At 34.1% G+C, this 72,089-nt stretch overlaps 7 protein-coding genes and 2 long non-coding RNA genes across 55 annotated transcripts in view; 5 read left to right on the plus strand and 4 right to left on the minus strand.

The window, feature by feature from the left end:
* LOC132635497 (protein NUCLEAR FUSION DEFECTIVE 4-like) overlaps positions 1-808 on the plus strand; it is a 3,751-nt gene extending 2,943 nt beyond the window's left edge. The window contains exon 3 of the mRNA XM_060351925.1: positions 284-808. Coding sequence (XP_060207908.1) covers positions 284-764 — 481 coding nt within the window. The 3' untranslated portion in view covers positions 765-808. The remainder of the gene's footprint in view (positions 1-283) is intronic.
* Positions 809-15,056: 14,248 nt separating this feature from the next.
* On the plus strand, positions 15,057-15,818 carry LOC132637257 (uncharacterized). The gene is made up of 2 exons (XM_060354373.1): positions 15,057-15,375; positions 15,469-15,818. The coding sequence occupies exons 1-2, from the start codon at positions 15,057-15,059 to the stop codon at positions 15,816-15,818; spliced, it is 669 nt and encodes a 222-aa protein (XP_060210356.1).
* Positions 15,819-21,746: 5,928 nt separating this feature from the next.
* LOC132635498 (protein NUCLEAR FUSION DEFECTIVE 4-like) lies at positions 21,747-24,473 on the plus strand. The gene is made up of 3 exons (XM_060351926.1): positions 21,747-22,113; positions 22,259-23,184; positions 23,879-24,473. Exons 1-3 carry the CDS (start codon positions 21,802-21,804, stop codon positions 24,345-24,347), a joined length of 1,707 nt encoding a protein of 568 aa, XP_060207909.1. The 5' UTR covers positions 21,747-21,801; the 3' UTR covers positions 24,348-24,473.
* A 36-nt stretch (positions 24,474-24,509) lies between these two features.
* On the minus strand, positions 24,510-26,261 carry LOC132635499 (uncharacterized). The gene has a single exon (XM_060351927.1). The coding sequence runs from the start codon at positions 26,107-26,109 to the stop codon at positions 24,628-24,630; it is 1,482 nt and encodes a 493-aa protein (XP_060207910.1). The 5' UTR covers positions 26,110-26,261; the 3' UTR covers positions 24,510-24,627.
* Positions 26,262-29,125: 2,864 nt separating this feature from the next.
* LOC132638262 (probable serine/threonine-protein kinase PBL15) lies at positions 29,126-33,428 on the minus strand. Its single transcript, XM_060355213.1, has 5 exons — positions 32,997-33,428; positions 31,750-31,885; positions 31,451-31,587; positions 31,133-31,256; positions 29,126-29,704 (listed from the first exon to the last, which is right to left on the minus strand). Exons 1-5 carry the CDS (start codon positions 33,411-33,413, stop codon positions 29,253-29,255), a joined length of 1,266 nt encoding a protein of 421 aa, XP_060211196.1. The 5' UTR covers positions 33,414-33,428; the 3' UTR covers positions 29,126-29,252.
* A 7,192-nt stretch (positions 33,429-40,620) lies between these two features.
* On the minus strand, positions 40,621-43,130 carry LOC132638263 (uncharacterized). Its single transcript, XR_009581648.1, has 5 exons — positions 43,061-43,130; positions 41,828-41,895; positions 41,531-41,635; positions 41,234-41,389; positions 40,621-40,878 (listed from the first exon to the last, which is right to left on the minus strand). It is a non-coding gene; the product is annotated as an uncharacterized LOC132638263 (long non-coding RNA).
* Positions 43,131-54,468: 11,338 nt separating this feature from the next.
* LOC132635501 (uncharacterized) lies at positions 54,469-60,191 on the minus strand. Of its 47 annotated transcripts, XR_009580533.1 has the most exons (6): positions 58,275-60,084; positions 57,815-57,874; positions 57,637-57,706; positions 57,281-57,331; positions 54,893-57,028; positions 54,469-54,791 (listed from the first exon to the last, which is right to left on the minus strand). It is a non-coding gene; the product is annotated as an uncharacterized LOC132635501 (long non-coding RNA). The 47 variants fall into 47 exon arrangements; XR_009580565.1 differs by having other exon boundaries at positions 54,893-57,706; positions 59,069-59,118; positions 59,826-60,091; XR_009580567.1 differs by having other exon boundaries at positions 54,893-57,706; positions 59,069-59,118; positions 59,807-60,091.
* Positions 60,192-63,971: 3,780 nt separating this feature from the next.
* LOC132635503 (uncharacterized) lies at positions 63,972-65,310 on the plus strand. The gene has a single exon (XM_060351930.1). The coding sequence runs from the start codon at positions 64,199-64,201 to the stop codon at positions 65,090-65,092; it is 894 nt and encodes a 297-aa protein (XP_060207913.1). The 5' UTR covers positions 63,972-64,198; the 3' UTR covers positions 65,093-65,310.
* A 2,713-nt stretch (positions 65,311-68,023) lies between these two features.
* On the plus strand, positions 68,024-69,929 carry LOC132638264 (aspartic proteinase CDR1-like). The gene is made up of 2 exons (XM_060355214.1): positions 68,024-69,182; positions 69,274-69,929. The coding sequence occupies exons 1-2, from the start codon at positions 68,084-68,086 to the stop codon at positions 69,558-69,560; spliced, it is 1,386 nt and encodes a 461-aa protein (XP_060211197.1). The 5' UTR covers positions 68,024-68,083; the 3' UTR covers positions 69,561-69,929.
* Positions 69,930-72,089: the final 2,160 nt, after the last annotated feature.

Raw genomic sequence — 72,089 nt, forward strand, 5'->3', positions numbered from 1 at the left:
GTAAGTCTCACTTTTCTTCTGTTTTGTGTTTTCTTTTGGTTTTATGAAGGGGTAGGGAAGAAGGGAATGGATTTAGGACGAGTCTGTTGTTGAAATGAACTCATTGCTTTGGACTCGTATAATATATACATATGCAAAAAAAAAAAAAAAAAAAAAAAAAACTTAAACGAATACATGTAATAAGATCACTCATGTTCTGAACCAACTGACTCTGGATCATGAATTCATCTTGCGTATAGACATGCTGATTTGGGTTGTGATTGAAGTTGAGTGAATTTTGCAGGAAGTTGTATTTCGCAAGGACAGGTTGGCTAGCAATTGCGTTAGTTCCAACACCAATAGCATTTTTCTTGGTTGCAGCAAGTGGAAAAGAGGTAGCACTCCAAGCAGGAACAGCTCTTATTGGATTGAGTTCAGGATTCATATTTTCTGCAGCAGTGTCAATAACATCAGAACTTTTTGGACCAAACAGTGTTGGAGTCAACCACAACATTCTCATCACAAACATACCTATTGGGTCACTTATCTATGGCTTCCTTGCTGCTCTCATTTATGACAATAATGCTGCTCATGGCGCCACTTTTACACAACAGATGATGAGTGATTCAGTGGTTTGTATGGGGAGGAAATGCTACTTGTCAACTTTTCTCTGGTGGGGTTGTCTTGCCCTTCTAGGACTCGTTTCGAGTGTGTTGTTGTTCTTAAGAACTAGGCCTGCTTATGATCGATTCGAGCAAAACCGAAGAGCTAATTTGTTGGATTGAACATCACTTTGATAATGGAGTTCAGCTTACAAGTTAAATTTCAACTAGCAATTCTTCAAATCAATCCCAAATGAGCTTAAAATTTAGTATGAGCTTTACATAAGTGTTGAACACCAACTTTGAATCAGAATGCGCTTTTTCTAATTTCGATTTTTAAATCTGAGAGCTTCAAGCTCAACAACAGTGGATTTCAAGGTCATTTTTCAACCAATGTTCAGAAATTATATTCAAGTATTAAGTTCAGCTCGGAAATCAAATGCGATCATAGAAAACTCAATCAAACTCTCAAGTCTTCAACAATCATGAATTTCAAGCGCTGGACAATAAAGAACTCATTTTTAAAGGAGATATTTTCTTATCTAAAGGTGTATGGCTCTGCTAATGGTAAATGAGGATGAATGTTGTGAAAGAAGTAAATTTTGCAGCTGGCAACTAAACTCGGATGGCAAAATCTCATTAAAACCTTTTAGTTCATCACTGACAAAATCTCATTAAAATCCCAATCTTGAAATCACAACTAAATGCGAATCTGAAATTTTAATAGTTTTTTTTTTTGAGTTGGTGTGGTTGGGATTCGTTGGAAACACATAAGATGAAACTATATACAAAGTTCGAGAAAGATGAGAAGCGATTTTGGACTAGATTTGAGTCAAAATTCAGACCGGGAATGTGTTATTACAACATGTGTATATCAACTTGTATACATATATATCAGCGTGTATCACAACATTACATAGGGATATTCGTGGATATTACATAGACTGGTATCGTCTAGCCAAGCTAAACCCGGGCCCAATCCAATGTATATTTGTAGATATTTTTATAATTTTTCTACTCTTACTTCTTTATTTTTGTAACATAAGTGTGACACTTTCTAAAGACTTCTAAAATATTAAAGACTTCTAAAATATTACAGTAATAAATCCTTATGTTTTATTAAAACATAAAAAAAGAATATGCTCCCAGACACTATTCCCGAGGTAAGTCACTAAAGGCCTCTGGCCTGTGGGACTATCTCTCTGATGACTCTCGACCACTGGAAAACTGCTAAAATGGGAGATAAACTTTATTTTATCGTTGGGGACAAATCATTCGAACTCAACAACATAGGGGACGATCAATACAGTTGGTTTTCTTTAATCGAAAGGGGCAGAAGATTTGCAAGCAAGGTTACCATGGACATTCACAATCTCAGATGGGTATGCGAAGCTCTCATACAAGCTTCGAAAGGGAAGGGGAATCTATACAGAAGGTGGGGAAGGAAGCAACAACAATACTTATACAGAGTATATCAGAACTACAATGTCTACGGAAGATTCACTCGCATAGAAGTCTGGCAAGGGGCGTCCAAAGCAGCAGTGATCATACCGGAGACAAGTTACAACTGCGGATGGACAGACTTAGCAGAGAAGATCCTTCAATTCCTGGAGAAATATAGATCCCCAAGTCCAATCCATCCACCAGGGCCTTTGAAAAAGTCATACCATGCAGCAGCTAACATAGAAAGATGGCCAGAAGCTCCCTATTCACTCAACAGGAGTGCGACGGCAGAGTGTCACCCCCTCTCTAGAAGCCTAGTTGGCACCTTCAATGACTCTTTCCACCACAACCCTAATACAGAAACAATCCATAAATGGTTTATATCCAGATGGAAAGTCACTGCTGGCTTCAAGGTGATTCCCATAGACCACAATCGATTTCTTTTTTAGCTTCCCTCAAGGCAAGAGGTTGTGCGAGTTAAATCAGGAGATTGGTTTTGGAGCAGGAGACGCCTATCTCTCTCATGGTGGACACCGGAGATCAACAACCCACAATCAGAGAACACATCAGAAAATATTTGGATAAAAGTTTTTGGTGTTCCTTTGAATGCTTGGATGCCGGAAACTTTCAAACGAGTAGGGGAGCTCTGCGGTGACTTTGTTGGATTAGATGAAGACACAAAGCACAGAACACACTTTTTCTGGGCTCGAATCTACATCAAAAACTCCAGGAGGAAGACTCCGGCGAGTTTGAAATTTGAAATTGAGGGCAGGATTTTCGATCTATCGATTATGTCGGAAATTGGTCGAAGCCTTTACCAGCTGGACAAAATCCACCACTACATAAAGCTACGAAGCAGTAGGTGACAGAGTACGTGTCTCATGCTAAATCACGTGTTGACAATTTTAAAGTAGCACACGCAGCTCACGTGCACAAAACTGCAAGAAAAGAAATCAGATCTGGGGTTTTAGTTTTAAATGGGTCGGCCCATAAAGAAGTAAATATTTTTAGGGGCAGAACATTAAAAGGGAAAGCAGCAGTGGGCTCAAATAAAGGCTATTATTCTAAGGGCCCAAACAGAAGAAACCATAATAGGAAGTCTTTTAATTACTGGAGAGCTGCAGGCTCCAAACTGGACCCATGCGTTTTCAAACCTTCTACATCCTACGATGCTAATTTCTTCGACCCTATTGCTGAGGAATTTGAATCCAACATTTATTTGGATACTGTTGATGGGGCAATCACTGTTGATGGAGCAATCTCTTCTCTTGAAGCAGACAAAATCAATCCCTCATACTCTCCATGCAATTCGATTTTAGAGCATCTCTCTTACTCAATTCCACCAACTAATACAGATTCTGACTTATCCTCTTATTCTCTCAACAATTACCTTCCTTTGTCAAGCTATGATGATGGTAACTTGAGCATGCTCATAATCGACACTCCTACAGTGGTGGAAACATCCAAGTGGTCAAAGTTGATAATGATGAAAACATGTAAAGAATTAGGGGTGAATGTCTCAGGTTTCGAACATGAAATCTTTGATATTATTCTAAGAATCGAGGAGAGGAAGAAACTTCAAGTTCAAGATCAGAAACAGAAAACAGAGGAACAGAAGAAGAGTAAAAACAAAGCAGATACAAATCTAAAGAAATTTGCTTGGGGCTTACAGGAAGGCAGTGGGAAAAAGGAAAGGGGCAGGTCTCATAAAGCTCATTCTAGATGAGAGTCAAAACTCTTTCATGGAATGTACAGGGACTAAACGATAAGAACAAGAGAAGCACCTTGAAATCTCTTATTCACAAATGGGGGGTGGATATCATATGTCTACAGGAAACCAAATAGAGGAATGGAACAGTTCTTTAATCAGTCAAATATGGGAAAACAGGTGGCTATCTTGGGCTGAACTCAAAGAAATTGGCACCAAATGAGGTATCCTAATCATGTGGGACAAAAGAGTCTGGAATTGTGTTGACACTCAAGCTGGGGCCTTCTTTCTTTCTTGCAGATTGGAAAGTCTAATAGAGGACTTTAAATGGGTATTCACTGGATTTTATGGTCCTCACTCAAACACTGAGAGGATTGATTTATGGTATGAATTAGCAGCAATCAGGGGCCTTTGGTCAGATATGTGGGTGATTGGTGGAGATTTTAATGTATGCAGATTTGAAGGGGAAAGTGTTATACCCCGTACAATATTACGTCAAATTTCTCGCAAGCAAATCGACCCAAGTTAAAGACGGAAATATTTTCAGACGCAAAATAGGAACATTTACGCAAATAGGAACATTTAAGTTCCAAGTTTAATTAAAACATAAATTGTTTATAAATTCTATTTAGTGTAAAAATATTATTAGAGATTAGGAATTAATTAATTGGGATTAGATTGTTAAGTGAAAATTAGTAATTAATTAAATTGATTAAAGTTAATTATGTTTAATGACTTGGTGGGCCCCACCCGAAATTATATTAAAAAAAACGTATTAAATAAATAAATAAATAAAATCATACACTAAGTGGTGAGTCACCAAGGAGTGCACGTGCAAGTTTAATGCAATTCATATATATAGTTAGGTAAAAGATCAATTTGCATTCATTTTTTCATTTGCAATTCAATGTTAAGAAAAGAGAAAGAAGAAACTTGGCCATGGTTGTTGCCTTCGGCCAGCATAGCTGATCAAAAAAAATTTTGGGTTTTGTGCTTGATTAAATTCTAAGGTGCATTACAAGTTCAAGAAGGTGATAGCAACGTTGGATATTGAGTCGGGGAAGAAGAAATTGCGAAATTAGAGCAATTAAGGGTAGAAATTCCTCCGAAATTTTTTTGGTAAGATTTTGTTATTCTATGGTGTAATTGTGTTAATAGTATTGTAATGGAATTATTAGAATTGGATTGGGCGAAATTGGGATTAAGAAAATGCATAAAATTGATGTTATAGGAAATTGCGGGTTGAAATGGATTAAGAGAAGTTGTTGGGTTGTTAGAATGGTTATTATGGGCTGAATTGGGAGAATTTATTATATATATTGTTATTGTTGGTATTTCTGTGTCAACAGGAGGGCAATTGGAAATTCGGGATAGGCGAATATATAGGGGAAGTGCTGCCCGATTTTCGTTAAGTCTTTAACTAATAGAAAACCCTAAACGAGAATATATATAAATTGAAATATAGGTTCTATAGGAAATAGGATATAGATTTGTGACCTAGAAAATATAGTTACTAACGATAACGTTATTCTTATATTAAATAGGCTAAAAGAGCGACGAGACGAACGGGTAACGAATAACCGCTGACAGGTATGTAAAGCTATCCCTTCTTTCTTTTTGGCATGATCCTTATGAAACGAATAGATGATATGTATATGATTCCAAAGAATTTCTTACTCTTAGAGCCACTAGGATGGCTACTGTTATTGATTTCCAGAAGCTATTTTATTATATCTTGTTAAGTATACATGATTCCAGGAGTTCTATTTTGATATGGTCCACTGTGACATTCGAAAGGTATTTGATATGACTATTGTCTTGATTTTCAAACGATAGTTCGTTTTGATTATTCCAGTGAGTCTCAGATATGATTTAAATTGCATATGGCTTCTCACTACTCTGCTCGTGCATGCCTCAATATATCTTTCACTGAGTCCCGGGCCAGGACATGTTTTCGTGCACAGTTTCACTGCATTGTTCACCGAGTCCCTCACTAGAGGGCCGGGACACGTTATATATATATATATATATATATATATATATATATATATATATGATACGATGATATGATGATATGTTATGGCGGCCAGGAGGGCATATGATGACTTTATTCACCGAGTCCCTCACTAGAGGGCCGGGACACGTTATATACATGATATATGATATTGATATGCATGACTTTCATTTCATAAGGCAAGTGTATTGATGTTTCAAAAGTCATACTTGTTTCTGGTAATCTCTGTTTCAGTTATAATCCTCTTTACTGAATTTCATGCTTTACATACTCAGTACATATTCCGTACTGACCCCCTTTCTTCGGGAGGGCTGCGTTTCATGCCCGCAGGTACAGATAGTCGGTTTGGTGACCCTTCAGCATAGGACTTCTACTCAGCTATCTTGGAGAGCTCCGTTGTTCCGGGGTTTAGACTTTTAGTACAGACCTTATAAGATATATATGTATATGTTATCCAGGGGTACGGCGGGGCCCTGTCCCGTCATATTTCACAGTTGATGCTCTTAGAGGTCTGTAGACATACATGTGGGTTGTGTATGAGTTCTGTTCAGCTGTGTCTATACGATGTGCTGTGGTATGATGTTCGTCTATAGTGGTAGCCTTGTCGGCTTGCATATGATATTGATATGTGATGGCAGCCTTGTCGGCATGCGTATTATTTCATGATATGATTAGTTGTGACTCTTCAGGAGACAGTGATCTGGAAGTATGTATATATGTGACGATGTTACGAATTTTGCAGTTCCTTTACAAGTTTCCACATTGTCGTAGTTTCAGTTTGATGATATATGTAACAGGTTGGTACACGGGTGCCTAGTTCGGGCACCAGTCACGGCCTACGGGGTTGGGTCGTGACAAAAGTGGTATCAGAGTAGTTCGTCCTCGGAGTGTCTACAGATCGCGTCTAGTAGAGTCTTGTTTATCGGTGTGTTGTGCACCACATCTATAAACAGGAAGCTACAGGACATTTAGGATGTTACCTTTCTTTCAAATCTAAGATCGTACGATTGAGCCCAGTCATAGGAAATGAAATCCCTTATACTAACCTTTGATTTCAGCTGAAGAACGACATCGACAGAAGTAAGCGACCGATGATAATGGCAGCTACACAGTACGCAGGTAAGCAATGGTGTGAAAAGGGTATGTCGGATAAGGTAAGAATATGGAAATATGATTGAAATGTAAAGTTGAAAAACGAAAGAGAAGGTAGATAGAAAGATACAACAAGACAGATCGTTAAAGGATCAGGTACGCCTCGAGGTGTAATAGATGAGGTAAGTCCTGACACCCTTTACACTTTTACTGGAAATTGGGAGCCCTGTGTGGCTATGATATGATAGGATATACGTGTATATATGTTGGCCCTGTGAGGCATTGTTGGTATTTCCTGCGTGTAGGTTCTGGGATAGTAAGAGGTACAGAGGAAACTCTGCCCAAATTTTCCCAGAAGTAGGAAAAGGAAGAGAATGAGACATAAGTTCATAATATGTGTTAAAGGGTAGTACCGACAAGGTAAATCTATTATGTCGGACTAAAGAGTTAAGAAATATCCCCACGTCATCCATAAGAGGCATCATTCTTATTTGGGAGACGTTGTTTTGAAGAAACGTATATGGGCAGCAGAATTTAGAATTCATTTGGATGGACGAGAATACGTTCCATCCACATTTCTGCCTTAGAAAAAGGCTAGGGTGAAGGGCAAACCCGTCCAGCAATTAAGTTCCACTATTGGAAGAGTATAAAGCATACGACAAGCAGTTTGTGAACTAAATGGTTCGTCCACGACTCAAGAATAAACCTGGAGGTAAACTATGGGAACCAAGCACTAAGAGGTTCTGTGGTGCTTGTCGGATTTTAGTTTTCTTCTGCTGGTGATTGGAGAATGCTTCATAGTAACATTTTATTAGTTCTCAATCAACTAATTGGAGATGGAATCTGTGGAAGGAAAACCTAAACTTGTGGGCTATCTAGGATCATGCATCTCATATGTTGTTAGTGAAATGTTAGGATGATTCGGAAGGGCTTGTGATACTAAGGGATGACATAGAAAAGGGTGGTAACTCGTAACGGGACATTTTATTGAGATATCGAGTGAACTGGTAAGTAGAGATAAATTACGATGAGATTATGGTTAAAAGGAGTAGTAGTATGATTGAGATAAAAGTACAGAGGAGGAAGAGTTATGACAAGTCATGAAGGTATTGATGAAACAGCTTGTGAGATACTGAGGGTAAGATCGATCAGAGAGGGTAAAAGGTTAAGTACGCCTAGTCCATAGAGTGTAATTAAAACATAACAAAAAAAAAATCGTTAATAAAGTAAAAAGTATTACGTTATAGGATAGGTTACGAAAAGGATGTAATGTGAACATCATAAGGATTGTCGTAGGAATGGGTAAAGCCTAGCAAGGAAGTAACTACAGAAAGCGATGTGATTGGTGTGAAGCGGAAAAGCAAAGGTAGAACGAATAAGAAAGACATACAAAGTTCTATAAGGAAAGTTCAGAATAAAAGTCAAATGGTAATGAAAGCGAAACCGAGCACAGGAAGAAGATGACTTAAAATAAAGGGGGAGATAAGAAGAAAGCGAGTGGCATTACAGTATAGTGATACGTTATGACATGTATAGCTTGGAAAATGAGTAATACAAGTGACAGAACTGTGAAAGATCAACCTAAAGAAAGATGAGCAACGAGACAGAATGAATGCCAGAAATGACTGGTATGATAAATACAAATAGGAATGAACAGAATATGTTTCGGAAACGAAAGAGGGATTATGTAAGAGTAGTGTTTTCTGAAGGATACAGAAATAGCATGAGATTCTTCGTGCACAGAATATAGGATGGGCACAGATTGGAGAAATGAAAGGAATATTAAAGGAAGCACTCAAGATAGATGTAATAAATGGAGTATGACTGACAAATGACAAGGGAATATATGGCTACGAAATTAAAGGTGTGGTATGATGACAAGGTGATAAGATAAGATTATCATTAAGATGAACTTGATATGATTTTGAGTAAGTTAGAAGTCAGTACTGAGCACACAACAAGGATAAAAGGGTATAAGGCACAAAAGAGTATTGCATGTATGTAACTTCACCTCGGAAACAGTGAAATCCTTAAAGGGCAAGGATTGTGGATTTGCGAAACGACTGATGTATTGTGAGTTTATTAGAGGAAACAGATGATATCCATTGGGATAAAGATAGTGTTACACGAAAGCTTGGGACACTCATCATCAGAATATAAGTGCTACCGAATGGAAAATTTGAAACAACTATAAGTACTAGCTAGTCACTGATCGGAATAAAGGGAATGTGGCTTGGATAAATTGCTACATTAATTACATTACTCGAGTACCAACAATCAGATAAGATTTTGTACTATACATCGAGAGTTTTCATCGCCTCGTGATTGTGTTGGAGTTTCATACATGGGTAATCTAAATTATAGATGATATAGAGGAAGACACGGATATGGTGCAGTATACCAAATATATTGGAAAAGAATCATATGAATTTGAAGATTGGAAATGGGGACATAGAGTAGAATATAAATAGATAATGATGTAGGTACACCCAAAAGGGGGGAAGCGGATGAGAGAGATGCAAGTGTAAGATGAAAAAAATCGACACTGCGGCACATTTAATGTGAATACTTAAACTCTAAGTGAGATCCCATACTAAAACAAGTTAGTGAGATCTAAAAGCCAGCGACAAACGGATAGAAGCCAAGACGGTATTTCAGACGGTGCTGAGAATTATTGGTAAAGACTTTGAATAATACGACATCAGAAGGTGGATGCTTATAAAAAGGAAGAATACGACAAGAGAATGGTAACGAATAACTTAAGAAATGTTATGAAGGATAGCAATGCTATACTGGAATGGAGGTTAAGATGTTGACAACAGAGTTATTGGCGAATGATACTACGACACATAAGTAGTAAAGGAGGAAGAATAGGAAATCTCTCCTATAGTAGGATATGAGAGAACCAAATGGTGGATAGAGGAAGGGGAAGGAGTATGGCAAAATAGACAGCAGGTGAGTGATAGTACAATAAGATATGTAAAGCAGAATAAGCCAGGGGGAGGAAATACTGTGACTAAGATTGGATGCACTTTGTAAAAATTGTACATGAATAGTTATGCAACCTACGAATACTTGTATATTAAGGATGAGATCAAGTGAGTACCTGATAAGAAGAGTAAGAATTCAGTAACAACAATGTGGTTGTGATATTTTGGATACATCAACGAAAGGTATAAGATGGTTTGAGGCAAAACTACAAAGATATAATTAGTACTGAGGGCAAAGGCCATAGTTGAGCCTTGACGTCAATTGAGAGGTATGAGAAAAGAATGTAAGGTCTGCGTAAAGACTAGCGAGACGACGCTAAAGTATTTCTTAGACTGATTGAGAACCCACATATACTTGTGTAAAGATTGCAATAGGATGCGTGAAAGGAGAGCTAAGAGAAAATTTGAGCAAAGGGGCAATAGAAGAATTTGAGATAAAAATAAAGAAACGACACGAGATAATACGCCTAAAGTATTACCAGTTACGTTAAGAGAAATTACGTAATGATATAACCGAGACAATTAGAACAAGCGGGTTACTGGTTACTGAAGGACAGTAAAATTGTGATATGAGGGAACCCTGGCGCTATTTGATAGCCAACCCTAAAGATCGAGAGTGAGAGGTACAAACAAATGATAGTTAAAGACCTTCAAAAGAAAGTCAGAAGGTAACACATGATGCTGAGGGTTCCAGAATGCGAGCTATCACAGCAGAGTAAAGCATGGATATTGGAGTACAAAAAATGTTACCCTCTGGGAAATTTCGTTTACTCGTAGAACCTACGAAGGGTCTACAAATTACCAGAGGCTTGCAATGCTCCAGGGATATTGAGGTCTAATGAATCAATGAAGGACGTCTGCGCATTACAAGATCTTGTTTAAAGATAAGGAGGTAAAGTGAAGTGAACGATACGTCATCTTAAGGGAATAACAATAGAAAAAAAAAAAGGTCGAACCATGACTACATGCATTATGAGTACAAGTATGAATCAATCGATGACAATACAACCGAGCAGTATGCGGATAAGAGAGACAGTAACGCTTCAGCAGAACAGCCTGAAATACAGCTGATAACGAACTATGAAGTATAGAAAAGAGCAAAGACAACGACATGGAATAATTACCTCGAAAAACAATAAAAGGAGGAAGTATTGGGAATTCAGGACCAGTTTAACATTCGAGGACGAATGTTATAAAGGGGGGAAGGATGTTATACCCCGTACAATATTACGTCAAATTTCTCGCAAGCAAATCGACCCAAGTTAAAGACGGAAATATTTTCAGACGCAAAATAGGAACATTTACGCAAATAGGAACATTTAAGTTCCAAGTTTAATTAAAACATAAATTGTTTATAAATTCTATTTAGTGTAAAATATTATTAGAGATTAGGAATTAATTAATTGGGATTAGATTGTTAAGTGAAAATTAGTAATTAATTAAATTGATTAAAGTTAATTATGTTTAATGACTTGGTGGGCCCCACCCGAAATTATATTAAAAAAAACGTATTAAATAAATAAATAAAAAAAATCATACACTAAGTGGTGAGTCACCAAGGAGTGCACGTGCAAGTTTAATGCAATTCATATATATAGTTAGGTAAAAGATCAATTTGCATTCATTTTTTCATTTGCAATTCAATGTTAAGAAAAGAGAAAGAAGAAGCTTGGCCATGGTTGATCAATTTTTTTTTTTGGGTTTTGTGCTTGATTAAATTCTAAGGTGCATTACAAGTTCAAGAAGGTGATAGCAACGTTGGATATTGAGTCGGGGAAGAAGAAATTGTGAAATTAGAGCAATTAAGGGTAGAAATTCCTCCGAAATTTTTTTGGTAAGATTTTGTTATTCTATGGTGTAATTGTGTTAATAGTATTGTAATGGAATTATTAGAATTGGATTGGGCGAAATTGGGATTAAGAAAATGCATAAAATTGATGGTATAGGAAATTGCGGGTTGAAATGGATTAAGAGAAGTTGTTGGGTTGTTAGAATGGTTATGGGCTGAATTGGGAGAATTTATTATATATATTGTTATTGTTGGTATTTCTGTGTCAACAGGAGGGCAATTGGAAATTCGGGATAGGCGAATATATAGGGGAAGTGCTGCCCGATTTTCGTTAAGTCTTTAACTAATAGAAAACCCTAAACGAGAATATATATAAATTGAAATATAGGTTCTATAGGAAATGGGCTATAGATTTGTGACCTAGAAAATATAGTTACTAACGATAACGTTATTCTTATATTAAATAGGCTAAAAGAGCGACGAGACGAACGGGTAACGAATAACCGCTGACAGGTATGTAAAGCTATCCCTTCTTTCTTTTTGGCATGATCCTTATGAAACGAATAGATGATATGTATATGATTCCAAAGAATTTCTTACTCTTAGAGCCACTAGGATGGCTACTGTTATTGATTTCCAGAAGCTATTTTATTATATCTTGTTAAGTATACATGATTCCAGGAGTTCTATTTTGATATGGTCCACTGTGACATTCGAAAGGTATTTGATATGACTATTGTCTTGATTTTCAAACGATAGTTCGTTTTGATTATTCCAGTGAGTCTCAGATATGATTTAAATTGCATATGGCTTCTCACTACTCTGCTCGTGCATGCCTCAATATATCTTTCACTGAGTCCCGGGCCAGGACATGTTTTCGTGCACAGTTTCACTGCATTGTTCACCGAGTCCCTCACTAGAGGGCCGGGACACGTTATATATATATATGATACGATGATATGTTATGGCGGCCAGGAAGGCATATGATGACTTTATTCACCGAGTCCCTCACTAGAGGGCCGGGACACGTTATATACATGATATATGATATTGATATGCATGACTTTCATTTCATAAGGCAAGTGTATTGATGTTTCAAAAGTCATACTTGTTTCTGGTAATCTCTGTTTCAGTTATGATCCTCTTTACTGAATTTCATGCTTTACATACTCAGTACATATTCCGTACTGACCCCCTTTCTTCGGGGGGGCTGCGTTTCATGCCCGCAGGTACAGATAGTCGGTTTGGTGACCCTTCAGCATAGGACTTCTACTCAGCTATCTTGGAGAGCTCCGTTGTTCCGGGGTTTAGACTTTTAGTACAGACCTTATGAGATATATATGTATATGTTATCCAGGGGTACGGCGGGGCCCTGTCCCGTCATATTTCACAGTTGATGCTCTTAGAGGTCTGTAGACATATGTGTGGGTTGTGTATGGGTTCTGTTCAGCTGTGTCTATACGATGTGCTGTGGTATGATGTTCGTCTATAGTGGCAGCCTTGTCGGCTTGCATATGATATTGATATGTGATGGCAGCCTTGTCGGCTTGCGTATTATTTCATGATATGATTAGTTGTGACTCTTCAGGAGACAGTGATCTGGAAGTATGTATATATGTGACGATGTTACGAATTTTGCAGTTCCTTTACAAGTTTCCACATTGTCGTAGTTTTAATTTGATGATATATGTAACAGGTTGGTACACGGGTGCCCAGTTCGGGCACCAGTCACGGCCTACGGGGTTGGGTCGTGACAGAAAGACTCAATTGCACCAGTAGATCCAGGGCCATGAGAGGCTTCTCAAACATCATCCTAGATTTAGAGTAATCGACCTTCCGCTACAAGGAGCACTATACACCTGGTCAAGAGGGGACCAGCTGCCCCAAGCCTAAAAAATTGACAGGTTTTTAATCTCCCCTGAATGAAGTGAAGAATTCAAAGCCATTAAGCTACACGCCATGCCCAGAGTGTTCTCGGATCAAAGCCAATTATTCTGGAAAGTGGGGATTGGGAAGCATCACCTTTATATTTTAAATTTGAGAACATGTGGTTACAATCTGATGGTTTCATGGATATGGTGAAAGATTGGTGGAACTCTTATACAGTTATGGGCACCGCAGATTTTATGTTCACATAAAAACTAAGGAACCTGAAGAAGGACATTACAAGATGGAATAGGGAGGTCTTTGGCAAAATTGAAACTCAAAGGAGCAAGGCTTTAGTAGAACTGGAGAGACTAGAGCAGATTGCAGAGCTCAGAACTCACACCCCTGATGAGAAATTAAAGTCAGTAAGCCTGAAATTAGAATTGAAACAGATAGCAATTGCGGAAGAAGTCTCCTGGAGACAAAAGTCTAGATGTCTATGGTTGAAAGAGGGAGACATGAACACAAAATTCTTTCAGAGAATGGCTAACTCACACAAAAGAGGCAACAACATTGATAAATTGAAGATAGGGGAGAACGTAACTGATGAAAAGAGGTTGATCAAGGAAGGCATTCTGGATTACTACCAGAAACTATACAAAAAGAGAGAAACATGGAGGCCCTCAGTTGACTTTGAGGCCCTTGCCACTCTTAATAATGAGGAGATGGTTGAACTAGAAATTTTCTTTAATGAACTTAGGTTTCTGCTGCCCTTAAGTCCTGTGCCCCAAACAAAGCCCCAGGCCCGGATGGGTTCACCATGGCTTTCTTTCAGAAATCATGGAGCTTTATCAAGGATGACATGATGTGTGCTTTCAACTATTTTTATCAGAACTGTCAGATGGTGAGGTCCTGCAATGCTTCTTTCATTGCTCTCATCCCTAAGAAAAAGGGAACTTTAGAGCTTAGAGATTTTAGACCTATCAGCTTGATAGGCAGTGTTTACAAATTGGTGGCTAAGGTTCTAGCTGAAAGATTGAAAAAGGTGGTCAGCAAATTGGTTTCTGGCCAGCAAAGTGCTTTCATGAAAAATAGGCATATCTCTGATGCATCCATGATGGCCAATGAAGTTCTTGATTGAAAGCTTAAAAGTGGGGAAACTGGCATTCTATGCAAGATGGACATAGAAAAGTCGTTTGATCAATTAAATTGGGCTTATTTAATTGATATTTTGAAAAAAATGGGGTTTGTGAATAGATGGATTATGTGGATATATTTCTGTATTTCAACTATAAAATTCTCTGTGCTGGTTAATAGAAGCCCAGTGGAGGTTTTTTCTCCTGAAAAAGGCCTCAGGCAGGGAGACCCTCTCTATCCCTTTTTATTTATTTTGGCAATGGAGGGGCTTACTCAGATGTTGGCAAAGGCTAAAGAGCTTCAATGGATTCAGGGGTTCTAGGTCGGCAGGAATCCCTCCACTGTTATCACTGTCTCTCATTTGCTCTATGCAGATGATACTTTGATTTTTTGTGGAGCAGACAGTCACCAAGTTCACAATCTCAACATTACTCTAATGGTTTTTGAGTCTAAATCTGGCTTACATATCAATATGCTAAAAATCAACATTTATCCAGTAAATGAAGTCCCCAATTTAGAAGAGTTAGCAGATATCCTTAGCTACAATATTGGTTCTCTCCCCACTACCTACTTGGGTCTACCATTAGGTGCTAAATTCAAATCAATTGATATATGGAACAGTGTTATTGAAAGAATGGAGAAGAGGCTTGCAACATGGCAAATTCAATATCTGTCTTTAGGTGGCAGACTAACTTTAATCAACAGTGTCCTTGATAGCATCCCCACCTATATTATGTCTCTATTTCCTATGCCAAGTTCAGTCATGAAGTAGACAGACAGCCTCAGAAGAAGATTCTTATAGGAAGGAAACAGTCAATCTCACAAATTTTCTCTGGTTAAATGGAAAGGAGTGACTCTTCCTAAATCTCAGGGAGGCTTGTGGATCAGAAATTTGAAGCTTCATAACAAAAGCTTACTAATAAAATGGCTATGGAGGTTTAGCCAACCTGAGGCAGGTTACTGGAAGGACATCATTGTTGCCAAATATGATGCCCAAAACCACTGGTACCCCAAAAGAAGCAGGGAACCACATGGAGTTGGGGTCTGGAAACACATCTGTAGCCTACTTGATGAATTTACTCAGAAGGTTTCCTTCAAAGCTGGCAATGGACATAATGTCAAATTTTGGAAAGACTTGTGGCTTGGGAACACTACATTGAAAGCTTCCTTCCCAAAGCTTTTTCAGATAGCTTGCTAGCAACAAGGACGCAACCATTTCTCAATACAGAGACGGCAACACATGGAGTCCAATTTTCAGAAGAAACCTACAAGATTGGGAAGTCAATGATTTACTCATCTTCTTAGGGGCATTGGAAGAATGCAATCTGGATAATACCTCCCACGATAGGATCCTATGGGGGATTTCTAAGAAGGGAATGTACACTGTGAAAGAATGCTACACACAATGATGCTCTCATAATGGAATTCTTGAAGCTTGGTCTTGGAAACATGTTTGGAAGACCAGACAACCCTTAAAAGTTAGTTGTTTCACTTGGACAGCACTCCACGGAAAATGCCTGACACAAGACAATGTTAGAAATAGAGGCATCATCCATGTAAACTACTGCCTCTTTTGCCTACAGGATAATGAATCTGTCAACCACCTCTTTCTGCATTGTCCTGTAACAGCTTCCTTTTGGCACTTATTTTTCTCTCTGTTTGGCATTCAATGGATCATGCCCCCACTTCATCAAAGATTCCTTTGAAAGTTGGATATTTTGGAGAGTTGATGAAACCATCAAAAGGATTTGGAGAATGATCCCAGCAGCAATATTTTGGTGTATATGGAAGGAAAGGAACAACAGATGTTTTGATGGAATTTCAACTCCTACAAGTATTATAAAGGCTGGATGTCTACTTAGTCTGTTTAGTTGGCATTTTCATTCCCCTGTAAACAGTGTTGATAACTTTTTGGATTTTGTTAGCTCCCTAACACTGACTTAGCAGTGGTCTTGGTGGCACATTTTGATTGTTTTTTACAGGTTTTTACTTAGTTTCAGCTTCATGTAGTTATGTCCTGAAGCTGGCTGTTAGATATTTTGTAACTCTGCACTTCTTGATGCCTTTCTAATGCAATTTATTTACTTCACTAAAAAAAAGTTAAAGGAGAACATTTTCTTAGTTTATACATTAGATATTTCAATAAAAACAAACAAATGCATGCATAAAAGGTCTTATAATTTCTATTTTACAGAAATTTTTGAGATTATAGTCTCTGCTGATCCAAATCAAGCTTTGTCATATGCAAAACTAATTTCATTTGTTTCTCTGAAGTGAACTCATAAGGGTAACTTATTTTTGCAAGAAGATACTATAGTATTGAACTATGTGAAAAATATTTAATGCTACAATGTTTATTGTCTGATCAAATAAATAAAGTTAACTTATAAATAAATATAAAATAATCAAACCCTTCGTATTGCAAGACACTTTTATAGACATTCTTTCAAATTAAATCCCACAAAAAATAGAAAAGTCAACGAAATTAAAGTTCTTACTTTGAGCTTATTTTTTTTCTTCCAAAAGATGCATGCTAATAAATACTCTCATTTTCCCCCCTTTTTTTCCCCACGAACCTTTTTATGGAATCTACATTGTAATAGTCTTTTCATGTTGAACTTAACTATTTTTCTAAATTATATAAAGTATTGATTATCCCATATTTAGCAAAATATTTTAATAATAAAAAAGTAAAAAACATATGTTTGGCAATGTTAAGTATTATTACTCTTTAGCGATCAAATTGTATTTTCTTTAACTATATTTTTTTCCAAGCATTTTCAAAACATATATAATAATAAATTTTATAGTTCCTCTTTTTATATAGTTATTTATTAGATAAATTTATGTTAAAGTATGCACACATAAAATTTGATTAATTAACTACCGTACCCTAAAATTCATTTTTTCATTGAGACAGAAGGACTACAATTTACGCTATTGATGCCTTTTTAACTTATTTAACAATGATATAAGTTATTTCCGTTTATTCTTTTAATTTAAAACTTAATCCTACCTTAAATAAAATCTTTGTTAATTACTTATGTTTGCCAGCATGTACCATAAATTACAGGAGACAATACTTTAAAAATAAACTCTAAGTTTAATCTATCGAATAAATTTTTTTAATAGCAAATGATAATTAGAAAATAACATCAATAAATATTAAATAATATTATAAGAATAATTTTTAAACAATAATTACTCCTATATTAAAATAGATATTGAAAAACAGAATAATTCTTCATGTGTTTATAATAAATTCTTAAGGAAAATTATAATTTGAAATTGGCTTAATAACATTTCTACATAAAAAAAAATTTTAAAAAATCAAATATGCATGGATGTGGTTTGCGGGGTCACTATCACCTTTTCCATGATATCTTCATTTTATATAGTGGCAAGTAAAAAACTATTGTATTAAAGTTCTTAAAAACTTTAATTAGGGGTAAAGGAGATAAAAAAATCCATGTGAGGACTATAAAAAATGAAGATTCTCCCTTATATGTAGTAGTAATATGTAGGACATACAAGAGATAAACAGACATATAGGGTGGTATATACTAATATACATAGCGATAATACACGGAATACACGAATGGAATCTTGTTCAACCTCAAGTTTCAATATGAAACTACCTCAAAACATCTCCAAAATTTATTTTCAATCAACTTAAGATGTTTCTATGAAAATCCAATATCGAAACAAATCACAAGTACACCGACCGAAAAAATTTGGACCAAACTTTAATGGTCTTTCATGGTGTTTTCAAGTCATCCAAATTTCTTCTTCTCGAATCACTAAATAAATTGCTTTGTCATCTTGCAATTGCCTCTTTTCTTTTGGGATTGCATTGAGGTTTTCCACTGAATTTGGGAGGAAATAATAGTCCCATGGGAAAAATCTTCAAGTGAATTATTTCGTTCTTCTTTTTTTTTTTGTTGGAAAAAAGTTGAACTTGTGAGGAAGCGTGAAGTACTAATATGATGGGTGAGTGGGAATGGCTTAGGGTGCCAATTATTTTAGTTAAAAAGTTAATATGGGTTATCGGATACCAATAACAAAATATGAAGTTTTTGCACGGATTGTCCTTCAAATGCACTGGTCTTTAATTTTTTCTCTCTCGTATCTGTGGTCTTTAATTTTTGGCCCTGCTGCTCTTTTAATAAAAATATCTAGATCTGCTTTGTTCGGCACAAGTTCTGTAATATTATCTTCGAAAATTGAACTTTTGCTTCGCTCGACATAAGTTCTATAGAAATTAAGTTATGCAGCATAAGTTGTGTAGTATTTAAGAATTTGTGGTAGTGTTCAGAAGCTGGAGTTAAGATTTCTGGGGTATATGTTCTTTATCCTTTTTTAGTTTAATAACGTGCCTATTTTTGTGGAGTTTAATGTGTTTTTGGCCATTTTTATGTTGAGTTTTGAAAGTTTTGCTATGTCCGGCATTACTTGTAAGATATTATGATACGAAAATATAAACATATGATGCGCGAAAAGTGCTAAAGGGAAAAAAAATTGAAACCACAAATTTGAGGGCCAAAAATTAAAGACCACCCCAAAATAGGGACATTTGTGCGAATGACCCATAAAATATTGGACTATTTTATGACGTTAGGTGAGAAGAAATTGCACGGCTTATCTTTCAAATGGGTTGGTTTTTAATTTTTGCTTAGCAAGGCATAAATTCTTTAAAGGCGCGCGGTAGAATTTATGAAATATTATGATGCGAAAATATTCGCGAAAAGAATTACTTATGAGGGGTAAACTAAAAGACCCATCACAAAATAGGACCTAAGTGCCAATGACCCATTAGGTGAGCCTAGTTATCATAAAATGCCAAATTCTCTAATTCTAACTCAAAACGGAATGGGCAATCATTGGGCTTGTTCTCTTGTAATGCTGATCTAATAAGTTAGTGGGTAATCGTTGGATGATTATGGTGAAACACCTTAGAACAGACAAAATTATTCATACTTTGCTGTCAAATGAGAGTTCTCAAGAGGCTATCTTCAACATAGTCTTCTTCATGCGAGCCCTTCTTAAAATAAGTTCCTTTTTAGCTACCAAAAAAAAAAAAATCCTACATTTTAGAGCTTTTAAAATATCAAATCCTGAACCCCCACCCCCAACATTCCACCTCAAGAAACATGATTGTTGTTTAAAGTTAATGTCACTATCAGAAAAATACTTGTATCTGGTACATTTCATAACACTTAATTAATTTAATTAATTTTGGAAAACGAATACTACATTAAAAAAAATTATTTTTACAGTCAACATTAGTACATTACACTGTAGAAAGAGTTGCTCTTATCAGAATGGTTTAAGCTACATTTTCGGTTTATATATGATTTAATATTAGTTTTGTTTTATAGTAATTTTAAATATTTCTCTCCTAGATGATGGTTTAATTGCAAATTTTAAACTATTTTGTTCTACTAATTACAAATTTTCTTAGCAGCCCCAGCCCCTTAAAATCATTTGTTCCATGTTGTGTACAGCTACAGATTACTCCATCGTACAATCTCTGTATCGGTCGGTCATGCATGTTCTCACATTTTTCTTTCTTTTGGTTTTTTGGATACAAACAGGATTAATTATGGTGATGATTATTACGGGTTCTCAAAATGTTGCTTTGATCATGTGCATGAGAATCTTAATTACAATTCAATGCTTCCAATTAGATTAACTAGTGAAAGACAAATTAAAGAAAGACTTCTGAATTATAATGGAGTGCTTGTACTGTTGAAAAACTTAAAAGAACTAAGGGTGCGGAGGAAAACATTTTTCAATTTCTTATATTGGTTTGGTCAAAAATTTTGGAAAATATTTTCTTTATGAAAATAAGTTCTTTAAAAATGAGAACGATGACTTTCCTAATCAAAGTAGGGAAATAAGTCCACAAGTGACATTTCACCAACCACCGTACCACCACCCAAACCACCAAACTCAAACCACTCCTACAAGCCCACACACCGCCGCCACCCCCCCCCCCCCCTCACCTTTCAATTTTTTATTTTTTACACCACCCACCCCAACCTCCTCCAAAAAAATTAATGTATTTTAAAAAAAAAATTGAATTTGGTTTTCTACCCCCACTCCCCGCCCATCTCCTTCCTGAATTTTCTACTTCATATTTAATTTTACCTTTATAAAAATAGAAAGTTTGCGTGTTTAAATTTGGTGGTGGAGTGCGTGGTGGGGAGGGTAATAGGTGTGGTGGGTAAGAAAAAATTTATAAAGTAAAATAAAATATATGAAACAGAAAATTTGAGAGCGATTGCGTGGGTGGGAGGGTTGGATGGAGCGGTGGTGTGGGGTGGGGTTGGGGTGGGGTGGGTGGTGGTTTGGGTTAGATGTGGGTGAAGAGGAAGTGCATTCAAGGGTGGTGGTTGCATGGGGGTGGGTGGTGAAGGGTGGGTGCTCGGGGTGACTGGTGGATAGTGGGGGTGGGGTTGGTGGGACTTAATTAACTGATATTTTCCGAAAAATGTTTTCTATCAACCAACTGAATATGAAAAAATAAATGAGAAATTAACTTATTTTCCACTATTCAATCGCACATAAGAAAATAAGTTGCACATTTTTCAAAACATTTTCCTCCATACCGAGACACGCCTAAAAGTAAAATCATAAGAAACGAACTGAAGCTTCATAACTTTGAAAAGTGTCATTCACTACGTAAGTTCCTTGTAATTATGAGGTAAGAATGTTAAGTGCACAAAATAAGGGTATTCTCTATTTGACTGTAATTAAGAAACTGATTATGAAGAAAAACTACGAGCCACAAATTTCAAACATACTGAATGGAAGACTGAGAAGGTCTTGCTAAATAAAAAAGGTTTGAATTCTAAAATAAGTTCGTTGGCTTATTTTTTATGTGAAGCACTTGACTTGACTAAAATGAAACAGAAAAAATATTTCTTTCGGTATAACCATTTTTGTGTATGAAGCCGCCATTAATCTAATGAGATGCACACCAAATATGACCCGACAACATTCAGCAGTGATTCACTTTCTGTCACAATCAATAAAAAGAACCATTCGGAGGAGTCTCTATCTTGAAACGAACACATATAAATTAGGCCATGTAAAGAGTGCATGTCACAACGCAAATACTTTCCAAAATATTTCCAATAGTCTCCTGTTATAATAATTTCAATTCCAATAAGAATTGAATGGCAGGACATGAATCAAGAAAATGGATGATTTTAGTGGCAACCATATGGATTCAAGCATTCACTGGAACCAACTTCGACTTCTCAGCTTACTCGTCGGAATTGAAGGCTGTTTTGGGAATTTCACAGGTGCAGTTGAACTACCTGGCAACAGCATCCGATCTAGGAAAAGCGTTGGGATGGTCCTCAGGGTTGGCTCTGATGTATATGCCGTTGTGGTCCGTCATGTTCGTGGCTGCTTTCATGGGATTATTTGGTTATGGGATACAATGGCTTGTCCTTCTTGACCTCATTTCCTTGCCTTATTTTGTTGTTAGTATTATTTGATCTCTCTTTTTTAGTTAAACTATGTACATTGAGACAGTTTAAAATATTTACATATAATAACCTAACGTTACACGCGGTGACTTGAAATTCTGAATTCGTCTCTGCTAACTCAGTTGACTAATCATTGCAGGTATGTTTCCTTTGCTTGTTAGCTGGATGCAGCATCACTTGGTTCAATACTGTTTGTTTTGTTCTCTGCATAAAGAACTTTCCTTCTAACAGACCATTAGCACTTGCACTCACTGTAAGTTTCAATGGAGTTAGTGCAGCCTTATACAACCTTGCTGCAATTTCTATAAAACCTTCTTCCACTCAAGTTTACCTTCTTCTCAATGCCTTCATTCCCTTTATCACCTCACTTGCAGCACTTGTCCCAATTCTTCGACAACCCCCTGTCAATCCCCTGCCTTCTGATGCCATCAAACACGAACAACTCATATTCGTTGTACTCAATTTCCTAGCTGTAATCACTGGCCTCTATCTTCTCTTCGTACATTCAACTGATTCATCAACGGCTCGTGTAATTTTTGCTGGTGCCATTTTACTACTTGTCCTTCCGTTGGGAATTCCAGGCATTATTTATGCACGGGATTGGTCTCACCATAAGATTTTCTCTAGTTTTACCCTTGAAGGATCCGGCTTCCTACTTGTTGATGCTGATGATCTTGAATTTCATAAGGAGCTAAGTCGCGAGAATAGCCAGATTACTGTAACGTCTTATGGTGATGGACCGACTCTGACTCTAAGCCTGACGAGGATCATTGGAGCTGGTGGGGCTAGTGATGAAGGGTGTTGTGGGAAAATAATTGGGAAGGATCAGTTGTTCATGCTTGGAGAAGAACACAAGGCAGGATTGCTGGTTAAAAGATTGGATTTTTGGCTATATTATCTTGCATACTTTTGTGGAGGAACAATTGGGCTTGTGTATAGTAACAATCTTGGCCAAATTGCACAATCACTTGGACATAGTTCAATGACTTCCACACTTATCACATTATACTCATCCTTCTCCTTCTTTGGCCGCTTGCTCTCTGCAGCTCCAGATTTCATCAGACCGTAAGTCAATTTTCCTTCTGTTTTCTTATTTCCTATTGGATGTATGAGGGGTACCGACGAACAGAGGGATCTAGAATTTCTAGAACATAGGTGCACCACTAAAGAAAGGAGAAAAAAAGTGTTAAGTGGCAATTGATCCCTGTTACAACAACAACGTACTCAGTATCCATCCTCGTATTCCTCTGGGAAGGAAGTATGCAAGGAGAGGACTTCCCACTTTCCAGGGGGTCACCCATTCTAGTAGTACTCTTTCCCAAGCATGCTTGACTTCGGAGTTCTGATGGGATCCGATGTGTTAGTGCTGAGAATCAATCCCTATTACTCTGGCTAATTAAATAACTCAGCATCAATCAAGTGCACCATTCAGCCCTTTTGGAGCATGAGGGCCAGTAGATAATACCATATGTACCATACATTAGGCAGTAAATCCACCTCTGGGGAAGAAGGGAATGGATCATGACGATATGTATACTCATTTTAATTAGTTGCATTAGGCACAAAGGTGGATTTAGGACGGGTTCTGCTGTTCCAATGAACTCAAACTATACATATATATATATATGCAAAAGAAAATCTGTAAAAAGTAAACATAAAGATCAGATCACACATTATGAATCAACTGACTCTAGATTCTTGCGTACCATATATGTAGACATGATTTTGAATTGTGATTGAAGATGAACGGATTATGCAGGAAGCTGTATTTTGCGAGGACCGGTTGGCTAGCAATTGCATTAATTCCAACACCAATAGCATTCTTTTTGGTAGCAGCAAGTGGAAAAGAGGTAGCACTCCAAGCAGGAACAGCTGTTATTGGATTGAGTTCAGGATTCATATTTGCAGCAGCAGTGTCAATAACATCAGAACTCTTTGGACCAAAGAGTGTTGGAGTCAACCACAACATTCTCATCACAAACATCCCTATTGGATCACTTGTCTATGGCTTCCTTGCTGCTCTCATTTATGATAATAATGCCACTTTTTCTATACAGATGATGACTGATTCAGCAGTTTGTATGGGGAGGAAATGCTACTTGTCAACTTTTCTCTGGTGGGGTTGTCTTGCCCTTCTAGGACTCGTTTCGAGTGTGTTGTTGTTCTTAAGAACTAGGACTGCTTATGATCGATTTGAGCAAAATCGTAGAACAAATTTGTTGGATTGATCATGGAGTTTAGCTTTAAAAAAAATTCTAAGAATTCAAGTGGCCGGCCGATATTGAGTCATTTTGTTATTGAATGCCAGGATACTTTTTGCTAGGATGCAATTGTATTCTATATGAAAAATAAAATCAAACACAATTACAATTGATTCAGAAGTTACCAAAGAAAAAGGCAGAGAGATCAGAGAACTTCTATATATATATACCCCTCAAGAATATTACTAATAAATAATAAATGACATCAAATATTTTCCCAAAAAAAAAGAAGGTAAGAAACAATTAATTAATGGTAGGTACAAAACGTTTCATTCTTAATGCAAAGGAACAATCTCTCATAAGCCAAAGCCATCTTCTTTGCAGTAAACATAGAAGCTGCATATTCCCTACAAGCCTTTCCTCTTCTTGCTAATTTCTCCCTTCCTTCTTCAACTACTTTTTCAAGTGCTTCTACCAATGACTCCACATTTGGAGTGAACATAAATCCATATTCATCATCCACAATAATTGTCCCCTTTATACTAGGAAACCTTGAAGCCATGACTGGTTTCCCACTCATCATTGCCTCCATTAATGTAAGATCAAGGCCTTGGGGTCTAAGTGTAGGGTTCACAAAAATGTCTATTGAGTTATAGAATGCTTTTAACTCAGATGGATTCATTGAACCTAAGACTATAACTTGAGGTCCTAAATCTTTGTACCTTTGTAACCATGGTCCAGAGCCAGCAACTATTAAGTAAACATTAGGGTATTTTTGTTTGAGTTGTGAAAATGCTTCATGAAGTAAAGGATGACCTTTATCCTTTACTAATCTTCCAGCTACACCAAGTACTATGCTTGCATTTTGTGGCACACCTATTTTGGACACAAAATCATGGCCTAGTCTTGAATCTTCACAAAATTCCTCTTCATCCACTCCATTGACAATCACATGGACTCTTTTTCTTGGAATTTGGTAGATATCTCTAAGCATTTCTCCACAACTATCACTTATGGCTACATGGTGTGCATAGTTATGAAAAAATCTAATTTCATTTAGCACCTTTGGTATCATTCCTTGTAGGCTTTGGCTGAAAGCTTGAGTAATAATCTCATTAGGGTTTCTTGCTAAATCTTGGAAGATTGTTGATTGTACACTCTCCAGAGCTATTCCATGCCAAGATACCACGAGATTCGAAAGGCTTTGAGCTAGTCGATAAGGCAATGCCACACTTTCTGAGTGAATAACATCAAATGGTTCTCTTTCATTTTCCTCTTCATATTGCTCCCAAGCGTTATTGTAACGCCATTTCCCTGGCTCACCCTCATGCCAATGAATAATTGGTGAAAGATTTGGACTTTGCACAGAAATATCATCGATCATATGTGATGTAGTTTGAGTATCATGCTCTAGAGGAGGTGAAGTGAAGACATGTACTTTGTGGCCACGACGTGCCATAGCCATGTGCAACGTATAGGCATGGCGCTCCATGCCACCAGGGGAGGCACTTATAGGCCATTTCCTAGAAAAGACCGCGATTTTTAGAGTTTTCAGCGGGGGATTTTTATCGTTGAACTTCAAACGGTTCCATGAAAACTCAGCATCACGTAGATCACCGGACCAAGACTTGATTTTAGAAGAAGTGTTGGTGCAAATGGAGTTAGTAGGGGTATGGAGGAGGAGAAGAGCTGGAATGGTGAAAAGAACAATGAAAAAGAGGGTGGTGCAAAGGCTGGATTTTAGAGAAAGAGATTTTTTAGGCTTGTTTAAGGCCATTCTGTTTGACATTTGGAAATGAAGGGAGTATAAGCTATGACTATGTATACTAAATTGTTTGAATTGGTTTTTCAAAGTTGAGATGCTAAGGAAAGTGGTGGTGGTGGGATAGTTTGGCAGATATGCACGCACTTAAGCAAGTGCATTTTTCATGCTTTTTAGTGCGTTCCTCACGCATCTTTTGAAAGCAAGAAACCTAGAAGTTGGACATTATATACAGTGAGTGAAGTTTCATGTGAAATGGCCTAAAATATACTGACTTCTGAATGAATTTTAGGTATATAAAGCATGCGGCCAAATTAAACGGACTGTATTGGATTTTGTTCTCTCCGTTCCAAAAATATCTGACGTTTTAAAAAGATAATTAAAATCATGTATTACATTATTTTTACAATTTACCCTTACTTTTATAATTAGTATAATTTAATTAATTTAAGCAGATATAAAAAATAATTCAGACAAATACGTACACTTTTAATTAAGTCAATTAACAGGTGCAAAAAAACCTTAAAAGACATACGACCTGATGGAGTATTATTTACTTCAAAATGGAAAAGAGTAAGATAAAAACAAGGAAATAATTAGTTTACTGGTTAAGGAATGAGGATAGTAAAATCAAAGTCATTATTTGTTCTCTTTCCCTTTGGCCTTTTTGTACGATTTTAAGTTGAATAAACTTTTATTTACCTAAGCATTGTAAAATGACCAGAGTCACGATATTGTTGCGTTGTTGGCAGTTGGCACATGTGAGCTGTGAGATTCTTTTTCGTTAAACATTTTTACTTAAGTAATCTACACTTAACTTGCATAGTCGTACTCCCTCCATTTAATTTATATTTTTGTTACTTATAGAAGGGGATTATAAAGTTTCGTTTAAATATAGGCACAACTGTTCGAAAAAAAATCTCGTTTTTATTTTTAATCATGAATCCATAATTAGTAGCCTTTATATTTACATATTTTTGTGTAACAATATCCGTAGAAATATGTATCATGAAAATAAACTTTAAAAAATCTGAAAATATTAGCTTGATTTTGAAGAGCTAATTTGTGTCAATAACTTACCAAATTAAGGCACAGAGATGCATAAAAGATCTTGCTTTACTTTATGGAAATCTAGAGGGAGGTTTTAAGTTTTTAATATATGAAAGTCAACCGTTCAAGTTAACTGACGCATTTGGAAACTGAATTTTGATGTTTAATAGTCTATCTAATAGAAAGTATTTTGTGATGTACGTAATTTGCTGAAATATACACAAGCATAATTTGTTGACTTTTGCAAGCGCTTTGCTCTATTATTTTTGATTGACTTTCTTCTATTCAGTTAACTGTTGGTGCTTTCATTTCTTGACCTCTAATTTAGCACTAGGGTTGCCTTTGCTACTTTTGTAAGCGTCATTCATGATTACATTTTCAGTAAAATATTTCCTACAACCCACACCCCCATCTCTTCCGTGGTAAAAAAAAAACATTTTTTTTTATTGGACGAAATATATAACTGAAAATCGAATTTTGGGTAAAGTAGTAGCTCACATTAATAGAGAGACATATTAGGGAGCTTATAATGTGGTAGAGGTGGATGAAGTTACATTTTAGCAGGTTAAATTGGATCGAATCAATAAACAAATCTTGTTATAAGCTGCGCACGTTAACTTGGATCAGAATGGATGGGTTAATTTGGACTAACAATGAATCATGATCCAGTTGAAAAAAAAAATCATTGTTTATTTGTTCTTTCATAATTTATATAATTAATCACCAAGACAAACTAATAAAAGTTTCTTTTATTTATCATTATTATACCAAACAAACCAAATCCACATTTTTTTTTTTTTTTTTTTTGTTAATGTTTTGATAAGTTTTTGTATAGGTCAATATGAGCTACAAAAGTAGCCAAAATTAGCGTAAGCCTTTATAGATAGTTTTACTTAGACTATGATCACAATGATCCGATCGGCAAATATCATCTTGAAAATTAGCATTCTGGAAATCTTCGTTGAAATTTTCATTTTCTTCATTTTTTATGATATGTTTGTCTTGATTTATATATATATATATACACACACACACAAATTAGCTTTAGGTGAATTATATTTTTATGGCTAAATTTGACACCCCTAATCGATGTTATCCTTGAAATGAAGGGTTTACTTTGCGATTTTAAGATGACTTCACAAAAAATTTGCCCCGATATTTTTCAGTGATATAGACATTTAATAAATCAAAAGAAATTGTACATTGGAGATATTAACTTTTTAACAAGAAATGAAAATATAAACAGGAAAGAAAACAAATGGAGCGCATTTCCTTCTTACATCCCGTTTGGATTGGCTTATAAGTTGCTTATAAGTTGTTTTCAGGCTTTTTGAGTATTTGGCTGGCCACATTAAAGCCATTTTGTGCATAAAATAAGTCCAAAAAAATAATTGGGCCCGTTTGACTTAGCTTATCTAAAGCAACTTATAAGCTGCTTATTTTAAGCCCATCCAAACAGGCTCCTAGATGAGTCATGAGTTAGGCTACGTTGACATAAGTATTTATTGAACCTTTAATCCTGGTTTGGTCCACATGGGCTTTAAAAGCAAAATGGTCTCCATAGTCTGAAAATCTTATGATGGGAAGATCTTGACAATAAAGTTGCAGTATAACACAATTCAATAAACTTCTACGCCACTTTCCATGTTTCTCTGAAGAGAAAACTACAATTTTGGTCTCCATGTGATCGTTGATTAATACATGATATGTGTTCTTTTATATATATATATATATATATATCACTGAATCACAATCAATTAATATGTATTAATTTATTATTTAATCATAGTAAATTAAATAGCGTGTGATGTAAACACTGTAACATATATAATTTTGTATGTCAAAAGAAAGATTCATGTCAAAATAGAAATGAGTATGTCAAAAAATGCCTCCAACGTAACACTACTATCACATTGCTATAAAGAAGTTATTGTAGATTAAAGACCTTATACATATATATATATATATATATATATATATATATATATATATATATAACTTTCATTTATTTACAAACAAGCTAGTTAGAACTAACTTCAAGTCTTCAACTCCATACTTTAGATACAATATTCATATAGAGATCTTAATTATATCAAGCGTACAATCTCTCATACAGAAATTTACTTGCTCTTATTATTAACAGCCATACGAGAATTCTTGATAACCACTATTTTGTTGTCCTTGTTGTTTTTTGGAGCATAAACAACATACTTATTGCTTGATTTTGGAGAAGGTGGCCATTGTCCACTAGCCACAGCCATGTCCCTTAGTGGTACAAGGGCTTCTAAAGTTTCAATTATGGCTGGAATTTTGGGCCTATCTTTTGGGTTCAAGCTAGTGCATTGTGAAGCTAAATGGGCCATTTCTTTTGCTCCTTTCACTGAATATTGTCCACCAAGCCTTGGATCCATTATGCAACGTAATCTTCGACTACTTAACAAGTAAGGCCTGGTCCAGTCCACTAGGTTTTGTTCATTCTTGGGCCTTGTTTTGTCCATTGCTCGTCTTCCTGTTAGGAGTTCTAGTAAAACTACTCCAAAGCTATATATGTCGCTTCTTGTAGTAAGATGTCCTACATCACAATAGGACCACGAAATTTTTTGTACTTTAGTTTGTTTGAATAAAACATAGGATAAAAAGATGATTTAACTATCTGATGAGATCAGTGTTTGTCACTTAATCATGGTTGAGAATAAGAGCTATGCAATCTCACTTTAATTGGTAGTAACTCTTAGATATGGTTAAAAATATTGGTCCGGTGTAAATATCAAGTAAGGACAATTATTTTTCTCTAATGTACACACCAATTACGTAGAAAATTTCTACTATATTAGAAGAGTGGGTTTGGTAGTCAACCACCCACTCTTCTAATATAGTTATTAATTAAAATATTTTTTTTTTAAATTAAGGTGGGGTCCACGTGAAGAATTAAGAGACAATTGGGGGGGGGGGGGGGGGGGAATAAGGTGGGGTCCACGTGAAGATGTACGAGTCAATTTAAAAAAAAAAGATGGGGTCCACGTAAAGAAGTAGGAGACAATTGCAAAAAAAAAAGGACATTTAAATAATGATAATAAGTTCAGAAAATGGTAAAGGTATGCTTAGAGAAAATTTAAAGAAGAGAAATTCAGGAAAAAAGAAATAACGATTTAAATTGAACACAAAAACCGCTAAAGAAGTCATAAAACCAAAAAATTTAAAACTTATACCTTTGGGTAAGGAAAATGCACTAATTTTAGACACATACGTCTCACACAAATAATGAGGAATAACATCAGAAGACGAAATATAAACGGTCAAGAAACGTATATAAATATTTTCTTAAAATGATGAAGTTGGTCTATGCTTAAAAATTTAAGACTACAACAGATGCTAACACATGAAAGCGTTTTTCAGTGTTGTTGAGTAGAAAGAGATGATGACATGAAACTCGGTAGGAGAATGTGTATTTCAAATCTTTCAATTGGAGAACCAAACTAGGAAAGTCATATATGGGAGAAGCGGACTAAGTAAAATCATTTATTGATATTTTCAATCAATTGAATTATAATACTTTCTATAATAAAAATTCCATAATTATATTAATTAAAGGTGCTCTCTTTGTCCTAATTTATGTGACATAGTTTGATTAGGCATGAAGTTTTTTTTAAAAAAAGATCTTTGAAACTTGTGTTCTAAAACAAATCATGGATATTTGTGTGGATTTAAATCATTTCATTAAAGGTAACAGGAGAAGTTTCAAGTTAAATGATTTCTAATCATAAAAATATATCATTCTTTTTTAGATAGATTAAAAAAAAAAATGTGATACTATTTTTTGTGTTGGGCCCGTGCTAACACGGGCTTTCATCATCTAGTAAATTTAGACATTACGCAAGTAAAATTTAGAAGTCATGCATAGAAATCATATAGGTTACTTATTTATTCACTTATATAATCAGATGGGTTATGGTAAATGTGCTGTATGAAAGAATATGATTTTTGTGGATCATAGTACGACCTGTGCTAACGTATTCAGGGGCTGCATATCCATAAGTGCCCATTACTCTAGTAGTAACATGGGTGTTTGATCCTTCTGGACCCATTGTTGCAAGCCCAAAATCCGACAATTTAGCAGTATAGTCCTGAAAATAAAGCATAAAAGGGAAAATTATTAGGAGTTTAAACCTTTTTAGCCACGCCGCTAAGAAAATTTCATCCACCTAGCCATAATCATTTATAGCCGTCACTGGTATATACTTGGTGTATAACAAGTATATAATTAATACATAATATATAAATATTAATTATACACATATTATATAATAATTATACTTACAGAATCCAACAGGATGTTGGATGTTTTGAAATCACGGTAAATAACAGGTTTCTCAGCACCATGCAAGAAAGCAAGGCCTTTGGCTGCTCCTATTGCTATCTTCAATCTTGTACCCCATGGCAATGACATTGATAACCCTGAAATTTTATGCAAGCTGTTAATTCAACCTCATCACTAATTAAAACGTCTTAAAAATTGCAATTTCTTAACAAAAAGTATATATAATTCAGTCATTTTACTATTAAAAAAAAGTATATATAATTCAGTCATTTTACTATTATAATAATAAATGAACTTACTTCTAAAGAGATGATTCTCAAGGCTGCCTTTAGGCATGAATTCATAAACAAGAAGGCGCTCTTCATCCTCACAACAGTAGCCAATTAATCTTACCAAGTTTTTGTGCCTTAGCTGCCCCAGAAATATTACTTCCGCCTATCACCAAAAAAAAAAAAAATCAGTTTTAGTTGTGAAATAATTGAAAGCATTCATATTAATAGGAAAATTACAGCCAAATACCATTCGCCCATTTAGTTTATAAAATATGTACCGGTGTATAGGTAGTGTATACTTTATACATATACTATACATACATATACATATAATATACATATCTATATACAAATCATATCTATATACAACATATACAGCCAAAATGTATAAGTAGTGTATACTTCTATCATATTTGGTAAATTAGTTGGTCGAAGAGTATACTTTCCCTTCATTATTTATACTACCAAAAGAAAAGGAAAATGAAAGATTCTATATTGGGCTTTGACTTTTTCTTTGACTTGCTGATGATTTTTTAAAGTATTAAATTTTGGGACCCAACAATTATGGAGACACCTTTCACGAAGAAAATACTTTTTAAAAAAATACAAAAACATCAATAATTTAAAAGAAACCATGTGGACCCCGATAAACCTGTAAAGTCCAAGCTTATACTCTGCAAGTCAGAATTTCAGTTTTTATAAGGAGCTCCTGTCTCATCATAGCACATAAAATAATTGACATTAGAAAACCCGTACATTTTCCTGAAAACAACAAAACTAAAAAATAATATTCGAAAAAGAAAACGATATATGAACTACTTTGAGTATAAATTCATCAACTTTAACAAATATACTGAAGATTCTTTCTTTTATATAATCACCTATAATATATGGTACTCACTTACTCGACCAATTCAAAGTCGCACCGCGCTAGGTTCAATCCCCCTACCAAGTGTTTATATATCCACTCCAATAACTCGACCCGAGACTTTGTATTAAGGTTGGAGGGCAAGGATGAATCTCGTAATATAGTTGTGGGTTTATTTCAACGATTACTTTTAGCCAAGACCTAAATTTATCAGTGTAAAATATACTAAAACTTTGATAATAATAAACTATGAACTCATAACTCAAATAACCTGATGGGTTTAGTGCTAAAATCCAAGTCCTGAATCCATAAAATTAAAACCCTGAGTCCTCATCAATAGTAACAACAGAAGTTGCAAGAAAATAAAATAAAAAGAAAGATGATCAAATAGAAGATGTTAAATTACCAGCCATTCCCTATGCCCTTGAAGACCTTCAATATTAAGAAGCTTAACAGCAACAGCTTGAGATTTCAAACCACTCCTCAAACTCTCATCAACGTAACCCTTATGCACTGTCCCAAAACCACCTTCTCCAAGCAAGTAATTTGTCGAAAAATTCTGCGTTATCGCGCGCAATTCACTCAGCTGGAAATCAAACAAGTCAGGTCCAAATGTTTGTGCAAGATCCTCATTAATCCTAGTTGAGGACGACCTGCTCAAATCTGAAAATGACAACCTACGAAATGATGGCAATGGACCTATGTTCTTAGAAAAATCGGATTTCGAGGTCTTGCACCTACTAAAATTGCCAAAAATTGTTTGGTCTTTAACTGAACAACAGTTTGATGTAAAAGGTCTCCAAGATTTTGAGTCCTTCGTCATGATTTGGTTTGAGGAAAAAAGATGGAGAAGTTGATGGGAAATATAAGAAGGAATATGTGGATTAGATAAAGGTAATTTATAAATTAATTAAGATAAAATAATTGAGGTTTTTCTAATTTAGTTGATTATCCACAATGAGGTAAGGACATTCTTTTCTGTAACTGCTCCAACCACTCTACTAAATAGGGTAATTTTGTTCTAATTTTTTATGGGGTTGTTTTTTGTTGCTTGATTTGTCAACTACGTGCTTGTCTTCATGTAAAAAAAGGTGTCGATTTTGTAATAAATTACAAATGTCACCTCAGCTATGCTGACTTGATTTTAATTGGTCGAATCACATTGAATGTACTAGTGTACTTTCAGGTGTGAAAATATGTGTAAAGCTAATTGGTGGTTTGGAAATATTAAGAAAACTAAAGTTGAATGGAAAAAGGAAAATGAAACGTCTGCAAGACACTGTAAGACAGTTTCTCGTAAGGCGCAAGAATTTATATGCCTAACATTATAAATAATTATCGTATTAATTATATTTTAATATGTTGTATAACAGTTATCCATTTTATCTTCTTATTTACTAATCACAATTTTTATGGACTATTTATTCATGAGTCCGGAGCCAAAATGACTTATTTTTGCAGCCATTAGACCAAAATAGGCTGTCTTTTTTTTATACCACAATGGGTATTTCGTTGGTTATCCAACGAAATACCCACACAAGGCACTGTTCATAGCCGGATTTTTTTGTTGCATTTCGCTACACTTGTAGCGAAATGCAACAATTTTTTTTTTTTTTTTTTTTTTTTTTTTGCATTTCGTGAGTTAATCAACGAAATGCAACAATTTTTTTATTTTTTTTTGCATTTCGTGAATTAATAAACGAAACGCAATAATTTTTTTTTTTTTGCATTTCGTGAATTAATAAACAAAATATGTGTTTTTTTTTTTTTGCATTTCGTGAATAAAAAAAAGAAATAGGAAATTATATATATATATTTTGCATTTCGTGTATTAAAAAACGAAATAGGATAAAAAAAAAATTTAATTTCGTTCATATAAAAACGAAATTGGAAAATATATATATTATTTTATTTTTGCATTTCGTTGGTATATCTGCGAAATAGTAAAAAAAAAATTGTATTTCGTTTATTAAAAAATGAAATATGAAAATAATTTTTTTTGTACTTTTGTATTTCGTTTATATAAAAAAATAGGAAAATAATTTTATTTTCATTTCATTTATATAAAAACGAAATAGGAATACATACATATATATATATATATATATATATATATATATATATATATATATATATATATATATATATATATATATATATATATATATATATATTTCATATACCAATGAAATAGGATAAATATATATATATTTTTTTCTTATTTCATTTATATAAAAACGAAATAGGAAAATAATTATTTTTTTTCGTTTATATACCAACAAAATATATATTCATATAAAAAATAATATTTTCCAATTTCGTTTTTATATAAATGAAATACAATATATATATATATATATATATATATATATATATATATATATATATATATATATATATATATATATCCTATTTCATTGGTATATGTATTCCTATTTCGTTTTTATATATAAAATTATTTTCCTATTTTTTTATATAAACAAAATACAAAAATACAAAAAAAAATATTTTCATATTTCGTTTTTAGATGAACGAAATAAAAAAAAAATCTTATTTCGTTTTTTAATAAACAAAAAAACAAATAGTTGTAAAGTCAAGACATAACTTTATTTTGAATATAAATATAATTCTAAAAAATATAGGGAGAAAAACTAGTTGTAAAGTCGTCAAACTTTAGATGGTCATAACTTTGCGCTCGGACGTCCGTTTTACGCGTTTTTTTTTTTGAACTTGCGTATTTTTTCGAGATCTATGCGGACAAATTGCCACAAGGCAGTTTGTCCTAGTCGATTTTTAAAAAAACAGCTTTTATCCCATTCAATTTCAATTTTCCCCCAAATTGGTGTGAAATTTTCAGTTTTATTTACTTATAAGATGATGATACGAAATAGATTTCAACGTAAAAATCTTGGGGTAATGTAGCTGTGAATGTCAATTTTACTTCTGCGGTTTCAATTTTTGAAAATAAAGCTGACTAATTTTCTCGACATATAAAGTTGACTAAAATAACCTTACAGTCAAACACTAAGTTTTTTCAAACAAACCTTACTTCGGCCACATTTTCAACACCTAAAATGATGATCCGAACGTCTACGTATCCTTGATGTATGGGGCCTGCATTACTGTACGCAGAAAAAAATATCAGGTTCTATATAAAATATTGACGTTTCGGAGTCTTGACACACGACTAATGATTGATCAAGGTATGGAGAAAAACACTAAGTGTTGCAAAAAATAAAGTTGGCCAATTTTTTTTTTTTTTTGGTACTGTTTCTATAACGCAGTATTTTAGTGTGTTATAGAAAAAAAAAATTTGGTACTGTTTTACTGCGTTATAGAAAAAAACAATATATATATATATATTTTCCAATTTCGTTTTTTAATAAATGAAATACAATTCATTTTGATATGAACGAAATATTGTTTTTTTCATATTTCGTTTTTTAATAAACGAAATACAAAAAAGAAAAAATATACTATTTTGTTGATATACCAACGAAATGCAAAATATATATATATATATATATATATATATATATATATATATATATATATATATATATATATTCCAATTTCGTTTTGATATGAATGAAATAAAAAAAATTCATATTTCAAATAAAATAAAAGAAATAATATATATATATATATATATATATATATATATATATATGTATTCCTATTTCATTGGTATATAAACGAAAAAAAATAATTATTTTCCTATTTCGCTTTTATATAAATGAAATACAAAAAAAATATATATATATTTATCCTATTTCATTGGTATATGAAATATATATATATATATATATTCCTATTTCGTTTTTATATAAACGAAATGAACATAAAAAAAAATTCCTATTTTTTTATATAAATGAAATACAAAAATACAAAAAAAATTATTTTCATATTTCGTTTTTTAATAAACGAAATACATTTTTTTTTTTACTATTTCACAGATATACCAACGAAATGCAAAAATAAAATAAATAAAATATATATATATATATATATATATATATATATATATATATATATATATATATATATATAATTTCCTATTTCGTTTTTTTATTTACGAAATGCAAAAAAAAAAAAAAATATTTGTTGCATTTCGCTACAAGTGTAGCGAAATGCAACAAAAAAATCCGGCTATGAACAGTGCCTTGTGTGGGTATTTCGTTGGATAACCAACGAAATACCCATTGTGGTATAAAAAAAAAAAAGACAGCCTATTTTGGTCTAATGGCTACAAAAATAAGCCATTTTAGCTCCGGACTCATTTATTCATAGTTATTTTCACGTGACCTGATCATATAAGAATTTTTTTTACACGGTCATTATGGAGAAGTTAAACTCTTCGTATTTTGACGTTTAATGTACCTCCATATGTTTTTTCTACTTTTCTCGCGAGCCATAGCAATATTGTTTAACATATTATTCTCTTTAGTTTATCAAAAAATTTCAACTTCAGAGTATTACTAGAGTCAAATTTATATCAATTTATGCATGAATTAGCATCGATTTTGTCAATTTTCTTAATAACAAAATTGTATACTTTGAAATTGCAAAAAAAAAAAAATGTAAAATCCTAAGGTATTTTGTTACTTTAATTTCACATTTCAAATGACAAGTTGAGGACATTATTGCATCATATTATTACCTTCCCCATGGAATATATATATATATATATATATTTTAACCTTTTTAAATTTTCCCCCGTGCACCTTTTCCATCAAGGAATCCAGGGAAATGTCCTAATAATAATGGCGTACACGTACATATATTGTGCACTTCTTTTTGTGAATAAACATTATATTAAATTAAACCAGTTTCTCAGAAATTGGTGATGAAGGTCGGGCGTACAATCGCCTCTAACATATTGGATAAGCTTAATCCACCAACCCTATATTACGGATTAGAATTATGGAGTGGAGAAGTCTTGACGGGGAGCCCTTCCTTCTTAAACAAATCTGTACGTGGCGTAAATTTAAAGTATACCGCACGAATAATTTTGAATATCATATGGTTAAACAAAAGGAAAGACAATCCTACTAGTGTTACTTTTCCCACTTTCAGGAAGCAATAATTTATATGCTATGGAGTTTCGAGCAGCGAAGGAATCAGGAATTCAGATAAGGAGATTCTAATAAAATATTTTTTTATGTCAAAAGGATTCAACAACTTGTATATATGCACAAAAATAAATGCATGTTTGTCCTATTTACATATAGTACCAGAGACGGACCCAAATGGAAGGGTGAGAGTGCACCTTCGGAAAAAATTATGTATATATATGTGTATATACCTTGAGAAATTAATATATATTTAATTGTGTACTCTAACAAACGAAAGCGTCTTTGAGGCACGTTGGTTGCAACCGCTGCTTCCCTTACATGTCACCCCGGATTGAACCCGAATGTCACTTTTAATTATCCTTTTGAGCCTATTTTTAGAAAAACAATAAGCGTTAAATGAGCTCGCCCAGATTCGAACCTACACTGTCCCACATGTTGCACAACCTTAGCCACTGAGCTATTTCTTTCATTTGCTTCATTGTGTTAAATTTTATTTATTACACATATTTGACCTATATACTTGTATTTTCGCCACTGTTACACTATTAGTGGCCGGTCCGATACGGTATTATCCCTCAGTCGTCATTAAATTTTTTGTTGGCGTTTATGTTAAGCTAACGGTGCCCCCATCGTCTTAAAATCCTGGGTCCGCCTCTGTATAGTACTATAATTTTTCAACGAAGGGGATTCAATTGAACCCCCTTACCCCCTCTGCATCCACCCCTGGTTCCGAGCATCTAAAGAATTTATGCAATTTAATTGAAATCGATAAAAACAAATTTAAAATAAAAATCTTATCAAGTTATGTTTTTGTTTTGCAGTCACGTACATCCTACTTTTTAAAAACTCTAATTCTTCCGTCTTTTTTCTTTCTTTTGTGTTTATTTTTCGGGTTACATTTCAAAATTCAAACAACTTGCATGCATATAACTCGTAAAAGTCCATGGGTCACCATGTCCTTAGACAAAGAAAGTAAGATATATTCGAAATCAACTCGTCAATGTATGCTTCTCCAAATTTATCACATATACATCAAATATCTAGGAGTAGTTAAAAGAATGAGGTGTGTGTGACGTTAGTTATTAAGTTAGAGACTTCTTTTCCTGCTCCACTACAACAACCATACTTTGGAAGCTATACTTTTTAATTCCAAATATATATGTCACATTCAACATTCGTATATCGTGTATATACAAATATATGTGTACACACACCAAATTAAAAGGATATGAGAATTTCTGGTCCATTGGTATAGCGTCACAAATTTTGGATGTTGCTCGGGATTAGCACAGTATGACGAAAGTTGGTAGGTTATTTTGCCCGTACATACTTGAGGTCAATTAAATTAACATGGAGGATATAAATCCTTAACTACGATGAGGATAAATGGTTATTTACTACCATCTTGCCTATGCTAATATTATTGATTGTTGTATGGTGCATAAGTTTTATTAAGGAGTGTTTAATTTTTTGTGAACTAAAATATTGTCTATATAGAGATTTGAAAAATTATTTTCGATGATCCGTTTTTGATTAGGTATTCCGGTGGATAACTTTTACTAACGATGGATGCAAGGTGCATGAGTTGGTGATTTAGTAAGAATTTTGAATGGCAAAGGTTGATGATAATATAATGTTTACAGGTTAATCAAAACAATATAAACAAAGCAAGAGTTAATTTGGTAGTAGAAGAAATGTTTTACGACCATGGAAACTACAGCAATAAAATTCTTTGGATTTTTTTTTTTTTGAAAGACAACAAAGCACTTTACAAAATCGATGTACCACGCACATGCTAAAGTGCCTTTTATATATGAACTAGACGGCGTATGCCCGTGCGCACTTTGGATTATAGTGTATCTATATGTATGTAGGTGTGTCTGGATAGTGATAATATATATATTTTATATTGCTAATAAACATACATAAGTTTGCACTGTTTTTATGCATATATATATATATATACTATGTTCAAAACACGATTAATTTAACATTGTTTTTAAGAAAACGTCAATTAGAATTATAATTTGACTAATTTATCTTATTCATTATTTGATCTCCATTTAATATTATTTTTTTCTTTTACGACATTAATCTATTTTCGCATTTATTAGAGTAAGAACAAAAATGAAAAAGTAATTAAATTCTATCTTATTTTAAAATATAAATATTTTAAGTATATTTATTTAGTAAACATAACAAATAAATGACATGACGGAATAGCAAATACAACAGTTAAATATCTAGATTAGATCTCAGGCTAATATAAGAAAAGAAAGGAAATTGTATGGTTTGGCTACTTAACCTTTCGAAGAAAGGCAATAATATAAAGCTCATATTTTTTGCTGTATAATAATTTCATTTGCTCCCACTAATGGGTTGATATACATGTGACAATGAATCCACCATTATTGACATAATGGAAATACTTTGAGACTTACATGAATATTGTTTGATTTTTAATATGAGATGCACATTTTTTTTTTGACATTGATTGTTTTTTAATATGGGATCCACTTTTTTTAAAAATAAATAAATTATATTGCTTGATTTTTTTTAATATGTGATTCACTTTTTTTTTTTTTTTTTTTTTTTTTGCATGAGTTGGGGGTGGACGCCGAAACCACCCCCAACTCATGCTTCTAATATAGTAAACGCACGGGCACAGGCCCGACTTGTTTGTTGCACGGGCATATGCCCGACTTGTTTTTGTTAATCAATCCTTTCAAAAGGTTCTTCAACATAATATGTGAGACTGATTGTAGCCTTCCATAAATAATTAAAAAAAGCTATCAATGTAAAGTCGAAAGAATCTTTTATCGGCAAAGACCCTAGGATTCTTAAAAATATACAGTAGGTACATTTCAAGCTCTTGAACATATGTGCTATCTGCTAAAAATGAACAAATCTCAATGAGATGCCAAAGCAGGCATACCATTCACACAGAAAGACGAAAAGTCACTATATTCTTTAGCTGGAGGTATACTCTCATATGACACAACGTGAAACATGCATTACTCTCAACCTTTTTGTCTTTGTTACCCGTCATGTTGGCATTACAGAACAAGCAAACAAAGAACTTGCAATTAGATTAACATTTTCAATAAAGTGACAGTAGCTCTGAACATCGATTTTTGATAATCAACCAAGCAATAGCTTTCCATTTGCTCCTCACTGATCTTCTTGTCATCAGAATCTCCAGTAGAAGAACGCCTGAAGAATAAATATGTCACTATAACCAGTCAATTTCTTGTCATCAGAATCTCCAGTAGAAGAACGCCTGAAGAATAAATATGTCACTATAACCAGTCAATTTCCTATAAATTTGGTGAAGCACGATCAAGAATGTTGCCTTCAAAAATCTAATTAGAAATGTAATTTAGAAACAATCCTTTCTTTGGTTTGATAGGTAGTTTATAGATGCACAAACTATAATCAATAATATCTGAAGGTAAAAATACAATTATGTCCATTTAGCAAACAATCGTGAAAATTGATGGTTATATACTTCACTGACCAATGAGCTTATGCATCATTAGTAATTGAATACCAAGATTTTTTGTTTTACCTTCTCAAAAGAATAAGGTAACTACGCCCTGTGTTTTTTGATCAAATCCGGTGATAATTATCCACCCATGTTCTTCCAAAGCTGGGTAGGTGATCTACAAGGGCATCTCCGACCGTTTACTCTTTTACTTCACATAGCTTTTCGTCTCCTTGATAGCTGAAAGTTTTCAAAAAATCGATTATCAAAAGATCAAATCACTAACTTCGAAAGTATCTGCTTCAGCTTCAGCCACTAGAATTTTCGATATTCCTTTTTATTTCTCATCAACATTATGCACTCAAAGAAGAGGTTACGTACCTTCTCTAAAGAATTCTTGACTAAATGCCTTAAGAGACATAATCAAATTTGGCATACACTAAGAATAGAATTTGATTGCCAGATTGACTTGCTCAACTCCAGCATCTGCAGAATTAAATAACAAAATATAAAGAATGAAGACGCGTGCAATCAACAATACACTATATATAAGCAAATAAATAAGCAATCCAGATATTATAATTGTTGATCTTGTCCCTTGGAGGTCTGAAAGGTAGAAGTCCTCACTGACTTAATCGATTTGAGCGACAATCATCTTTGTATTTATTCACTATGTACCTTGTTATTGATTCCTTTAGTTGATTTGAGTGAATACTTTCACATCAGACTTAGCTAAATCACGTAATCTGCACATGAAAGCAATTCTTTATGAAACATCAGTGAACCCGAAAAACACCTAGCATAGGCAAAAAGCAAAAACAAAGATACCAGACAATATTATAATCCATTCAAGTTTTGTAGTCTACAATATATAAAGATGTTAAACAGAGGACGAACTGCTTTAGCATCCAACTTCCCAACTTGAATGAACACTGGAAAAGGCAAATACCAAAGTCAAAAGATGGACCTGGAAGCAATTATTTGAGACAGTAATTATCCTTTTCTAATTTTCTATGAACCCGCAATTTGATAGGCTTTCCTCGTACCTATGAAAAGTAGCACTATTAAAAAATTCTGTTGTACATAAATGTGATTATAAAGATGTACATAGTTTGGTTGATATGAGAAATATAAGAAACTTAAGAGTGAGAAACACATTAGATGACTCTTTAACTTCTAACACTATTGATTTAGTGTACAAACTGTGAATACTCACATCTAAATAAATTCGGATAATTTGACACTAAAGGGAGGAAAAGTATTACTAAAAAATGTTAAAGCAAAAGACTTATACGAAATATCCGACAGGCGACATGCCAAACTACTGGCCATAACATTCGACTAATACTCCTTTAGTGATATTGACATTACTTAATGTATACATGGCATATAAAATAGTTTTGTTAAAATTGTATGCTAATATCGTCACACCTTTTACTTTTTTATGTATCATTTAAATATGTAAAAAAAATCAAAATTTTTTAAGGTTCTATGTCCAAATTCACACCGAAAATTAGATACTTTGACCCTCGTGCCCCGAATCGTCTCACATACAGTGGGACCGAGGGAGTATAACTTTATCATCTTCTTTCCCCTTATCATCTTGTGGCTCCTTATTAGGTTCAAGCACAAACAATTCAAGAGAATTTCTAGAGACAAATATAACCTTACATATTCATTAAAATGACAACTTCAAAACGCTCATAATATCCAAAGACTGAGTAATAAAGCCAAAATCATTCCAGATAGAACCTATCAATGGGAAGTAAGGAGAACAATCAGCAATTAATTTCTAACATGTAAAGAGAAATAATTTATCGAGGTAAATTATTATCGAGGTAAATTATAATGAAGGCAATGTAGCAGGGAAGAACATTAAATGTACAAATGTGAACAAAGAGATTCATCTACCTAAATTCAGCTCGTTGCAGAAGTTAGTTGTGTGTATTACTCAAGTAACAAAATTCTCTGAAATTGTACCTTGCACATTAGTACTTCAATATAAGAAGATATTAACTTGGAAAAGAGGCAACTAATACTGTTCCTAATAGAATATTTTAAGCAAATCTTGATTTTATAATTACTCATGGCTCCCTACTATACAACTAATGCTTTGTACCTAATGTTGAATCTGTTTGTGAGAAGCAGAGAGAACTTCTCTTGATATAAAAATTGGCAGAATCATAGGATGAAGCATTAGATGATTAAACGTTAACTGAACTATCCAAAGACGCCACGTTCCAAATTTGACGTTGCTTGCCCGTTATCGTGTTAAAAGTGTGTCCTTTTTTGTCAGGTGCTCCAGTCTATATGATTCACATCTCGTAGCCCTTTTGTCAGCCTGTATTTTTTCAAGAGTTTGATCATTTTTATGATTCATAATCGACAGTTCTACAGCTATTCTCCGATTATTTATTTAAGGAATAAGGCCTGGAAAACACTAAAGTAAAATTTGAGTTTCATGTTTTATGTTAAGCATTACTAATTACATGTTTAGCATTGACAAATATGAATACATATTTACATGTTAACATTGGTCAATATGCATATATAGCACGTAAGTTGAGTTCTACCGGCGGAGATCAGAAACAAAAACAGCTCAGGCAAGCGTACAATATGTATACCTAAATAAAAGGAGAAAAGGAAAACCAGGTAAGGGTAACTTACCAGTTACCACACTTGATGCTGCACAGGCACACGAACACGTAATGGTCATAACTGAGAGGAAAAACTGTAAAAGAATCCTTCTCCTCTGTATTTTTTTTTTCCAATTTTCAACTAAAAGTTTCAATCTTTCCCTCGACATAGGTAAAATTCAGAAAGAAGTTGGAGTTTGACGAAAATTATAAACTAAAATTTTCGTCTTTCCTTCAACAACCACAAAATTTAGCTAAGAAAATGGAAATTTTGAAGAAATTTTGAAAAGGGAAAGAAAGTTCAGAAGATGATGGAAAAAAAGAAACTGAAGATTAGGCAAAGACTAAAGAGAGGAATACCTGAACTTGTAACAACCAATTGAGAAGATGAAGAGAAGTGAAAGAGTATTTTCTGGAAGTCTGACGGATTTGTCTAGGTTGAATGAATATTTCCAGATACTATGATTTTGTGCCGTGCAATAAAACCCACTTCGAGTGGTTTCTAGCTGAGACCTAATAAAAACTATGCAGTTGGAAAAAGTGCAATTACAATAGCTCATTGTACAACTCTTACAGCAGTGGTCCTCTAAGAGACATGTGCTCACTTACGGTAATACTCCTGGGGTGGACGACGAAAACTAATGAAGACCCATGCTGCGGACGACGAAAAGGGGCACCAACTGGTGCTTCTACATAGTAGTAATTTCAAATACTGTTTTATAGAGCTCACGTTTATTTTAAAAAAAAATCAAAGATCATTGTTATAGAACTGACCATATTGGTCATTTCTGTAACTCTGGTCTGAAGGACAAATGGTCGTGTTAGCAGATCTAGTCTATTCTGACTATTTGCGCAAACATATTTTTCGGCTGAGTATTCATTTGCACGATAATCCATCAAAAGCACTGGTCTTTAATTTTTGTCCCTCAAATTGGTGGTCTTTAATTTTTGTTCTTCGCCTAATACCATGAGGTTTGGAGTTCGAACCCCAGCTCAGTCAAAAAAAAAAATCGCAAGACAGAGTTTTGTAGCAAAGTTAAGCCTATTCGGGCCAAAGTTAAGCCTCAGACAGAGTTTTGCATGTGATGTAGAGTTTTGCATGCAAAACTCTGCCTTGCGAATCTAAACCTATGCCTTGCAATTTTTTTTCTTTTGTTTACTGAGCTAGAATCCGAACCCAGAACCTTGAGGTATTAGGCGAAGGACAAAAATTAAAAATCACCCATTTGAGGGCCAAAAACTAAAGACCAGTGCTTTTGAAGGATGGTTGTGTTTGCAAAAGTAATCACTTTTGGCTGTTTCTTGTCAACAAGGTTCAGCAGGAAGAGGGACCGGTTATGGTGATGAATTCACTAACTAAAGAAAATTTACGGCCCATAATTATCTCTAAGACTTATTTATTAGTAATAGCTATTTTTTTTTAATTATTTTTGGTAGCTTAATTATTTATCAAATTATCATCTATAACTTGTTTTTGTAACTGCAGTGTATTTCCCTAAAATAAGGTACCTCTCTCCCACTTATCCACAATCTCTTTTTTTTTTTTCCAAATATTTTTCTCTCACATCTTCAATTCACAACCGTATTTTATCCCATTATTCTTCACCATAATTAGCACGATTTCTTCTTCTTCCTTATCAATTACCCAATCTCTACAGGTAACTAATTTTCGTTATGTTATTTGTTGTATTTCTCTTCAATTGTTCATAAATTTCATCGTCTTTACCTTCACTTATCATTCAATATTTTTTTCTTATATTTTCAGCCATTGTTAGAGTATCTTCAACAAGCTCTAACTCTCCATTTAATGGTGGATATTGATACTCCAAGCAAAAATACACCAGTGGCAACAAGAAAAGCAGTGGAGGATCTCCAACCAATGGCCGAAGCTTAGCCATAACAATTCGTTTGCTAAATCTCCATGGATAGGCCGAAATAAGAGGAAAATCCTTCTTATGTTTGCTAATCATGTGGTGTTGTTTATCTTATGAGTGATGAAGAATAGTATTGATTATAGCAATATGATATTGTAGCATCATCTACGAGCAAGAGAATAGGTTGTTGTTGTAGAAACACCATTGATGAGAGTTGTGGAGCTTCATGCCCACCAAGTGTTTGATAAAATGTTTCAGTATATTTCAGTGTATTTCTGTGTATCAACAAACAGTATATCTAATTTTTCAGTATATTTCAGTGTATTATTTCGCTGTATTTAAATGTATTTATCTTTTTTTTTTGGTGTAGAGCCTATTTTTACTCCACTTTGTTTTCACGATTTTTGTATTTCGCTGTATTTTAATGTATTTCTGCATTTTGTATTTCTAATTTATGAAATAGTTTCTGATATATTTCATTGTATTCCATTGCATATACGCATACTACAACTTTATATTTCTTAAAGGGAAAATACATTAACCCCCCCCCCCCCAACGTATAGCCGGATTAATTATGACGCACCCAACCTTTGCGAGCGACCTATTACCCCCCAGTCTACATTTTTCTGTATTTTTGTAACATTTTCGGCTGACGTGGCAAAAAAAAAAAATATGGCGAGTGAAACGAGATATTTTAATAAAAAATAATTTTTAAAAATTTATTTATATTAAAAAATAATTTTTAAAAATTTATTTATATTTCACCCACCCCCACCCCTACCCTCCCTCTCTTTCTTCTTCTTTCTCCTTTTTCTCTTTCTTCTTCTTTCTCCTCAACCACCGTTGTCGCCGCCGCCACGCCGCAACCGCCGCCGCCACACCGCCGTCGCCGCCTCCAGCAGCAGCAGCAGCAACAACAACAACAACAGGCGGAGACGTGGCGGTGACGTGGGGGTGGGGGTGGGTGAGATATTATTAATGTGTTAATTTAATTATTAATGTGTTAATTTAATTATTAATGTGTTAATTTAATTATTAATGTGTTATTTTAATTTGAATTATTAAATGAAAAAAAGTGGCGTGACATGGCGGTGATATGGCAGTGACGTGGCGTGACGTGGCAGTGACGTGGTGCAGAGTGTGCAACACTCTTCACTGTGCAACTGTGATTCATTTTTTATTTTGCCACGTCAGCCAGAAAATGTTACAAAAATACAGAAAAATGATGTAGACTGGGGGGGGGGGGGGGGGTAATAGGTCGCCCGCAAAGGTTGAGGGCGTCATAATTAATCCGGCTATACGTTGGGGGGGGGGGGGGTTTAATGTATTTTCCCTTTCTTAAACAATCAACCATATTTCAGTATTCCAGCGTATATTTTTCTATATTTGGAAGTTTTCAGATCTTTAGTGGTTATTGAATTCAAAAAGTTTTGATTGTGATAAAAATTGAGAGAGATTCGTGAGCTGTTATGGAATGCGTGAAATATGGTTGATTTAATTTAACTTACCATTTAAAAAGAAAAAGAATAATCTGTTCCAAAAATATAGCCTATTTTTACTCAACCCGATTTTGTATTTCCGTATATTTCACTGTATTTCAAAAAATCTGTTCCATAAATAGCTCCTGATTTCACTGGAGTGTGTTTACTGTTCACTGTATTTCTCTATATTTCAAAAAACAGAAATACACGCGTTTTTAAAGAAAAGTAGCTACGCTTGGTAATTTTGCATTTTATAGTTATATCTATTTAGAAGCCAATAAAATGTAGTTATTTATGTAAGTTTCACGGGAAAATACATAACCCCCCCCCCCCCCACAACGTATACTCGGATTAATTATGACGCACCCTACCTTTGCGGGCGACCTATTACTCCCCTGGCCTTATTTTTTCTGTATTTTTGTACTTTTTTCGGCTGACATGGCACAATCAAAATTTGATGCCCAGTTGCACAGTGGAGAGTGTTGCACACTCTCTGCCACATTGGCGCCACGTCAGTGCCACGTCACTGCCATTTTTCCTTTCTTTTTTTCATTTGATTTTTCTTTTATTAATTATATTTACACTAATTAACCTCTAATTAACCATTAAACCCTTCATTAATTTTGTCTTCTTCATCACTAAACCCTTCTTCTTCTTCTTCATTTCAAGAAATCCATCAACCCATTTTCTTCCTCCATTAACACACACACATTCAACCCATTTTCTTTCTTCATTAACACACACACACACACACACATTTAACCCATTTTCCTCCTCCATTAACACACACACATTCAATTTCTTTCATCAATCATAAATATCTTTTCAAGAAATCAACCAACTCATATTCTTCCTCCATTAACACACACACATTCAACCCATTTTCTTCCTCCATTAACACACAGACATTCAACCAATTTTCTTCAAAATAAACAATGAAGAAATTGCACGAAACTGCCCTTCAAATGGATTGGTTGCTCAAAAATATTTATTGCACGAATTGCCCTTCATTGTTTACAAAATAAACAATGAAGAAATTGCCCAAATTGCCCTTCAAATGGACTGGTTGCACGAATTGCCCTTCACTGTTTACAAAATAAACAATGAAGAAATAGCACGGACTGCCCTTCAAATGGACTGGTTTCCCTTCATTGTTTACACGAATTGCCCTTCATTGTTTACAAAATAAACAATGAAGAAATTGCACGAACTGCCCTTCAATGTGTGTGTGTTAATGGAGGAAGAAAATGAGTTGGTTGATTTCTTGAAAAGATATGTATGATTGATGATGAAATTGAATGTGTGTGTGTTAATGGAAGAAGAAAATGTGTTGAATGTATGTGTGTTAATGGAGGAAGAAAATGGGTTGAATGTGTGTGTGTTAATGGAGGAAGAATATGGGTTGATTGATTTCTTGAAAATAAGCTTTTTATGATTGATGATGAAATTGAATATGTGTGTGTTAATGGAGGAAAATGGGTTGATTGATTTCTTGAAATGAAGAAGAAGAAGAAGAAGAAGACGTGACAGTGACATGGCACTGACGTGGCGCCAATATGGCGGAGAGTGTGCAACACTCTCCACTGTGCAACTGGGCATCAAATTTTGATTGTGCCATGTCAGCCGAAAAAAGTACAAAAATATAGAAAAAAAAATAAGGTCGGAGGGGTAATAAGTCGCCCGCAAAGGTTGGTTGCGTCATAATTAATCCGAATATACGTTGGGGGGGGGGGGGGGTTATGTATTTTCCCTAAGTTTCACTTAAATAAAACCTAAATAAAGGTCAGATTTGTAGGATAAGTCCTTTTTATGATTGTTTCTATAGAGTTGGGCCAACATGATGGATTGGGCTTTTGAATTTTACAAAAGGAGAATGATGTATATATACATAAGAGTAGGACATATTTACAAAATATGACGATACTTTTCAGTTTGCAAAAGGTATCAATAGATTTCTTACAAAACATATACGAAAATTTTCGATCAAGGCTTAAATTTTGTGTATGCAAACTGTATGAAATGTGTATATCTCACTCAAGGCTTAAAAATTTCGCTCAAAATATTGTGTATGAAAATTGTATAAAATATGTATATCTCGCTTAAGGCTTAGAATTCGCACATTTTTCGTGTATGAAAACTGTATAAAAACGGTACAAAATATGTATAGAATTGTATAAAATTTGTATAAAGTTCATGTTAGGGTTTTAAAATTTTAATATAACTACTACAACATTATATACAATTTTCATACAAATTTAATACAATTTTAAATCTAGTGTCGTAAATCGGATTTAATACAAATACAACAACATTGTATACAACTTTCATACGATATTAATACAAATTTTTCTTCTTGTTAGATGTATAGAGAGAGAAAGTAGATCAGAAAAAGGAGGCGTAAAATCAACAATGGATTCTTGCTGCTAGGAAAAGCTCCTTGAGAGAAGCCATGCTGAAATCCCCAGATTTAATCGTCATCTAATGTACTAAAGCTTTTGTTGGTTCCATCAATAACATCCGATCACCAGCAACAATGCTTCTAGCCATATTCTGAACCATATCCAACATGATGCCTTGGGCTGCCTAATTCTATCACAATACCATCAAGTCTAGACAACTCAAAGAATACCTCTGGACTAACAAAAACACAATTCTCCACTATGTTATTTCTTAATCTCACCCCCAAATCTTTACTACCAGTTCCGCTCTTACCAATGACAACCTCTGCAGAGTGTCTTACAAACTCTCCACTCCGACCCACCAAAAATCGGCCTTAAAAGATGACCCAACAAACATAATCAAACCAGATTTGTGGCATGAAGAAGAAGGGGAAGGGAAGGGCTTTTCCAAATCTGTGGCATGAAGGAGAAAGGGAAGGGTTGCTCTTTTTAGTTTCCAGAGGCAGCTCTGTTCTGGATGAAACAAAGAAGGAGGGAAAGGGCTGCCCTTTTAAATTTTCAGATATGGTATATTTTGTACTTATATTTTGTAAATAAGGAAAAGTATCCCTATGTTTTGTAATATAGAGTATTAACTAGTATTATTAAGTCATTTTCCCTTTTAGAAATCAAATCTTGGCCCACCAATGGGTCTGAAATGTAAAAATTTCACGGAGAAATGAAATCTTCAAGAGAAATCAATGCAATTTAGGAGGTATCAACTAATGAGAAGATATTAAACAACCTTCCTTTTTTATTTTATCACAAATTTCATCAATAGGAAGTTTCGAATCCAATTTGAATATTATAAAGGATTACCAGCGAGCCCCCTATTTGGTATCCCCATTTTACTCATGCCAATTTTACAAATTGTTACATAATTCCAGGTAGGAACTAAATTAAACCAATGTGACCTTAATGTATGAGTGTAGGTCCAAACATGTCCTTATTAGTCTTCTGTTAAGTTTTGAGTGAAATAAAGACATTTTTGGCCCAATTAAATAATGACTTGGGCAAAATTGGACCGAACTATTAACGGAGGACAAATATTGTCAATTTTACATACTTTAACGACATTTTGACCCTTTCGGTTATAAACATAGTAATTATATCCATTTTAAGAGGCATCTTTCATTTTATAATGTCTCTTGCATCTTTCCTCCTAAAAAACTCTTTAAGTTTTAAAGCTATATTTTCTTTTTAAGTTCACCGTTGAATTGGAATTTGGACATGATTGGATTAAAGTATAAGTAAAGAGTATTTGAAGTTGAATTTCTCTACAATTTTATAAAAAATCAGTAATTAGAAAGACAGCGGATCAATTTCGATGTTTTTGAGAAGAACTATCTCCTTCAATTAACCTCGAATGTGTTGTCATAAAAAGGGAGGATATCATCTCTTCTCTAATATGATTTACCTATTGGTACTGCAAATTCAAGTGCGTGGGTGAAGTTATAAGTGCCAATTTATTGAGATAATAGAGTCATTCATGACTTATAAGTTATAACATGTCTTACAAGCAAAGTAGGGGTGACAAATGAGTTAATGTCAAATTTAAGCGGTTTAATATGGTTAAAATAAATAAAGATACATGATTCAATTTGCTCAAAATTTATTCGGGTCAAATGATGGGCCACAACATGTACACACTTTTTTTATTTTTATTAAAAAATAAATGTAAAAGCTAATGTATTTTAATAAAGTAGCACTTAGCTTAAATACTTCCACATTTACATAATCTTAATCTCAAATATGTTTTTTGTATCAGTTTGCATTTTGACTCACTGGATTATGCTACTTCACCCATATTGACCTGTGATGAGTTATCTCAGAGTTTGACCCATTGAATCAGTTAAGCAACCAGTTAATTCCGCAGATGGTCACCCAAGTTTAGAAAATTTCTTACAAAAGTCACTTTTGTTTTATTTAGAACAATAAAGTCACTCAAGTATCACTATTTTCCTTAAAAAGTACCTAAACATCTCAAAAGACTCCTTCTCTCCTAGTTGACATGCCACGTCATTAGAGCCCCATATTTTTGAAATAATAGACTTATTTAACTCATCAAATTCATATTTTATATCCAATCAAATATGACCCGGTTAAAAAGCGACAAAGGAACAAACTAGCATGTAATCTAAATGAATTAGAATTAAAAGATGAATTTTTTAAATCTATAGATAAGTTTAAAAATTAAAATTAAAATATAAAAAAAATTGAGTTAATATAGAGCTTTAGTTTAATATATTGCTAGATATTAACATGACAAGTTGGAATATCTATAGCATAACATGAAATAAATTAAGACTATATTAAATTTCATATAAGACTAATAATATAATATTTTAAAACAAGTATTATAGTAATGAAAATTCTATACCTTTTGGATGAGAAATAAAAAGACTTCGATGGTATGGAAATGGAAATGCCAAAAATTACACACTACATATGTAAGAATATATAACTAAAAATAAAGAGGAAAAATTTACACTATTTTTTTTAAATATACAATTTAACTAGCTTTTTTAAAAGTTAAACCGATATGAATGTAATCTCTGTGTTATTTGTGTAATTCTATTTTAATGTGGAAAGAATATGTTGTTTAATGTGGAAAAAAATATGCTATTAAAAAAAACTTGAATTTGAATAGAAAAATTAAATAACTTGAATTGTAATTTAAATTAAAAGATAATATATTTGAATCGAGATTAAAAAAAAAATTGATTTGAAAAAGTGTCATAATAAAAAGTATGATTTGATTCTTTTGCCCCTTTTTAACCGGATCATTTAATTGGGTATAAAATATGAATTTGGCTAAATGAATTTGATGAGTTAAATATGTCTATTATTAAAAAATAAAAAAAATGGGCTTTAGTGACATGACATGTCAACCGGGAGAGAAGGAAGCTTTTGAGGTGTTTAGGTACTTTTTGAGGAAACTAGTGATACACGAGTGACCTTATTGTCCTACATGAAACAAAAATGATTTTTGTAGGAAATTCCCTAAAGGGTGACCATCCAAGGAATTAACTCGTTAAGCAACAGATTATTACTCCATCGTTTAAACTTAAAGAGTACGTAGTTTGATTTTGCCGCCTCTAAAGTGAGGGTCGAATTGTCAGGATCAAAATAATAAGCCGTCGTGCGGAAGCTAACATGCTGCAAATATGAACTACGAAAAATCAGACAACCAACAAAACTATTAAATTAGGTATAATATAAAAGAAAGACTAAAAACCAATCGTTCCCCAAACGAGACTTTTCAACGATTACATTGTGAACGTTATTGTATTGATGTATGAGAAGAAATAATCTTCTATTTCTAAAAATTCAAAACTTCTCCTCCAAAAAAAGGATATTGGAAGAGCCTTTTTCCACAAAAAAAAAAAAAACAAACAAACTTTTTTTGAAATAAAATATAATTATAGTAGTATAATTCAAATTAGGTAGAAAATTCAGTGCAAACCTAAACCAAATCTCATATTCAACCAGCGGAGTTCCTATCCCCTCCCTTCCTTTCTTACTTAAAACTAGTCAATATACTCGCGCTTCGTGCGGTTTTGGAAAATTATGTTTGAATTTGTTAAAAACCCATTTTTTCCTTGTAAAAATCAAAATACTTATAAACAACGTATATTTTCTAAGCCAAAAAAAAGCGTATATTTGGGTTCTCTCAGAAATGTGGATGTTAAAAAAGATTAAAGGAGTATTAAGATTATATATAGAACTCAAATTTTAATAGAACTTTGTATTTTTTCAGGCTTCCTTTTTCTTTTGCTTAGAGATCAAGATAGCAGGCTAACCCTTCCGGCGAACTTGTTTTTGTAGTAAGAAAGTAGTAGGTACTAAATCCTCTATAACACTATAAGGCCAAATACATGCATATATAGCCCCTTATTAAAGTTGCATGTGTTCATTTAAGGCATAATACATAAACAAACCCTTAAACTTGATTTATTTGTGCATACTCAAAGTTAGAAGACATACTTGTCAGCTGAGGTCAAGTTTAAGGATCTGTTTATGTATTATGCCTTCAGTTAAACACCTCTTTTCAAATTGTTACCTATTAGACCCATGATGTATGTTTAAATATAAACAATAAAACTTCTATTAATGTCTTATCTAAAAAAGCTAATATCCGTGGGCATCCCATTACAATATAAAGGAAAATATCGTCCAATTGATGGAGATTCAATCGTTTAATAGCAACTTTGATTTCCGAATCTGAACATGGAGCTTAACAACTGCTAATATTAGGTTGAGTCTGAGAAACACAAGCAGTGACTACGACCATCTTACCTTTTTTTGTGGGTTCCCTTTTCTATCACATTTAAGGACCAAAGAGAAGTGATCAAAATATGTAAATAGGATACCAGACTGATTAATGTAGTCTACCGCTATATTTGAACACTTTGCCACGGGCTAATGTAGGAGATAGTTTAGTCCCCATGGTTCCAAAATTAGCGAAAGAAAACGTATCAGAAAGTTACAGATTAAAAACTTATTGCAGTATTATTTGAGGACATCGAAGCAGCGTGCACGATCCATTTTTATTGTCCAAGTAGGCAGTACATAATACTTGCCGAGCTTTCCAGGGAATCAATCATCAAGTGAACTACTGATTTCTCTATGAATCAGTTGAAAAATACCAATAACTTTAAGGGCCGGTCTGTTTTTTACCATACTATAACTTAAGGAAGTAGCAAGTACAAAAAATTATGCTATCATCATGTCAGATCCTGAAACAGAAGTGACTGCCTTGTTACCAAAGACACAAATGTCCTCAAACAGATTCTTGTGTGAAATTTGTGGAAAAGGCTTCCAGAGAGACCAAAGCTTGCAGCTTCATAAAAGAGGATATAATTTGCCTTGAAAGCTAAAGCAAAGGACTTCAAAAGAAGTGAAAGAGATTTTATTCTCTTCTCCAGCCTGTAGAAAACAAATGAAGGTCGAAAACAAAACATCGTACTAACACCACACAACTACGTACTAACAGTGTTATTGACTCCGGCGTTTGCCCCTATGAACTATGTTCATTTCATCTTATTATTTCATCTTATCATTTGCTACAACCTCAGTCTTGTGAAGATTAAATTAATTACTTTGTACTCTTCTCCAGCCTTTGATGCTTTGTCTCCAAGTGGACGCCACCCTCGCCTCCTCAGAGTAAGTTTAAAAATGAAACTCTTAATTAGTTCGAACGCTTCATGATACTGCGAAGAAACAATGCAAGAGGATTTTATCAACAAAAAATATATGACGAAAATAAATTTCCTGAAAATATTAATAAGGATGTTAGCGAAAGCCTCCCAACCTGTCATTTTCCTTTGAAGAAGAGATTGATATCCCCAAGTTCAAATCACGATCATGTTGGCTATTTGTGTCATAAGCATCGTAAATGAGACAGATCCAGATATAGATAATGCACTGTTGCTTGGAATTAGCGACATTAGTTTGAAAATGAGCAAGAACTTTTTATCAAACCTTCACTCTTGAGGTTCAGAGATTGTTTCCCCTTCATATGCACTTGGTTCAAAGTTGGTAGCAGCCTCCCTTCCGCTAGTTTTAATTGCTGCCTTATCAAAATCACTAATTTGCAGAAACACGGCGGGGAATATGGAGTTGGATTACACTTTTTATCTATATTCCGTTCAAGAGTAATTGAATGTCATAAATGAGTGACAAATTAACCAAAAGATACAATTTTGATTCTGCAAGTTACCTAAAATCAAGCAGGAAATCAAGAATATAAAGATACAGGAAAGTTGAATATAAAGAATACCCTCACACATGGAATACATCTGCATTCCACCATTGTCCTATGGCGTAGAACTTAACATGGCCATCTTGATTCATTCTTTGGCAGAGGAAAAATTCAAAATAGAGGCAAGTATAGCAACTAACTTAAAATCAATCAAAGTGATTAAAATCATATAGTTCTAATGAAAAATTTCTCAAATTTAAAGATGCATTTTGGATACCTACGCTCTGCCATTCTGGCAAGTAAATTCACCAAAGAAGGGAATTCTAATACATAAAGAAAGAAGAGTTAACTGATAGTTACTCCAAAAAGCATGCAAAAAATGAAGTAGGAAAAAACCAGCAGCAGTATCTTACCCCACATTTAGGATTAAGAAGAGGAATGATATCAGCAGAAGGATACTTGAAGGATGCATCAAGATGAAGACTTCTCGGCTGGAAAATTATTGAGAATCTTAAGGTCATGAGGATATAATACCCTGAGCATCCGCCAATGTGGCGTTTTCCTCCTTCTGAACCTCAATAAAAAGTTCTCCGCATTCGGCATGCCGTTATCGACATTCCGTTGTTTTTTGTAGAGTCTCGATTTGTTCTCTATAATTGAAGCCGCCAGAATTTTGTTCTGAAAGGGTTATAGAGAATAGACGTGGCTTTGGGGATTCGTTACATTTTTGTGGCGAGTTAAGTAATTAATAATTGAGATTGTTGTGTGAAAATTTGAGAAATTAGATGAATAGGTTTCCTGGTCATTGAGGCATGCCACATCAGACGGCCTATGTCCTGCCTTCATATATATATATATATATATATATAGAAGATTATTTTTTCTGAGAGACTAAAAGCGCAATAGGGAAAAGGAATCAAATCATATTATTGCTCTTGAAAGGGATAAGCTGAACGGAAGGGAGATCGATCCAGCTATCCCACATTCTAAAATAAAACCAATATCAGGAAGGTAAATACTGAAATAACAAAGCAACCAAAGTACTAATAGAGGGAGAACTTCAAGGGATAAAAGCCTAACCTTTAGAGTGAAAACTTTCATAGAACTCCAAAGAAGCCAAAAATATTTGCATTGAGGTTTTCATTTTCAATTATAAATTTAAGGAATGCAAGTATTAAAAATAGAATCAAGAGATTCTAACATAAAGCAAAATTATAATCGAACCTCGAGAGAGGAACAAAAACTTCTTTATGTAAACTCAATAAGCTTTGCGTCAAATGAATAATATGGAAGTTGAATTCTTAAAGGGAAATAAAACCAACTTACTGATTGTGAAAACTCGAAATCAAGATTCATTTTCTTATGTCTTTTATCCAAAAACAAAAACAGTTTACAGCCAAAGCTTTGGAAGTTGAGATTTATACTTGATGTGCCAAGGGTAGCTTAATTCAGGAGGTGTCAGTCTGGGAAAAAGTACTGGTAACAAAGTACATAACTGGAATTAGGAAAATGAAAACCAATAAAAAATGAAAAGGAATGCTTTGCAAGGAAAGGAAAAAACCAATGTGATAGAGCCAAATATATAATCAAGACGATAACCTAATAAATAGTACTACCAATTTAAGAATATCAGTACCTGAAAGGAATGGCATATCATTTCGAGTTTCTCAAAGGTCTTATCAATATTTTCTAGAGGCTGAAGCATTTTCTAGCTCCTCTGACCTATTTTCACCTTTATAGATACACCTAAAAGCAAAAGAAAAGGCAAATGCTTTCATCATAAATGGTGTAAATCACCCACAGCTAAAGCCTAATGGAATTTAGACATTTCATGAGCAACCATCGTCACAACAATGAAATTATTAACTCATTCCATTTAGGCTCAGTCTTAAATGCCATCATAATTCGATGCCGTTGTGACAAAAGTTGAGAACAATTCAGTGAATAGCGACATCAGAAAGGAAAAGAAAAGTTAGGAAATGCAAGCAAAAACTTCACCTGCCAGATAAAAACAAAACGGCGCCATATGCAGCTCTCCTTCTGCAGAAACTAAATGGATATTTTGTATCATTCTGCTGGCATTATACTGATAATTGGAAAGACTTGAAAAGAGGGCAGATAAGCACATAATGTATTCCTGTTTGATTCTCAAATTCGTATATACAAATAACACATCAATGGTCAAGAAATAAATAAGAAATTGTCAAATATCCGCTTTCAATAAAGTTAAACGCTTTTGAATCACAATTCCAAAATTAAGCAGCTCAAAAGTTAAAACAACCTAAAAAGATTATGTCTTATAGGTATCGTAAATAATTAATGTGATATAATAACAACTGGGACAGCCAGTGCACCTTGATCCTCTGGCAATAACACCAATGTTTTATGGGAGGCGATATATCACGTTGTAGCAGATTTGTTACCCTTACACAATTCAAGAGAAAAAAATATAACAACCGATCAATTCAGGGAAAGTAAAACCTGCATATGTATAAGCTTTTATGCAATCACTAAAACGAAAAGATGGTAAACCTCAATGGAAGGAGTAGGGGCAGAGCGACTGTTACTACCACCGGTACTACCTTGCTGCCACTGTTGTGAAAGTACGGAACAAATCAACACCGTATCATTATAACACGAAATTAAAGAAAGAAAAAAAGATCAGAAAATTAAAGAATCCCCAAATTAATATATGTCTGTCTACTTTCAATATCCAAATTCATATTGATTGACTATAAATAAGTGCTAAAAGATTATGTAAAGAAACATATTATAAACCAATTGAGTTGGTGTAAATATTGGGTGTGAATGAGTGTTATCAATAAAATAATTACCATTAAGAAAGCTAACATTATTTTAGAAACCTCACAAAATTCGCAAATTATTGTCGTAAGTCATCTCAAATTCCGATAGTAGGAACAATAATTAAATAAAAGTAGCTATTGATACAAAAATATAACTTAGATGGGAAAGGGATGAAGGAAGACATTACCAACTAATGGTTGTAATTTCACCCTAGGATTCGGCGTTTGGAAACCAGTGAGAGTTGAATTGATCCAAAATATGTCGCATCTGATTATCGTTTGAAGAAATCTAAAATTGTGGGGTTTCATGGAATAGAAGATTGAAGAGGCGTGGTTTTGGTTGTGTTTGGTTGTAACTGATAGGCTACCATTAGAAATAAGGGAAGAAACGGTTCATCAAAAAAGGGAGGCGAAACGGTTCGGAGCAAGGGATTAAGCAGTGCTTTGTAGTATTATATAGAAGTGAGAGAATAGACTGGAAAACGCAAATAAAGGAGAAAAAAGATAAATGAATTATCTGGGCAATGAGAGGTGACACGTCACTGGCCTTATGTCTTTTCCAGCTCTTTAAACCTCTGAATACCATAAATAGTAATCACAAAAGCCATTTAGGCCTATAAATACCATAGACAGATTCCAACACAAACAATAATATCCAACATCCAAATCAAATAAACAAAAAAGAAGAGTATACAATAAGATCCGAACCCGAAGTAATCTCAAAATAAACAACAAAAGAGAAAGATAAAGAAAAAGAAAGCTTGATGACTATGTGAAATTTGATATTATCATAATACCATATCGAAGCAAGCTCTATGAAATCACGGCAAGTTATTGGTACATACTTGCAATGCATCTACTCTAAAAGTTTGTATTTTTATCCTCATTACAAACAGGTTTTCCACCACAAAATAAGACTTTAACAACCTGGAAAACAGGAGTTTCAATCAATTGAGCCAAAACATAATAGAGAAGCACGTACATCAGGTGCCAACGGAAAAGAAAACATGAATCATATTTGAGATATAAAATCTGCAGCAAAGGAAAGCCAATATTAAGTACAATTTCAAGGAAAAATACTACGGGAATTTAATGACTATACCTAAATGATGATATACTACCACCAAACACCCACAATTGTAGATGAGTCTAATTTTAGACAGAGAAAAACTTGCATGGACACTATTTCACTTGTTCTTTATTTGTTATCTTAGCATATTTTAACTGGTAACAGATAGGTAAATCATCTTTTCTTTTGCATTATCCAGTGGCACAACATATGTTTCTTTCAATTATGTGGACAAAGCATCAGGGCATCAAGGATACAATGGATTGAAGCATGTTTTTAATGCATCTACTTTTAAAGCACGGATTTCAATTTTTCCCCTCATTACCTGAAAACCCTGAATACACAATTATAAAAATAAAGGAAGTACAAATATCTAGTACCTCAAGTGTAAATGGACCATTAGAAGTTGCAAGAGTGATATCAGAACACAATAGGGAATAACGAATTATGAATAAGTGAAGTGTTTCACCAAAATAACTAAACAAATTTAAAAAGAGCAGTTGAAGAAAGAAGCACAAATCGTTGAAGAAAAAAGCACAAATAATCATTGAAGGGGACGGGGAGAATCAATAATTGATCGTAGAGAGCGATTGTTAATGCCTAGAAAGATGAATTCAACACGAGAATATCCAATATGTGAATTGTTAAAACCTGGAAATAGGAATTCGACCTGAGAATTAGCCAATACGTCCCAGAAGCAAAGTTTTACAGATCAAGCCCCCGTTATACCCAAAAGCCAACGAATCAAATATGAAAACATAATCGGTACAATGGAACCAAAAAAGACTATAAAGTAGATGGAACTCTCAAATAGAAAAGGGGAAAGGAAAAGGAGAGGGAGAGATAGATAAGGACTACCGGTTGGTATTTTTTATAGGCATGCGTAAGAGGAAAATTCTTGTTTGACATTTTGTGTTCGTTCTGTTGAAGAGGGTAGATTATTGCAACTTGGAAGGACGGGGCTTTTATGCGGGCAGTTATAAGAAGCGTCTCTCGGAGTTTCTAGTTGAAAGCAGCGAAAGGGTATGTATTTTTTTTTTCCTAAACAAGTGGAAAAGCCAAAATTATGAGGAAAAAGATAAATGTAAATCTCGCCTTTGTGTTGCGCCACCTCAGCGCGGACCTTTGGCCTGCCTTTATATACATATATGATTACTCATAAAGTAAGTAAGAAAAATTACAGCGTTATGATTTTTAATCCAAATTCATAGAATGTTAGCAAAGATTCATCGTATCTTATTTCACAAGTATACTACGTACATCAAATATCATAAAGAACATAGTTGAAAGCAGTTTTTTCGACATTTTTTTATTTATAGAAACATAAATCCGAGCTGACTCATATAGATGAGTTGAACCCTGCTTCCTTGAGTAAGAAATTCGCCTCTTCCTCCTTTTTATTTCTTTTTTTCTCTCCATTTTTGAATTTTGATCTAAAGATCCATTAGTTTTTTCTTTCCTTCGAATTTACTTAACTACTTGTTTAATTGTGTGATTTAAATTGAGAGTGTTCACAAAGGTAACGTGACAATCTATCAAAATATTTGTTATCAGGACTTATCCCAACATCAACAACGATAATAATACCGAATCAATAATTAAATTATTCTATCAAGAACATATCAAATATCTATTGTCACCCAGGATCATATATAGTTTCAAAGTTAAAGACAAAACTAGCTAGTATATCTGTTTAAAAAGAAAACAAAAAACTATATCATCTCATATATTTTCCCTAGAATATTGATAAATTGTATGACAAGCTTCACTTTTTGCTTTCTTGAATTTCTTTCTCTTTCTCCTTCCTCAAGCTTTCTTGTTCTTTCTTTGTAAAAGTTGAATTTACAGCATAAATATTTTCATCCATTCCCCAATCTCCATAGTATGCTGAATTATTCTTGTTGGAACTTCTCCGTTCGTTACTACTTTTTTTCTTCAATGGTTGCCAGAGACAGCACGTTGGTCTTGGTGGTGAATCCATATATTTTACTTTTACTAGAAAACAAGAAGAAAACTAAATTTTGAGGACTTTTGAGGGAGTAGAAAAAAAAATTCACATATATTTCCGTGTGCAATGTGAACTTTTATTATTAAGTTTGATTTTATTGTTGTGAGATTTGGATTTTCGTAATCTTGCAGGATCTCTCATCTAGATTTTCTTTTCATATTCGATAAGTAGAAATTAATTATTTCTCTTTTATAATTCTTTTAAATTTTGGGTGATCATACTTATTTGGAATTGAGATCTGCTCCACAACAAAATCTTTCTTTTACTTCTCAATAGTTGATGCTACTTTAGATTAGTTCCATTTAATCATATGTATCTTCAATGAATTTGATCTTTATACGAATTTCAAGTGTAATCAGATATTTATTTATGAGGATATGGCCGTGAACACTTAATTTCCAATCCGATCTTTTCTTTTTTTCACCCCGTAGCCCTAAAATCGAAAAAAGCTCATGATTGAGTCAGCATAGAGCTCTGCCCTTTTCTTTCCTTTTGTGACTGAACCTGAATTTTTGCACTAAACACTTAATTTTGACTGAACCTGAATTTTTGCACTATTTTAGTTTTTAGATACTTCTTTAGGTCTAAGTTAGATATTTTGGTTTTTGTTGTATTTTTTGGTAAGTTTTACTTTAAAATTGAAAACTACAGAAATAGAGTTACATTTTAAGATAAGTGCTGCTTTGATTTTCAAAGGATTTTTTTTTTTTTTTTACAAAAAAATAAGTTTGTGTTTCTTTAAATATTGTAATAATAAATAAGCTACTGATTTAGTATTCTAATTACATTTTACTTTAGTCTAGTTATTTAACTTTTTCTATATTTTTATTAGTCTAAAATAGATAGCTACAATATTTATCTCCGTATTTATATTTTTACATTAAAAAGAAAAAGAAAAAAAAGACAACAAGAAAATGAAAAAAAAAAAAAAACTACCCAAAACCACGTCTGCATAACCCCTTCCCCCATTCCCTCACACGATCTCACGTAAGAATACACAAACACGCGATCATCACATACACATACCACACAACTTGAGAGCACAAAATACACTTAGAGTTTATCTTCGAGGTTTCTGGTTAGTGGCATTGTCATGTTTTTCTGAACTAACAGAGGTCAATTTCTGACTTTGCTATTTAAAATTTCTTTTTATGATTCATGCGATTGTTTAAGATTGAATGCAAACATGTATGACTCTCTTTTATATCTTAAAAATCCTTGTGTTAGTGTTTAAATTAGATCTGTTGTTAATGCATGTTTCTGTCGATGATCGATTTTGTTTGAGAAAAGTCATTAGAAACTTAGAATCAGTGCATTAAGTTAACAACAATTTGATATGACCTAATGACTTTTCTTTATGCAGGGGTTCACAGCATACATAAATGGTTAATCTTAATAGAAATGGACCGTGAAGACTTCTCTGAGAATAAAAGATTTGGCCTCGTCAATATTGTGATTTGTCAATTTATTTATAATGTTTAATCGGACAGCTAGGGCCTAGGAGTATGCTTAGTATCATTAACGAATACTATAATACTAGGCGCCAAACCTGCCAGGGTTGGCTGAGTGGTTTTCACATGGGAGACCTGAGATCGATTCCCCTCACCAGCAACTTTATCAGTTAGAGCTTGTCGCATCGGGCATGCCCAGTGCGGTTTACATCTCCTGTGTGATTTGCGAGATATTGTATAGTGAACAGGTTACCCAGTGCGCACCCGAAGGGTAGCAACTGTGGGTTTTCCTGGGGTTCTAATACTAGGCGCCTATTAGGATTTAAAAAAAAAAAAAACTAAGTGTGCGGTTACGCTTCTTAGCGTCATTCGATTAAATAATTGTGAGACAGTTGAACAAGTTCAAATGAAAGGAAAAGGCGGTACATAAGCATTTCAACGCATAAGCATAATTTTATCCATAAATTAATCTAAACCAGCTATAAATCAATAAAAGCGACCGTACTAAAATCACCGACTTCGAGATAGTCTAATCAGTGGCGGACCTAGGATTCGAACTTGGCAACTCTATGGCTTAACCTAAAGCTTACAACCTATTGACCAAAGCACCAAGATCTTTTAATGCCTTGTGGGTGCTATTTATTATTATATACCAAAACTTTAATATTTTCTATATGTGTATCAACAACGATTAATGGGTGCTCGTGCACCAAAACTTAACACATGGGTCCGCCCCTGAATCTAACACATTCAACCCATCAACAGAATTCGCTGAAAGAGTATTATGGGGGATTTTTATTGTGGTGCTATGGGGAGAAAGGGGTGGCGAGCGTGGCTGATGATGATGATGGTGGAAGTATAAACTCATAAAAAAACTCAACTTTAATTCTTAAAAAAGAAAAGGCCAAAGGCAAGATTGAGGCCCCTCATATGTCAAATTGAAGCACGCATGATTAATCAGGGAGAAGTCCACAAAACACGCTGATAATAAGGAGAGGTATAAAAGTAGACTACAAGGTCAAGAAAGATAAATGAAAAATTTTGTACTAAAAAAGTACTCTCCCCGTCTCCCGTCCCGATCTATGTGATATATATTTTCCTTTTTAGTTCGTAAAAAAAAATAATACATTTCTTTATTTGACAATAATTTAATTTTAACTTTACTTTTTTAGCTTAACGAGATAATTTATAATCATATAAATATCTTTGATTGTTTTAGACCATAAGATTCAAATATTTTTGATTTATTTTAGACTATAAGATTCAAAAGTATTCCTTGGCGGAAGGAGAGTAACTTTTGTAAAACGTATTTATCTCGATAAATCATTTTCTCAGGAAATACTTCACTGTAACAAACTACTACTAACAATAAGATTAGTTTCACCAAATGATGGTTCCCAGCATCCACACTTATTGACTTCTTATAACGTTCCAAAGTAATGAGTTAGCCGTTATAGCACTGACATAAGCTCCAAAAAGCTTAGAAACATCTACCAATTACCTAAACATCTCCTAAATTTTGTGGAATTACACTCCAAACAAAAAATCAACTAAAAATTGTCTGTTTTCTTCTCCTTTTGAGTAATGGCAGATTTCTCTGATAGTGACACTGACAATGAAAAAGCAGTAGAAGAACTTCTATCACAAGCAATGGACCAATCTGTTCTTGAACAAGTTGCTGCTATTAACTGTTCTGGTTTCACTGATTCTCTCCTTCCAACTCAACTCGAAACTCGTTTTCGCAGACTCAAATCACTTCCAACTGCTCCAACAACCTTAAAACCTGACAATATTACAAGAAATTCTAGGAGTTTCTGTTCCTCGGATTTCCCAAACAGTCCAAAAATCAAGAAAATTGATGATGATGATGATGGTGGAAATGAGAAAATTGATGGAAATACAGTTGAAGAAAAGGATTTGGAACATGGGGTTTTCCAAGAACAGACAAAATGTGTTAAAAATGATGTTTTCTTGAAAACCCCAAATGGGAAAAGGGGGAAAATTGATGATGACAATGAGAAAATTGAAAAAAGCCCAGTTGAAAAAGGTTCTGAAGTGAATTTGGAAGATGAGTTTGTTCAAGAACAGGCAAAATCTATTGAAAATGATGTTTTCTTGAAAACCTCAAATGGGAAAAAGGGGAAATCTTTATCATCTTCATCAGATTCTTGGAAGGGTTGTTTGTCTCCACCAAGGAAAACTGGGTGTTTTTGGTGTTCACCAAAGAAGGGTTCTAGTAATAAAAAGGGGAAAGAGAATAAGGGTGTGAAATGGGGGAAGGATGATGAGTTTTTATCGGATTTGAGTAAGTTTTCGTCAAAAAATCAAGAGAAGTTGATGAAGAAAGTAATGATGGAGCAAGAGAAGATAAATAGAGAAGCTGAGAAGATTGTTAAGTGGGCAAAACAAGCATCTGCTAGGATGGATGTTTCTAGCATTGAAGATGAACTAAGTGGTGATGATGAAATTTTCAAATGAGTTTTGAGGTTTCCCTAGTAATACTGCTAATACTAGTTGGTAAAAAAGCTCTCTTTTTATTACTGCTTATATAAAAAGTTTTCTGTTTTGGTGTGTTGTGGAGTGTGGACTACACTGGCTGTAATACTGTAAAGGTTTACATGTTTTGGATGTTTATATGCATAGGATATATACGAAAATCGTATGAGATATGTTTCAAATGCAATTTAATTCATTGATGCCTTAGAATTTGCTAGTGATGTTACTACTTATCTGTTCAATCCCTTAATCTATTGTCAATTTGTTGAGGCTTCCCATTGGAAGAATTGTGAAGGAATAAATACCTAAGATTATGTTAGTCCTATGGTATATAATACCTACTAATCTGTATATTCTACCTGTAAAATTTTGTTAGAGACATTTTCTTCTATTAGCTTTCCTTTATTGGCTATTTTATCTTGTGAAACTATGAACATTATTGTACTAAGGAAATGGAAGGTTTGATTTCGAAGAAGTTTTGAAGTTGAGTTGGGAGGTGGTTTTGAAAGATGAATGGCTAAAAAGGAACATGTGGTGATATTATTTAAAGATTCTTTTAAGACCAAAATTCATTGGCAGAAAACGGCAATGGATGAAACCAGAAAATCAGAGTAACCTTGAAGGTTGAGATGCTTGTCGGTGGACTTTTTCGGGTTTCTCTACATAGATACTCCACCTGTAAAAATCCACCTGCACTGGGATTCATTATCCTATAGAAACAGGGTTACATTATGGGGCTTGGCTAGAGAATATGAAATGTTTGTGTTTGATTTGAGTACGTTTGCGTCTAAAAATTTACAAAAATATTGCTACATCGCCAGAGCAAGTCTCTGGGTAGATGGATGCTTCTGGCATTCATTCAAGATGAACTCGTTGACAGGACACTTTTATGGTGACCCTTTTTATAGTTATACTCATGTTGTAGTATTGAAGCTTTCTTTTCAAAACTCCTATTAGAGTGTTGTGGATTAAGGTCTACTCTGTACATTATTATCAATAACATCTGTAGGAGTTTATATTTCTATCGGGATAGTAAATGCGTCTTTACACCTCAAGTGCTATCAAGTGTGTTTATGCCTGAGGTTCTGCATGAGTTCCTGAATTGCTGAGGTATTTTGAAGTGTGAGAAAATGTGGGGTTTCCCCTTTGTAGAATTTGGAATACCTTTAGTTGTTAAACAGTTACGGTACTCTATTGGATACCATAAGATAGTCTGATGAAGGGGGAGTAGCTGCAGAGAGATTCATCAAGAAAATCTTGTTTACTAGATTTGCACGAGCATGCTAAGTTGTTCTTTCTTGATAGTTACAAGAGTCGCTTATCCTTCTCGACAGTTACTAGATTTGTACGAGAACATTGTCTCGCTTTTTCTTCCTTACTAGTAGTCGTAGTATTTGTCCTGTAGTTTCTTATCCTCCGATTTCTGTTATTATTTACTGTCCCTTGTTCTTCGTTTAGCATATTGTTTTGTGGTAGTTATCGTTCTTTTTTCCTATTTGACCTACTTTGTTATTGCTTTATTCTGAGCGGAGGGTTTATTGAAAACAACTTCTCTACCCTCAAGCTAGGGGTAAGGTCTGCGTACACTCTACCCTCCCAGACTCCACTTGTGGGAATACACTGGGTTTATTGAAAACAACTTCAACTGAACCCCAAACTTTGGACGCGGAGCCTAAATTTATGTGTAAAAAATTATTAAAATTGCAATAAATAGTATATATGAACCCCTAACTTTAAAAATATAATGGGTTCAATGCTAAAAATCTATAGATTGAACCCATAAAATTTAAATCCTGGATCCGCCTCTGCCTAGATGCACGTATGACACATGGGATGAACGTGCGGTGCACCAAAAGCTAGTTTCATTGGCTTTAGGCCATCAATTCTATTGAGCCACCCATGGATCTACTCGTTTTCTTTCAGCGCCTTCTCTCAGCATAACTTTACACTTACAAACTGATACATCCATACCTCTTATTTACTGTTTCTTAAGGGTGTGTCAAGTCAAATATGGACAAGTAAACATGACCGGAGGGAGTAATATATTGTAAAGCCCGCGATAGATATTTATCTTTTCGTTTCACCCTGAAAGTGTATTAGTAAATTGTCATGCTGTATTAATAACAAAAAGCTAGATAATACTTGATGTGCAGAAGAAGTTAAAATCCCTTTGAGTGAAAACTTCCAAAGTTGTTTTAGTGAAAAGATGAAAACTTTATGCCCCTAAGATCATGTTCATATCAAAGGGCAAGTAAATGTCACGCAAAGGAGTTTTATAGTGTGCACAACATAATGAGTATCTTTTCATAGTGGGTAGGGGAAGAGAAAATGGGGGAGGGGATTACAACGTGAGGATTCGAACCCTCACCAACAAGGTGAAAGTTCATGTAGCCAACCAACTGAGCTACTAAGTCCCTACAAGGAAAATATATTAAGATTAGTTAATTAGTTATTTATGTTATATTCTTAAAGAAAGGCCAAAGTAACATCAATGCCTTGAAAAATTTAAAATCCTCCTATTTATGCAATAACAGACTTTCTTAACGGACAAGATTTTCACCTTGATATCATCTATCTTAACAGAATCACCTAACCCTTTGGTGTCCGTTGTGTGCTTTATGGTAAATCTCTTTCTGCAATCAATTTATATAATTCCATTTCCCATTCTGTATTTGGTATTAATTTCTACATTCCTTGCCAAAATTCACAATGTATTCACCTCTCCTCCGGTCCTTGACAAGAATTCCCTATTTCCTAACTTTCTATATTCTTACATGCATTTTTCTCCTTTCAAAATTAATTCATATTCTTAGATGCATATTTTTCCTTACCAAATTTAATATTCCTACATGCATTCCCTCTTTTATTTTATTGCCTATAAAATGGCACTCATCATCAACTTCTCTTAATCATAATCATCTCTTCTAAAACCCTTCCAAGTCCTATTATTCTCCTTAAACCCTGGCCTTGGAAATGCATTCTAAAGCTTTTTTTCTTTTATCCATTTTAGCCTTTTTGACCTTCTCTCAACTTGCTTTAGTTTCATGTAGAAAAGCCAAAACCAACCATGGAATTGACGGATTCACTCTTGGTCTCATCCACCGCGATTCTCCCCTTTCTCCCTACTACAATCCCTCCATCACCCCCTCCCAACGACTCCGAAATGCATTTGACCGATCTTTTTCCCGTGCATCTTTCTTCAAGAAAACTAATTCTAACCATCCCACCACACCTGTCAATCACGGTATTCAATCTGACATCATTTCAATCCCCGGAGAATATTTAATGAAAATTGCCATCGGTATGCCCCCTGTGGAAACCTTTGCTATTGCTGACACTGGCAGTGACTTGACATGGATACAATGCAAGCCTTGTACTCAATGTTTTAAACAAACCGCACCCATTTTTGATTCTCGAAAAAGTTCAACTTACAAAACCGTTGGTTGTCACACTAAGGCTTGTGAGGCAGTGGAAAGTGTCCATTGTGTTAGAAAAAATGTTTGTGAATATAAGATGATCTATGGTGATAAATCTCATAGTATTGGTGATGTTGCTTATGAGACCTTCACTTTTAGATCAACAACTAACAAAAAGGTCGATAAAATTACAATTCCAAATGTTGTTTTTGGTTGTGGACACAAAAATGGTGGCTCGTTCGACAATAGAACTTCTGGGATCGTTGGATTAAGCGGTTCAAATATTTCTATTGTCAAACAACTTGATGAACAAGTTAATGGCAAATTCTCTTATTGTTTAATCCCAAATGATTTGTTATCTTCTTCTCCTTCCAATGATACAAGTCACATTAGTTTTGGTGCTGAGGCAGTTGTATCGGGGCCTAACGTTGTTACAACTCCCTTAATTCGAAAGGAACCCGATACGTACTACTATATAAATCTTGAAAGTGTTCGCGTTGGAGAAAAGAAGTTGGAATTCAAGACTTCACAGCTAAGCTCTTCTACTGCGGGTCAAGATTTGGGAAATATTATAATCGATTCTGGTACAACATTGACATATCTCCCTAATGATTTCTACCCGGCCTTGGAATCCACGTTGGTGGATTCCATCAAAGGTAACGTTAAATCGCGTGACAACTTCTTTTAAACGTTATATTTGTTAGAAGATCATAGTTTTAATTATTTAATTATATTATGTCTTGACAGGTTATAAGAGAAAAGACGATCCAATGGGGTTTTTTAAGCTATGTTACGAGTCGAAAAGTGGTGTTGTCGATGCTCCTAAGGTTGTGTTCCATTTCACGGATGCTGATGTTGAGTTGTTACCTAAGAGTACATTTGCAAAAGTTGATGAAGGTTTGGTTTGTTTGACAATTACTGGGTCTGATAATTTTGCTATTTATGGAAACTTGGCTCAGATGAATTTCCTTATTGGATATGATCTTGTGAATAAGAAACTCTCTTTCTTGCCTACTGATTGTACCCGGCATTGAGTTAAGGGTTTACGTAGGATTTTGATTTTAATTTGATGTTTTGAAGCAATTCTATGTAATTTGGCGCATGTTAATTAGTATAGGTTTTTTTCTCTTCTTTTTTCGCTTTAATCCTTGCTTGTACTTTTTTCTTTAAGTTTCGTTTATTGTTTAAATAAAAATATTAGCCCTATGCACCTCGCCTAGTAGATTAGCTTTAAAAACAAATAAAAAATTTATGTAATGACTTTTGCTTTGTCAGTGTTAATTATTTTTTTTGTTTTTGATTTTATTCTTTTGTTTCTTTAATTTAGCTTGTCTTTTAAAACTTGTAAGTTCTCAATGTTTAATGGGAGTATTACAATATAACGCTAGGTCCCGCGTTATAATTCCAACTAAGTTTATTTTACGGGATGCACGTGTGACACACACAAAAGCTAGTATTATTAAAAAAATATGGGGGCAGGGCGGGATGGTGGGAGTAAGGAAGGGGGGGGGGGGGGGGGTTAGGGGTAGGGGAGAGTGAAGATGAGGTGCGTTCGAGGCTGATGGATAAGTGGGCTGTGAGAAGACAATTAATATGACATGCCACTTGTGGGACTTGTTTTCTCTACTTCCATTAGGGAAGTCATTTTTCTTATTTTTAAAGAATTTATTTTTCAAAACAAATATTTTAAATTTTTGCCAAACATGAAAAAATTGAAAAACAGGAATATTGTTTCCTCCATACCGAACACACCCTTTAACTTAGCTTAGTCTTTAGCTAGATTTCTTCCAAATTTCATTCTCGCATCATTTGATATCACAAACACTTTCCTTGCCCCGTGGGTAATATTTGAGAGATGGAAACACGAATAAATGAGATGAAGAAAGTGATGGAGAAATTAATTTCGAGAAAATGATCAAAATAGTCCTTAATGTATGAGCTTTAGTTCTATTTAGTCCTTAATATATGAACTCGATGGATAGGGGTGTACAAAGTAAACCGACAAACCGCACCAAATCGATAAACCGAGTCAAACCGAGAAAAAACCCGACTAGTGGTTTGGTTTGACTTGGTTTGGTGTTGAAAAAAAAACCCGACCATAATTGATTTGGTTTGTTTTTAGCTAAAAAAAGTTAAACCGAACCAAACCAACCCGACATTACATGTATTCAATTTTTAAAATATTTTATACATAAAAATATTTATTTGTAATGTAACTTATAAATATTTCTTAAATTTTTTCGTAGTTTTTTTATCTATTATCATTTTATTCAAGTTTGAACTTAGAATTTTCAATTTCAATAAGTTTTATATCCTATGGATATTAGTAACTCATATAAAGTCCAAATCAAAACCAACTCAACAATAATACTAACAAAAGAAATTCAATTTACCACTAGGAATAACAATAATGTTAGATATCTATTCTTTAATTTTGCATAATTGGTTTAGAGAGTGAAAATACATAACTTAAGTTTTTTTTTCTTGTCATGTAATTAATCATTATTAGTCGTACTTATTTTAGCATGACTTAGTATTTTTAGATTATGGTCATTTTTTTATGGCTTATTAATTAGCAATATTTTTTTTAACCGATTTTATTATCTTTTGTTGAATATTTTAATACAATGTCATCACTCTTCTCACATTTTGTGTTATTTTCTTATGAAACACCTTAATTGTATAGTTATATCTTACTAGGACTAAAGAAATATTTGAACTAAATGTTATATGTTTTGTATCAAGACTATTAAAAAAAAAACCCCAAAAAACCCGAGAAAACCGAATAACCCGAGAAAACCCGAGGTTGAAAAACCCGAATTTTATTGGTTTGGTTTGGTGTATAAATTTAAAAACCCGACGCAATTGATTTGATTTGATGTCTAAAAAATCCGAACCAACCCGGTCCATGTACACCCCTATCGATGGAAATGGCCCAATCACCAATGTATCATTTTGGTCTTCAGCCCTATAATTAACAATACCCTATTCTTTTAGCCGGCAAAATAAAGAGAGTTCACCCACTAACGCACAATCCAACACCTAAAGACAGACTTCCTGCAACATCCACCATCGTGGCATATTATGTTCTTCCCAATTCCACCTCCAAATGACTTTTTCCTCCTTCAAATTGGCAATTGCACTCCCAAAACAAGAACCGCCCTCTCATTCTTCTCATTATAAACAACACATATGAAACAACATTGAAAAGAATGTCCCAATGATTTGTATAGTCATCGCAAGAAAGTATAGAAATGACAACAACTCTTTGGCAACAAAAATAATATTGCTGGCATATACAACAACAACATACCCCATGAATCCCACAACGTGGGGTCTGGGGAGGATAGAGTGTATGCAGACCTTACTCCTACCTTAGGTAGTTTCCGGAAGACCCTCGGCTCAAGAAAAGGCATATGAAAGGTCAGATACGGGCAAACAAATCAAAACAATTATGAAAATGAAAACAATGAAAGTAAATAAGCCATTATAAACCAACAGATACTCGTAGAAATCAAGAGACAAGAAACTATAGAGCAATATAACTACTCGTAAGAAAGGAT

Source organism: Lycium barbarum, chromosome 4 (genome assembly GCF_019175385.1).
Source record: "Lycium barbarum isolate Lr01 chromosome 4, ASM1917538v2, whole genome shotgun sequence".
Classification (NCBI taxonomy): Eukaryota; Viridiplantae; Streptophyta; class Magnoliopsida; order Solanales; family Solanaceae; genus Lycium; species Lycium barbarum.

Coding starts and splice junctions, on each gene's coding strand:
- LOC132637257 (XM_060354373.1), top strand. CDS start 15,057: ATGGTTTTTGAGTCTAAATCTGGCTTACATATCAATATGCTAAAAATC. Junction 15,376..15,468: donor GTCTCTATTTCCTATGCCAA/GTTCAGTCATGA, acceptor TTAAATGGAAAG/GAGTGACTCTTCCTAAATCT.
- LOC132635498 (XM_060351926.1), top strand. CDS start 21,802: ATGGCAGGACATGAATCAAGAAAATGGATGATTTTAGTGGCAACCATA. Junction 22,114..22,258: donor TTTCCTTGCCTTATTTTGTT/GTTAGTATTATT, acceptor TAATCATTGCAG/GTATGTTTCCTTTGCTTGTT. Junction 23,185..23,878: donor GCTCCAGATTTCATCAGACC/GTAAGTCAATTT, acceptor CGGATTATGCAG/GAAGCTGTATTTTGCGAGGA.
- LOC132635499 (XM_060351927.1), bottom strand. CDS start 26,109: ATGTCAAACAGAATGGCCTTAAACAAGCCTAAAAAATCTCTTTCTCTA.
- LOC132638262 (XM_060355213.1), bottom strand. CDS start 33,413: ATGACGAAGGACTCAAAATCTTGGAGACCTTTTACATCAAACTGTTGT. Junction 31,886..32,996: donor AAGGGCATAGGGAATGGCTG/GTAATTTAACAT, acceptor TTTTGGTGATAG/GCGGAAGTAATATTTCTGGG. Junction 29,705..31,132: donor CCCTGAATACGTTAGCACAG/GTCGTACTATGA, acceptor ATTGTGATGTAG/GACATCTTACTACAAGAAGC.
- LOC132635503 (XM_060351930.1), top strand. CDS start 64,199: ATGGCAGATTTCTCTGATAGTGACACTGACAATGAAAAAGCAGTAGAA.
- LOC132638264 (XM_060355214.1), top strand. CDS start 68,084: ATGCATTCTAAAGCTTTTTTTCTTTTATCCATTTTAGCCTTTTTGACC. Junction 69,183..69,273: donor GTTGGTGGATTCCATCAAAG/GTAACGTTAAAT, acceptor ATGTCTTGACAG/GTTATAAGAGAAAAGACGAT.